Below are 66,215 nucleotides of genomic sequence, written 5' to 3' on the forward strand. Positions count from 1 at the left end.
AGTGTTTTTAACAGAGAGGTGGCTCTCCTTTGGAGAACACCTGCAGATGGTGATAGCGGCTTCACCCTCTTTTAGAGTGGATGGTGGCTTTTTTTTGATGCACAGACCTTTCCGTTCTTTTGGCCGTTGATTTTGCTCCACAGGAATCCTTTCTTATCACCGAGTGAAAGACATAAATGAAGAAATTTAGCTTTATCAAGACTAGAACAGGACCAGAATTTACTTACCCTGTAAGTGACAATGCTAAATGAAACAAGATGCATAATCCAGTATCTCGTACACCCCACAAAGCTCTCAGCAGTGGCTTCTTTCTTTTCATATGGAAATTTGTATCAATTTTGCTGGGAAGAGATCGAAACCAACTCCTGCCCCTGCTCTCATGACTCTCACAATATTTGTTGTCTTTCTTAAAACACCAGCTCCTGGACTCACCTGATCACACAAGAATCCCAAATGCAATCAGTCCTCTGGGCTATGCAGAAAAGCTTGAAAATCAGCGCACTCAAAGGGAACAAAAGTCAGCAGAAAAAGAAACCACCTGATTTGGGGGGGGGGGTGGAATGTACTTTTTAACCCTCAGATATACTCTGCCCTTGCCGCCACCCCCTGTCCAGGTTACGAGAAGAACTGTGGGGCAGTTTGCCCAGCAAGGGGACGGAGATGTGTGGAGGTGGCAGGCTCATTGCCAGCCGGTAGCGAGAGACCCTGGCTTCGCTTTATGCCGAAAGGGCTCATCCTGCAGTACATAGAAACCTGCAGCCAAACGAACCACTTAGTCCAAAGACAGTGGTAGTGGGAGGAGAAGTTGCATTTACAGGCATTTCTTTGGAAGGGGAACAAAAATCTAGTTTCCACCCCATATTTAAGAAAGGTATGTTTTGCTCAGCAATTAAGTTGGGGACGGGATCTGTGCTATTCACTTAGAACCGTTGTTACCAAAGGTAAAGGGGAAGGAGCCAGCCCCACGAAACACAAGCAGTAAGTGCAGGGAGGAAGCAAGAACAAGCTCCTTGGCCAGCGATTTGCAGCTCAGACAGATGCACAGTACGGCATTTGGCTCCCAGATTGTATCTGTGGTCATTGGGAAGAATCACTTTGATGGCATCCAGGAGAATTGGGATTCTTAAAAAGGGAATTAATTTTAAAAGGATTCAACGACCTTTGCTAACTTCTGAAACTGAAAAAAACTCATGTGGATTTTTATATTCAATGTGCATTAGTTGCTCATTCTCTCCGAGGTGATTTGCTGCTTTTTTTTTTTTAATTTTATTTGCATAAAGCACAGTCTGCATGAAAAGGCAAACCAGCAGGCTCTGTGTGCGCTCATACAGAGTTCTGCTGTAATATTTTTGGTGGGTTTAATGTTCTGGTTTTTTTTTCGCTATTTGCAATTTCCCATCATTTCCGTTACATAGAAACAATTTATTTCCAAACGTAGCTGCACACAGTCCTCTCAGACCTGACCCATTCCCCAGCTTCCCACTGCCGTTAAAGCCAAATCACATTTATATTTAACAGCTTAATTTCCCAAATTGGTTTTATCGGTGGCCCTGCTGCCCTGTGAAGACAGCACGGGAGGGGAGATGAGACCTGAACAGCGTGCCCGGCTGCATTGCTGACCTGCTGGCTGACACGGCACTGCCTCCCTGCGCCTCTTCTCCTCCAAGCTTCTGCTGATTGAAGATGCTAAAATCCCTCAGAGGAGGATCCACCTTTTGCTGAAGGGCACACGATGGAACTGCTTTGTGCTCGACAAGACAGGCAACAGCAAAGGAAGCTCAAGGTAGATGGGAGCCAACAAGCAGGATCCCAGCAGAAAATTGTACAAACCAGCAAAGTGAGGGCATCCTGCTTCAGATGTGGCATGCATCAGTCCCTTGGCATGACAACTCTTCTCTTTTCATGTGAGGAACCTCAATCCATTTTTCCACGACTTGTCTGTGTGCAAAATATCCACATTATTTGTCCTTATTACGTCGAAAAGCATCACTAACTGCTCTCTGTTTTCAGCCCTGCAGCTTGCCTTTCCCCTAGCCTAGGCCTAGGTCCAGATACATTAAGCCTGTGAAATATTTTTTTAAAGTCAGAAAAACATAAAGAATCATCAGAAAAATAAACAAATTCAAATAGGGAAAGAGGATGTTTAATTTTTCTTTTCCTGTGAACAAACAGGCCGGGTTGTTTTTTTTTTTTTTTGCTTTCATTATTGTATAGAAATCTCACTTCTTTCTTCAAGGAGTCAAAATAGAAATCCATTCTGAGATTGAATTCAAGCAGGGAAGTGTAAAACAGTGGGGAAGATGTTCCTTGGTGAAGTAGCAATCACGATATATCACATGGGGTCCTGCGTGTAGGTAAAGAGATGGACCCGGATTTGAACCAGTCAGTGGCACACAGAAACCACCTAGAGCCACACAGATAAATAAATATATGTCTGTGCTTGAGAGGGATACACCCCATCACACCTATTCAGAGAAGTGCTAATGAGGTCTCAATTTCCAGGTTATGCTTGGATGTCAGTCTTGCATTGACATCTTGCATTCCCACGAAAGGGAAATATTTTAATTCCATCTGTGCCAGGATTCTGTCAGTTTTCAGACATCTCTATTTCTCCCTCTCACAAACCCTCTTAAAATTTGTCCCCTGGGAACACTGCTCAACTGCAAAGTGCCAACCAGGAACCAGAAGAGAAAAACTGACTGAAAAACATGCAGACCTTCAAAGGCAGCACAGAATTACACTGCTGGAAAGGAGATTATGGAACTGAAAGAAAAAAAAAAAAAAAAAAAAGAAAAAGAAACCACCTGCGGCTTATCTGCACAGAAGAAATCACGGGTTTCATTCTGCCAGTCTTTGCTCACCCTGATCAGCAGCTAATTGCAGAGGTGCTGACGATCTCGGTGGTGCTACACGGTGAACTCTCAAAGATCAATAGCTGTCCTCGGCCTATCAAGCCAGCTGTGCCATTGCACACCGTGGAATTACCGCTGCCCTTATTCTGCTGTAGTTCCTGAGCTGTTAGGGCCCCTTTGGGAGCAGAGGTGGGAGCAAAGGCTTCTGCCTGCGGGATGAGGAGAAAATGGGATGGAAGCAAAGGCCAGAGGCAAATTGTGGGGACCTTGCCTGAGTATAAGGAGCCAGGCAGCATGACCCTACAATATAATGTGCTGTCTGGACAGCTGTGAGCCTTGAACACCTGAGAAATTTAGGGGTTAGGAATGGACAGATGGGGGCAGCAGGGAGAGAGGGAGGCTGGAGTGTTTGGCAAAAGCCAGGATGGACAGAAATGGCGAATGAGACGCTGGGATGGCCACAGTAAGGCTACCACAGCTTGTACATGTCATACAATGTATGACAGGGCTGTCTGAAGGAGGGATCTGGGACATGGCATTGCTTTTACAGTTTTCGTATTGGAGGGGATTGGGCAAAACCACCAGGGTTCACTTTGCCTTGGGAAAAAAAGAAAAGCCCCAAATACCACATTTTGCCAAAGCCGGAATTGCATCAGATGTCGTCCACCTCGACAAACAACGATTCCTTTTTGGTGAAATTATCCGGGGGCAGGGCCACCTGCCTGCTCCAGAAATAGAAACAGAAAGCAAAGGGAATTAAAGAAGAATCTGTTTTGTTAAAAAAGGAGAAAGGACACTTTGACACAATCTCTTTCTCAAAGGCATTCAAAAGTTTTGTCTCCATCCCAGAGACGTTCCAAAGCTGCACTGTTTGTCCTTCACTCTGCCCCATCTGCAGCTTTAATAGCATTTTTAATGCGTTCTTTACATAATTAATATTTATATTTCAGTAGCAGCTCCAACAGACACACAAGGCCCTATAGTGTTAGCGTGAAAAGGATCTGCTCCTCTCTAGTCAGACAGAAAGGCTAAGACCGAGAGGAGGGGGACACAAACAGGTTACAGAAAGGATTTGCACCCAGTGATTCATTAGCTCAGAGCCAAACCTGTGAACAAAGCAGTTTTCCCTGACTTGAGTGGGGAGTTCTCAGGACTCCAAATCCAGCTGCCCAAGATCAAAGCTTTCTCCAAGGTCAAAGCTTTTCCCGAGTCCACTGAGGTTTCCCCAGCCTTTGCCAAGCCCAGCCTTATTTACACAGACCGGGAAGGTAGGCACAGTTCAGGTTTCAGCCATGGCGTGGTTTTAGGCAGGTCACTGAACTTACCCTTGCCCTCCCAGCTAGGAATTACAAAAATGGATAATTATGGGAATCTTGGGACCCCAAAACCTACTGTTGACTGTCATGGGTGAAAACACGAGACAAACAGACAATCACAGAGGGAATTTCAACTAACTTCAAAGATCCATGGTGCCAGCAGCCACGGATGTGCTACGGGAACCTCCTTTCATAGCCAAGGAACCCAAACCAGCTGTTTTCAGGACGTAATTCATCTCAGCTATTTTGGACACCTAGGTTAAGGCAAGATCATCCAGGCACAAGCAGAAGGAGAGGTTAGAAAAGCATTTTCTAGGTGGATGTGTGGATACAGATGTGGATATGGAACTTCTTTCCCAACAGCACTTTTAATGGTGGATTTTTTATGTGATTAACACACAGTTGTCCACACAGCATCCTTACGCTTCTGGTGGCCTCTGCCCCTGGTGAGGTCTTATATAAAGGTGCCACCTCTGTCCATGTTGACTGCTGCCGTGATAAAGCCACCGAAACCCTGTATGGCAGAGGGATGAATGTGGAAAGGCTGAAGGACTGCGCTTGTGCATTTTTTGTCAGACAAGAGATGGTTGGGGGCCAAGCCTGGGTGATTGATAGAACAGGGTGAAGGCTGTATGCTTAATGGAAACGTTGAACCAAACATTACTTCTGCCAAGAGAAGTAATTGGCTGGTTCAATGGCAACGAAAATTTTAAGACATTGTGAATCGATACCTTACTAATTGTTCAATTAATTGCTGTCTGTCATCATTTTCCAAAGTACTTTCTGGAGCTTGCATCTTACAAAGGTTATCTAGCTGCCTTACTAGAAGCTAGATAACAACTTGCAGCCCACTTTCCAGCATTTTTAATTTCACAAATGAGGAAGCAAGCCTACCTTTGAATAAATGTACTCTTTCAGTTTCCAAGGGACGTTTGCTTTCCACAGGGTTTGAGTTTCACCTGATGACCTAAAAGAAGGAGTGAGAAACAAAATATCAGAGCCTGATCCCTGCGGGTGAAAAGGAAAAGCCACAGTGCTTTTGTGAACAGCATGGAGGCCAAACGAATCCCAAGCAATATAAGTCACAGGCAAGGCCACAGGGAATGTAGGACTGTGACCTTCATGGGAACGTCCCACCCTGTCGTAAAAAGAGAAGCAGAGACCAGCGCTCAACTTCATTATGCCCTAGTCAAGGTCAGATAATGGAGGGTTTTGATTAATGCATAAAATGCAATCAAATTAGCTGAGTAGGCACCCGGCACTGATGTTCGTTGAAGAAGCTGCCATGCTCATTAGATGGAAGCAAGGCACCCAGAAGGTGAAAGCTAATTTTGAAAATGCTGCTAAGACTTGGGGTGGCAAAGCACAGCCTGGCATAGCAAAGAGGGGAAGAGAGAGCTACCTCGGCACCGAGCACTTCTCAGGTCTCTGTCACCACAGATTTCAGTAGGCTGCATTCGACAGTGCCAATTATCCCATGGCAGCCTTTAGAAAAGGGTTGTGTCCTTGCCAGGTGCAGACGTAAGCGCCTGGCAGAGTCAGCCATTTGCTCCCAGGATGCTGAGGCTATGACTGAGACAAGATTAGTCCCAGCACCTGTCCAAAGCCCCGGGCTGAATGAACCAAATACGATTTGAGAAAATATGATTTGAGATGGTTGCAGAACCAAGGGAGGCTCCTACCCCTGTTGTGTTTAACTTTAAATGTAAAGGAAGCTGGGCAACAGCAGAGCTCCTCAGGGTTTAGTTTGACTCCAAGTTATACTTGGGTAAAGCTGTAATTAGGGACAGAGCAGGCTAAGAAATTACTCAAAACTGTTTTAAGTAGTAAACTCAGACAGATAGGTGGGAAACAATATTTCTCAGGATTTCCATTAAGCTTTCAACAGCAGACACCAGGCTCCAAATAATAAACTGCAAGGACCAAACAGATATGGTAAGGTTTTTACTGGAATAAAGGCAAGAAAATTGCTGAACTAACTCTGACCTTTGTAAAATAATAAAGCCACAGAGCCATAGAACAAAGATCATAGCAGTAACATTTAACTACCACTGGGAGCAGTTACCCTTGTTGTGTTTCATGATTAAGACATACTAGGATAATACGGACCAAAGGACTTTGCTGACCAGGCTCTCCATACAGAGCAGGGTCAACTATGTCTGAAAGTGCTGGAGAACATTAGTTTTTTCAGCAAGTGCCTGACATATTTTGAACCAGACATACCCATGTTTGAATACTTCACTCAAAAGTGCAAGGCACTCCAATGTTTTGGTTTTTAATACGCTTCCTGAAGTCTTGACTCCTGGAAAGAAATGGGGTGATTGGACGTGTACCCTATCCAGAAAGAGAATAAGGCAGGCACTGGAGAGAAGTGTGCAGGGGTTCCTTACATTAACCATATTTATCTGGTATATCTGGTGGCAATTTATTCATAATGACATTATGTCAGCTCTGACTTGATACAGTTGAATCATGCTGTTTGAAAAGATGCAGACTGAGCCAGAAAATCATTTCAAAAGGCAATTTTGAAATGCCACCGCAATGCTTCCCCTTCCCCTTTCCACTGACCGTCAGCCTCCACTGGAAACCACCTGCGGCTGCAAAAACTTCTCAGAAGCTCCATTTATGAGTTCAGTTTGTGGAGCATCTCCCCAACCCTGCTGCTGGGTGAGATGTTTCCCCAAGCTAACTGCATAGGGAAGAATGTGCCACAGTCCACGCTTAAACCCCAAAAGAAATTTGGCTGTGGCAATGTTTACTTGAGGCCAAAACCTGCTTTTGTCCTTACTATAACCTCCTGCATTGAGATCATACCGTTCTCACTGTGTCTATTTTAACAGCAAGCAAACAAATGTGGCTTCGTAAATAGAAAAGGCATCCCTGCTCATTTTTATGTTTGCAGTGGCCGAAGATGCAATGTTTCCTACAACACCTTCCCTACACCCCTTCATACACCTTTCTGCTGCACCTCCACGTGCACCTTGCTGCCAGAGGGGGATGTATTTTCATTTTGCTATTAAAATGCCTACACGCCCAAAGTCTTTTCTGATTCATTCAGTCCTCCCAAGATTGCTTTGCTTAAATTGGAAACACTGGAAACACTCATGTGTGTGAGTGTCAGCATGCATATATTTATTTCAGATAAATATATATACATGCATATATGTATTTCAGAAAATAGGCAGTATCGAGAGGAAAGCGATTACAATTTTGTGGGGGAAAATCAGAGTTCTTCCTACCCTTTGTTCACCATAGCAACTCTCTCACACACACACAGAGGCAGAAGGAAGAGAAAAAAGAAAAGCTCCTACCTCATTTCCAATCAGGCCTTCTCCAACAACAAGAGCAAAGCTTTTATCTTCCAGACAGGGATAAAAGACCATTCTAACAGTTCATTTCATAAGCATGCACGGACTTTTCAAGCAAGCACACGTTGTCATTCCCTTGCCTGGGAATTTAGCACAGGCTGTGAGGGAATGCCTGCCCAGCACAAACATTTCTGTGTCTCCTAATGTCTGTCCTGCTAACACAGGGAACCTAAGGGCTCCCCAGTTTCTGACCGTGGTGCTCCATGTGCATGCACACATGTGCAGACACGCATGCTACGAACCAATTCACTCTTCGGTTTCCCAGCAAAAGTAAACCACAGAGGGAGAGAAGAGGAAAGGTGATATCTTTGTATTTTACACACTGGAAGGTGTGCTCTGGTAGCACATAAAGAGCGCACGTGGTAGCACTGTGACAGTGCTGTGCAAGATGCTGTACAAACACATACAGGGTATATGTAAGTCAAATATATGTATATATATAATCCTTCCTGAAGAGCCCACAGCCTGAGGATATGAGCAATGCCTGCTGAGGTCACAGCAAAGAAATCCGCTGGCATCAGCGAGCTCCAATTAAGCAAAAATATCCACAGTTTACAAACAGGTCACTGAAACACAGGAAGGTTAAAGGACCTGTTCATGGACACGCAGAAAGTGGCTTGTGGAGAGGCTTGAACATAAATCTCCCAAGTTCCCCTTGACGTCTTAAACGCGACCTACGTGCCCTTAGCCGGGAACCGACATTGCCCTGTCTGCTACTTGGCTTTGTGTTGCTTTTTCCCTTATTTTTCTAGAGAGAGCAGCCCCGCTCTCTGAAATCTGCTGCTAGCATTACAGAAGAAAATAATGTATTGTTCACCCTCAACTGAGGCCTGTTCTTTCACAACAGCTACACCTATAGTATTTTGAGCACCTGCTGCAAAGCTGTAGCTTGGCTATCACCGAGCTCGTCACAAAACTGCTGTAGAAGGGACCTGATTTGCTACAGTTTTCCCCTAGCATTACGTTTAGATGAGACTCTGTTGACTTTTGGGATAATGACAAAGTCGTAAAAAAAGTCTTTAGGAAAAGGCACACCTTAGTGGACTTCTTGGCCAAGAAAGATGAGTGTGGTTGGCTTTCCCCTGCGCGTCACCTTCCAGCCCGCTGTCACTCTGAGCGCCCCGTGGTCCAGTGGGGAGGATGCGGAGGAGGCAAGGCGATGCTGAGCAGATCTCATCACTGAAACACCTGCATTGTGCTGTGGGAAAGGTGGAGGAATAGGATGAACTGAACTGAATGAAGACGAACAGCACTGGCAGCTCACTACTGCACAACAGCTTACCAGGGCACTTCCTAACTCTGGCTTCGCCAGAGCCAGCCCCACCAAAATCTTCCCTGTTTTATTTCACTTATTGCAGGCATCATTTGGCTGCCAGCCTACCTTTTATTTCCCTCTCACGCAATAAACGTGCCAGTCTTACAGCCCAGAGAATATTGCCCGTCCTCCTGCTGTCCTAGCACTCGGGAGGGCCTGTTCATTTGCAGAAGAATGATTGATGACCACGGAAACCCATTTTCCTTGGGTTTCAAGGTCAGGAGACAAGCCTAGCTGGCATGCAAAGAGCCCAAGCTGAAAAAGGACCATTTCTTTTTTGACGCACATGCTAAATGTTGCAAATAAATCATATATCCAGGTTTTATTCTTTCGAATTATAATATTTGCAGCAAGGCTAAGAAACCCCACAGCCTTAAATACTATTATTTAACAGGTTACTTAGCACTGCACTCTATGCAGCTCCAGCATCGGGACCCACCAGTGCTCAAACTACACGTGTAAAAGGATCTCAGGCATGTCTACCCAAACTGCATTCCCATCTTGGGGTGCAGATACCTCTCTGGAGAGGGAATCAGCCGACATCCCTCCCCACTTGCTGGATGCTGATTTTTCTTACCTTCCCCTCGCAGAAGAACACTTAGGGTTTTTTCTTCCCCATATTTGAGGCAACAGCAAATTAAATAGCTCTAGATCTTTTCGTGTTGCACTTTTTAGAAATGCATCTCTGCAAAGAAAACCAAGAGGACTGGTAAATAACAGCACACTGCCACTGCCCCGGCAGCGGCGATGCTGTATTCAATGCGCTCCCACGTGTCACTTCTTTATACATTGCCATTCATGCTCTGGCTTGTAGAACATGGTGATTGAGTGTTTCCTTCGAGTAAATGTGTGTGTACCTTCTTTACTGAGGCGTACGCGGATGCACAAGGTCTCCTTGAGGACGTAAATTCATTTTCCTGTCTTTTTAGCAAAGTGGCTGATTTTGGTGTCATTAGCTGATCCACGCTGGAACTTCCTTGAGCCATTCATTGAGGTAAATGTCTAGGCAGGTGAAACTAATGTTTCTCTTTCCCAGCCAGGACGGACCAGTTCATTTACTCAAGCCGGACATATTAAGAGCAGAATTCTACTTACTTTATAGCCAAGAATTTTAAAAAGAGGTGGCCAAGGGGCACTCAGCAAAATCAGCATTGATTTTTCAGCACTGCCTGGAATACAGCCAGGTCTCATGGGGCCAGAGTAAAACGAATACAGGACCCAGTCTTAAAATGGTTAAGTGGAATGGCACGCACAGGCCTGTCAGCCAAAATCAGTTCGGGCAGGTGAGAGGAAATGGGTTAGTAAAGAATGAAAGGACAGGATAATTAACCTCACTTAACATGGGTTTATGAGGGCAAAAGACCCTGTCAAGTTAAGGTAATACTAATTTTGGAAAAGTCCTAAGGTCGCTGACACAAAGATTGCCTCCTACTTACACTATTGTACTTGGGACCACAAGGCACTTTAATCACTGAAGTTTGGAAGCGGCAGAGCACAGTGAGCAGATTTAAAAGGAATTAACTGATGAGCCGTGATTTTGGGGGAAATCTTGGGGATCGGGGGATGCTGCTAGTGGGATCCTAGCACATGCTCACTTGCAATTCTTAGCTACCCTGAAGACAGGAGCAAAGATGCAATGAGAAACTCCTTCCTGCTTTTGGTGCGATGAGTTCACCCTGGCCCCCACCTGCATGAAGCACGCGCCCCCAGCAGTGGTTTCAGCTCCACGGACACTGGGTGCCATATCCACAAGCCCTACATTGCTCAGCACCTTCCCAGCAAGCGACTGGCCTTTGCTGCTGTCTATTTGTTTTCCCCAGCCGCCTTCAATAAATGGTGACACGGGGTCCTTAAATGCCCTAAAAGTTCGGCTTTTGAACAAATTAAACTGGGCTCGTTTGCTGTTGTCGCATCCGTGAAAAATGCTACTTTTTTTTGCTGCAAACAGCTGGAACAAGTTCAATTGAATTTATATCAGGACTGGGTTTGTTTCTGAGCTGGTGACTCATGTTCTTGTCTATTTCTGATTAAATATTATCCCTATAAATGGCATACACATTTTTTCCTATTTAATTGTCATGGCTGAGGGGATTTAATCTATGCACCAATTCAATAAAATGTTATCATCGACTAGCCACACGAAATGCAATCGGACTGCCATTGCACGCATGGCCACGAGGCTCAGACGTGCACTCCTGACTTCAGGGGATGGCATCTGAGACAGGGGTTATGTCACTCAGTGAGACACGAGCAGCTAAAATATCAAACTGATGCTGCATTCAGAGCCAGATGTCTGACACAAAAACAAAAGCCATGAGCTGCGAAAGAGTGGTCCTGGCACGCTGTGGTATTTAATTGATGCGAGTTTGATGTTCAGAAAATCAGGGGGCAATTCCCACGTATGTGTGTTCACCAGCGGGAGGAAGAGCAGCTGGGGTGCTGATGGCATTATCCCAAGACTTCTGACGGCAACGGAAGTTATTTTCATCTGCGTCTCTGGGATTCGCCTCATGTCAAGAACTGCAGGTTTTGAGGTGCTCAGGGCTGGAGGTTTTGGCTGTTTAATTCTCGTCAGTGAAGCTAGGCATCCAAAAGAGCTCAGCTGCACCTAACGCAGTTCTAACATATTTTTTCAAGTACCTTTATATCAAAATGCAGCACGATAAGAGCTGACGAAGATTTGGCAATTGTGTTTGTTGCTGAAGCCTGCTAGGTTTAGAAGTGCCACTGACGCCACCTCCTTGTAGGAGGGGCATTTTCTTTGGCTGTAACAACTGCTCAGGTCCCTGAAGGGGTTTTGAGCCAAGCAGGCTGAGGAATCCCACTGCCCTGTCAACGAGTCTGGGACACCTCCGCATATCTGCAACTTGCATTGCACGGGAGTTGCCCACAGCCCATAGAAAAACCTCCCAGCACTCGTTCCTAGTGTTTGTGGAAGCTGCTGGAAGAAGACAGCCCATTGCCTCTGCATAAAACCAAGCGACAGCGTATTCCTCCCCAAACCGCCTCATCTCCAAATGAGATCAGATTGTTCAGGCTCTCGTATGGTGTGGCCTGGATTTTGCAACTGCAATGCATCAGGAGATAATCGCGAGTTAATACAGAGCAATGGTAATGAACAATAAAGAACGCTTTATATAGTTTTATAATCATCATACGGCACCATTATTCCCAAATGCACCCATAAATCTGTCAAAGGAAGCAGCTCTACAGCAGAGACACTTTAATATGTATTTAAAAAACGGGATAAAAGTCGTATCAATCCTTGGCAGACCTAATTTAGCATCACACAACATTTATCATAATCCCAGCAGCGTTAAACTAGATGCCCACTGCACCACAAGCTCCTTTATTGCAGGCCAAAGACAACCAGCACGCTGCGCAGACGAGGACTTGTGAAGGGAAATAGGGCACCCAACACCTCCCTCTGGGCCACAAACCCTGCTAAAGAAAGCTAACGGAGGTCCAGACGCTGCAGGGATTTCCAAGGGACAAAGCCCTAACAAAGCCATTTTAACAAATTAAGGGGAAGCCTGGATGTGGCCCCGGTAGCAAAGGCAGGTGGTACACAAAGAATTTGGCTGCCACCTGGCAAAGTGCTTGCGGTACCATCCAGTGGCGATCACACATACTTGGGGGAAGTTGGATCCGAGATGCTTTTCCCAGACAAGGCTTTCATAAAAAAGTAAGTGCAGCGCTCACTGTCGGAGAAATCGTAGAGCTGAGAGCTCAGGTTTCCCAAATTAGGCTGTGGAGAGGTGGTTGAAAATTTCCTTACAAGCCTTACTTGAGAAAAAATCAGCCTCGCAGCTAATCAGAGGCTCACATGCACACATACACGGGTCTGTTTTCAGTGAAAAGCTCTGATTTCTCATCTCAGAAGCAGCAAAAAGAATAGAGCATAGTGCTTCATGGAAAACACATCCCCAGAAGGAAACCAGAAAAGCAGAGCCCTCGAGTCCCACTTCCACCAGGCCCTGAGGAGGCATTTGGGGATGGAGATATTTGGCCTTTTGCCTGCCTTGGGATCCTGTATGTTTCTCACAGACTGCAACATCACCTACCTGGGATGTGTTGAGTCATTTCTCCCACTTCTCGTGCCATATACTGAAGGCATGCACAGCATATACGGTGTGCACGAACGCAAGGCGCTGTGTCACATTTGCAAACATCATTGTGATTTTCACCCCTCCAGCTTGCACCCCTCCTGGCCATCATAATAATCACAGCCATTCCTCCACTTCTCCAGGCTCCCAACCCACAGAAACCCTTATTCTGACTTTCCAGATCAATCCTTGCTTATTTTTTTTTAGGATTATTTGCAAACACTGCTGTCTGCTGCTTAAACATCCAAGGTACTTCTCGCTAAATATTTTCGCTCCTCAGTTTGTGACCGGAGTCAGAAACCTGGGGTTATTTTAAGCATTTCTCCAAGAGCTGTGTGCATTCAGCAGGCTGAGCAACCTTCAGAAGAGTGATGGAAGTGGAGAATTGGAAGGAACCAAGCCCAGCTTTAAAAATGGAAACCAAAAAAAACTGCTAGCACTGCTGCGGGCAATCCAAAAGGCATGCCTGAGCTGCTTCTAATCATATCAGCCCTGCTCCCCAGCAGGAGGCGAGGGAGGAAGCGTGACACAAAACTGACAAACATACCTTTTATTTCGCATCAGCCAGACTACCATGCTGAGAGACGTGATTCCAGCTTTTCTCAGGAAAGCTCGTTCCGGCCTATTGGGAGCATCATTTCTGCAACCCATCAGTGTGATCCCAATTAGAGAGAGCAGCTAAAGCCGGCAACAAGCCCCTCACCAGGGCCGGATCCTGCACCGCAGCCTGCAAACACATTTTGCGGTGCAGTCGCTGTCTCTGCTGGCAATGCATTACCCAAACCCGCCCGCTGGCCCAAATCCAGATTGAGCAAGCCCACGTGTTGTACGGGGATGTCTGCAGGTACCCCACCACCGGCAGCTGGGAGGGACGCTTTCCAGGAAGGGCCACCTCGCTGCAACTCTTCATCCCTGCATGCATTAACAGCCTCACCTTTACAAGACAAAAGGGCACTTTGTCAAGACGGACTAAGTTAGCTGCTTGATCGTTTAATTACCCTTGCTTAATTATTACGGCTTGGATCGCAGAGCTATTGATTTTTCAGAAAGGCTCTCCAGACCTTTCACTGGGCTCTACCTCAAAGTGAACTAACAAGTGTTGGGGAATGAAGTGTGCAATATAAATAATTTAAAGCAGTGTATCATCCACGGGCTACATTAAAAGAGAATGTTGGAATATGAGCTGTGGAAACACCAGTGGAGCAGATATGCTGTCAACCTTTGATTTTCCTACAAGCAAATGTTATGGATTTCTTTAATGGCCCAGCAAACAGATATCAGAATCTCAGCTATTGTTTAAAAAAAAAAAAAAAAGTTTCTTAGGATTCTGGAACAAAATGTGAAAACAAATATCACCAAAATTCAAACACAAGTACAAAATAAAATAAGGTCCAAAGATAGAGAACCATTATTTTGAAAAAGAAACCAAGGTTGTTAGGACAAACCTATCATTTTTCAGTCTACTTCCGAGCATTTGAGGTCTGCACTGCAAGTACATTGTTACGAAGGCAACCCAGTGCCTCCAAAGTTCATCAGTTGGTCAAGAAGCTAAAGTCCACACAAACTTAGCAGAATGGACAGGAAGGGGCAAGATCTTGAGAACACAGCAATGAAAATTCTATAAATCCCTTTCCTGCGATATTTTGTAAAGACTCTTACTACTCTTAAAAATAACTTTGTCACCAAAGGACTCAGCAATGGAATTATGGCATGCCAACAGAAATTACAGCCTGTCAACAGAAGCAAAAACCCTAAGACAAGAAAAGACATTGTAGCAGCCTACGGCAGTGGGATATAGCCAAGATGGTTTAATATGGGGAAGTAGGTGGTGCACTGCACCCTTTGAGTCAAAATCAATGGGCCTCAGTTTAGTGATCTGCCCAGAAAGAACATAAATGATAAGGTGTATCACCACTGGGGTTTCTAATGAATGCTGCTAGCATCACGGCAGGACTTAGGCACACTCAGTCCAGCTGAGCTTTGCAGCCTTCGGAGGGGACGCAAGGGGAAAAGGATTGTGCAGTGCCACAGGACAAGCCTTATACTCTTTGCTCGCTGACATACGCAATTATATAAAAATACGGACCCGCAGCAGAGAGCCAGTTTGCTTTTAAATTGCCAGTGCTCATAATGGCAAAGTCATATTTGAAAATGTTAAATGAATGACACCTGTGAGTTTAGAAATAGGGAGAGAAAAAAAAAAAAAAAGATCTGGGTTTGGTGGTTGCAGGGTTTTTCTATACTTTCTCAGCTCCTCATTCTGAGAGAAGAATCCCTTAACAGCGTGGAGATGGAACAGGGGAGAGTCAGGCTGGGTGTTAGGAAGAGGTTCTTCACCCAGAGGGCGGTCGGGCACTGGGACAGGCTCCCCAGGGAAGTGGTCCCAGCACTGAGCCTGTCAGAGCTCAAGAAGCATTTGGACAACACTCTCAGACATGTGGTTTGGTTTTGGGTGGTCCTGTGTGGATCCAGGAGCTGGACTCGATGATCCTGGTGGGTCCCTTCCAACTCAGGACATTCCCTGATTCTATGATTCAAGACTTTTTTTGTACAACATGAAAACTCACCGAAAATTGGAGCCTGCTCCCTTCAGCACAACTCTGCGTCCAGATGCAAAAGTGAGCGACCTCCCGGCTCTTTGGATCTGCAGACCCCTGCTCTTCAAGCCTGCAGCTGAGGAGCAAGTGGCGATATTCACGGAAGGCCAGAGTCTCCTCTAGTGGAATTACAAGAATTTAGAGCTCCCTGGTTTGCCACACATTTGGGGGGAAAATTGCTTTGGTCTCGATCTAACTCCCAAGTAATTTCAAACAGGAATTAGGGATCCCTAAACATGGCAGAGTGAGAGGCTCAAACAAGTGGAGCAGGGAACTAACTGGAGGAACACCTTCGAGCAGACTGGTCCCTCCTGTACCCATTGCCATGCTGCCCTGGTCACCCAGGACAGCCCAACAGCCCTAGTCATGTCCTAGAGAAAAGCAGGGGGTTGGAGTTTGGCATTGCCTTCCCAAAGGCACACACTGCACAAGGGACAAACTCAGTGCTGAGAAGCCACAAAGGGCTCAGCAAGGCAAGCAGGGAAGAGAGGATGGAGTGTCCCATGTGGGACAGGAGAGGACCTACTCCCTAAGGAGGACCATCAAGAGAAGCAGGAAGCTGGAGAGCTGGTATGGAGCTAAGCCTTGTGCAAACTCCAAAATTTCAATATACGTTTCTCTGACTTTACTTCCTGCTGGAAATAAGGCATCCTGGGCCTTTGGGATAATCGTACCAATACATGCATTTCTGTCAAGTACTAACTGGGGGGGTATTATTGAAATCCATCTTTCGAAAAAAAACTATCAAGTGTCTAATTATTTATCCTGTGCTTTGGGGAAATTAAAAATACCTACAAAGCTTTTTGAGACGTACATGCTTTTTCTTCCAAAAATTTTACATAACTATGCTTTTATATTTGCTGCAGCACGTTCTGTGGAATTACTCTGAATTAAATGGTTTGATCACGGTAAAGTGATAAAAATGGTATCACAGAGCTGTAAATAATGCTAAGAGATAAGGAAAAATATAGTGGATTTCTTTCTCAATTACGGAAACTATTCCAATTTTTAAAAAGCAAAATGTTACTAATTTTTCTTTCTAAGGGAACCATAAATTTCAAACCCTGTGCTTTAAAGGGATGTATTTTTCCATAGACATTTGGGTGCAGAGTGATTGCAAAGAGCTCCTAACATATGCAGCCACCAGCCAGTACCTTCCAGACATCCTTGCTTCAGGCAGCGAGACGTGAAGTTGTAAACCAAACAGCTCCTCCACTTGGCTTCCAGCATGTGTTTCTGAGGAACTAGGCATCTTCTGTCATTACAGGTGGGAAATGATTGCATCCATGCTAATTAGAACCAATTTATTATTATTATCAATTGCTATAATCAACACAAATTGGAAGCTTTCCTTCCTGCCACTCAGCCCCACCTTTTCTACCGAAACCTGCAAGGCACGCTACCTCTCTCAGTAACACGGCTCCAAAAGTAACCTCCTGCCTCCTTTGGCACGTCTTACTGTCCACCTGCTCATGGCCAGGTAACAGGTATTCCATGCCAAAGCCAAGCATGGCTTAAAGCATTGTTATTTTAGGTCCCTCCAGATCTAACGCATCAAAACGATCCGTATATAATCAATATAAAAGACTTAGAGATACACAAAGAGCTATGCATTTGTTTTCATCTTGGTGATATGAAAAGAAAGCTCGTGATGTATAGCAAATAACTGAGTAAATTACATCCAGGAAGAATAAAGGTGGCTTGACTCCAAGACTTAGTTGTATTTGGAGTGTGTAGGATGGACTGCAAAAGGCAGTTCAGGAGAACTTGGACAGATGCGCACACGTACATACAGACGTGAGGGTCTGGGCATGTTTATGCTTGTATTTATTTGCAATAGAAGTAAAAGAATGCACTCCAGCCCATGAAACTGGAATTGATTTGCGGGAATTAGATGAAAAGCTTCCAAACTATGGACTAGAACCATAAACGGGTCTCCGTATGCTGCAAAGCAGCCAGCAAACAGATTAAGAGGGTTTGTTACACGAATGAAAGACTTCAAACCACGAACAGAAAGGTGAAATAATACAGATATTTTTATGTCTATATTATAACACATTATATTCTCTATTTCTGTATCTGTGTATCTATATAAACAACGTAAAAAGCTCATGGTCAGTTTACTCAATGTAACTAACAGAGTTGTGGGGAGCAGAAATGAGCGCCAAACTTCATTTGGGCTGTTCTGTGCAGTGAATCCTAAAAAGCTAAACCCTAAAACTCTCCTAATTGCTCTGCTGTTTGAAGACAACAAATTAAATGAGAGAGGCAACAATATTTGAGGCATGCAAAATTCCACTAGCGTCCTTCCCCATCGGCTCATAGAAAACCTTTCCTTTTCTGGGACTTCAGACACAACAGTTGCGAAATACCTGAGAACCTTCCTAAATACGGACTCTCTTCTTCACACCGAAAGCTTATCTACATCAAAAGCAAAGACTCCCAGACAGAGACGTAAGGAAAGCCAGCTAGATTTTTTAAAACTGATCTTTTGGCACGTCATAGTCCCTACTCAGATTTCATTCATCCCTCATTTTTTGACTCGGCCAGATAACGCGTCTCACACCCGGACTCTGGCAGACTGAGGGACATGCCTGAAAGCAGAGCACCAGCGGTGCAGGTGGCCTTTGTAGGTAGAGGTGGCTGTGTCTTGAATGCTAATTTCCGCTTTACAGCCTGCGACCGAATGCCAGAACAGACCTGTTTTCTTTTCTCTTTAGTAAGAGGGAAAACCACACATGCTCTCGCTGGAAGGAGGCCAAGCGGCGCCAAGCGTGCGGCAGGTAACTGGCAGCGAGGCAACTGGAGCTAGCACGCAGGAGACAACTTTTATGCTCTTTCGGAGCGAGCAAGGATTATGCCAAGCCCTAATGTTCCGTATGAAGGAAATGAAATCACTCAACATATTTTACAGCTCAGGGAAAAACGTTGCTTCATTTTTCCTCAAATGAGGTATTTAGCTCTGTTAGCAGGACGTTATTAGATTTATTATCATGTCAAGTCCAGGAGAGCTACCAGTTTAACTCCTAATGCAGCCAAGGCGCGATTCGGAGGGAGGAGGAGAGAGAGCACACAATTGAAGTGGGCAGGAATTTTGTTAAAATATGTTAACAACTCTGACTGAGCCGAGCCGGTAAGGCACATTAGGAGAATGCAATTATCTCGATGGTTTGGAGGGAGATAGAAGACTAGAAAATATCATTCCAGTTAGAGACCTGCATACCATTTTGCATAGCGAGGTTAATATCCAGAGAACAGAATAATGTTACAGCTCCCACCTCAAAGCAAGCAAAACTGTTTGGGGCCCGTATTTGGAGATTTGGAGATGCACACTGTTTTCAAAAATTGCTTGGGCTCTGAATTTAATGTGATTTAAATCCCTAAAGTGCACTGCATCTCCTTAGCTGTGCTATGTTTTAAATGCTGCAGGTCCCGAGCCCAATACCTATAACTCTCGCTGAGCAGTACCTTACTCCACCGCTTCCACACATTTCACTGTTATCATTTGTGTAGTAACACATAATATCCAGAAGCACATTCTGCTCACCATCACAGCTTGCCACCGCATCCATCTCAAGAGCTAGCGAGGAGGAAACAAAGAGTTTCCAATAATACCTTGCTGGTTTGCACGTTTTTAAGCACAGTGTCCCACGGTACCCTTTTAGTATACCTTACAGCATCGGTGAGTGCTGTGACAGGTCCTTGCATCACCATAGTAACACTGGGATTCTGTAAGGGACTAGGCTGGTTAAAAAAAAAAAAAAAAAAAAAAAAAAGAATTAAACAACAGGCTGTAGCTGAAGATTAGGAGGTGGAGGAGCCAATTTAATGCTTAAGGGAGCAAAAGCAGGAAAACACAACACCGTCAGACCCATGTTTCCCTGGCTGCCACCAGTCACCAGCTGTTCGCCACAAGAGTTAACCAGAAGAGTTGTGTCTGATGGCATAGCTTGCACGATGCAATGCCCACGAACCCTGAGCTCCCTCACCAGTAGGAGCTGCTGTACAGACAGGAAAGAGGGAGCAAGGGAAGCCAAAAGCACCCAGCACTGGCAAGGCAGCACGAAGGACGGTCTCGATTCCAGTTGCCCAGTGGCTCTGCAAGGCGCTTTCTGCCTTCGGGATGAAAAATCAGCACCACAAGTCTCCAGCACTTTACAGCCCAGTGATACAAAAGCCACTGCGCCTCTCGTGCCAGTGCAGCGTGTCAATGCACGACACACTGGTTTGGCAAGGTGCATCGATCTACAGTGCACCTACAGATAGACAGATATGCAGATGCCAAGTCTGAAATGCTCAACGTGTGGCATTTAACTCAAGAAACAAAGAGAATGATCCCGCTTTTACAAACAGCTCTAAAATCATCTGCTTGCAGGACTCAGGTGCTTTGCATCCTCGAGTGTTTTCCAAAAGGCTCAGAGAGCAGATGCTGGGCTGCTAACAGATCTGAAAAGCAAACATGCTAACCACGGGGCGAGGGGAAAACAGGACTAATCAAACCCCACGAACGTGCCTGATGGTTTCCACAGCCAGGGCATCTTTCTGAGTGACAGACAATTCATCTTTCACCAGCTCCCATTGCCTAGAGATCACTTTCTTGGTTGTTTTCAGCTAAACCTACATAAACCCAAGTATTTTCGAACAGGAAACCAGATGTGATGGGGCCTGCCCCAGCCTGTGACAGCGACACGTGGGTTAATTATGATTGATGCCACATCACTCTTCATAAAGCACCCACTTGCCACATCAGGTGTTTTAATGTCATTTGTGGAGACGCCAGAAACCGAGGTCTGAGGTCAAGGAGAAAGGGACAGCAGTACGAAATACCCAATTAAGCTTCCCCCCCGTGCCAGGAGGAGGAAATAAAAATATGCATTAAGCACAAGCCATGCAGTGATATTTTCCTTGTGTTTTCTTGCTGCCTGTTGCCCCCAAGTGCCATTGCCACCCATGCTGAGGATGCCCTATCCAAGCTGCAGGCTGCCAGGGTTGAGCTGTGGCACCATGCGGGTAAAGCCAGGAGGGGGACGTGGGGCCACTGGGACTGCTGGGGACTGCCGAGGGCTGGGGAGCTGGTGAAAACCACAGCAAGAGAGCAAGAACTGTAGAAACAGCAGCATTTCAGGCGTGGCTTTGCTGCACTACTACTATCACTCCTCCAGGGGCTACACGTGGATGAAGCATCTCTCCTTTCTAAAGGAAAACGCTAAGAAGTGCATATATACGTGAATCAGCGTGCAAGCATTTTTCTCACTTCGATCCAGCCATGGATATACGTGGTGCGCACCCGGGTGGAGGAAAACAGATCCCCATGCTGAAGCACTGGCTGGTTTAGGATGGAAGAAACGCCTCAGTCTGGTATTTCACCAAAAATAAGATGCAAATACCCACTTCAAATGGGTTCACCGTCACACGGCGCACTTCACGTGTCTTCTAATCCCCTCAAGACCAGCTTTCAATCCTTTTTTTTTTCAATTTCTTTTTTCCTGTTTGACAAGACCAAGTTCAGCTCCAGCTTGTGGTCTCAGGCAAGGTACATGTCTCTGCCACCCATCTGGCGAAGGGTCAGATACATCTGAGACACTGAAAACTAGCTAGTGCTACTGTGCTGGAAAATGGTAGCAAAAATAAGATCAAGTGATGTGCTGGAAGTGTTTCCAGGGAGGAAAGCCTAGGCACAGCTGCCTGCTTTACCTACTCCCAGTTTTGTAGCATTTTTGAGTTCGGTAGGGCTTCGTGGGTGACAGCAGTAGCTGTCTTCTTGTGTGAGTTACATACGTGGACGAATGGTAAATGAACTGATGTGCTTCTCTTTATCTATTTTATGAGTTAGACCAACTTACTGTATTTTAATGAAAAATCAAGATAATAAAGCTCATAAATGAATAAAGGCAATAGTGTCTGCAGAGCTTGGTATTGAATGAGCTGGCTAATTTCATGTGTGAGGTTATTTATCCTCCTGCTCCAGTGTCACCTCTTTTTTTTTTTCTCCTATTCAAACTACTGAGAGCCATTTCAGGGAATGAAGTAAAAACAAGGAGCCCTAAAATTGGTGGGACAGAAGGAGCTATCAGACAGCCCAGAAAGCTTTTGCACGTTATTTTGAAGTCATCTGCATGCCATTAAGGATAATCAGAGACCAGGTGAAGAACCCTCTTTGCTAACTCCTACGTGTCCTCAACTTAAGTTATACAGACCACTTTAGCTATGTCCAGCAGTAGGTATCTGCAGAGCTGCTAAGGATGCCTTTTTTCACTAAAAATGGCATGTTTCGGATTTGGGGGAGTTGGATTCAGATGGTGTGCGCGTCTGTACGGAGGAGGAAGCTCCTCAGGGTGTTCCCCCAGGTGAGACTTGATGGCTCTGCCACAGGGAGATGGGCGGCGCTGGGTGAGTCTGGGGGAAGCAGGAAGGCTGTGAAGGTGCCCCCAGCCTTTCCCAGCCAGCCCCTTGCATCTCTGCAAAAAAGCACGCATGTGGGGGTGCAGGTGCCACCACGTGATACCTCCTCACCTGCCCCAGCAGCACATCAGCATCTTAATTTGGGTATTTCTTCACAAGTTCAGATGTTGGCTTGGTCCGCTGAAACTCAGCGAATAAAGAAAAAAGCTCCTGTCTCAAAGTGCACCTTGTCCACGCGTTTCTCCAACTAACTTTTCGAGGCTTTTTCTCCTACCTTTGCAACCCTGATGTTCCTCTATGGTGAAATGATCAGCACTGAAATGCAGGATCGTTTCTAGCAGATCATCTGGGTGGGGTGGGGGGGAAAATAAACAACTTTCACATTAGTTGCAGAGAAGTGCACAAATGAATTACCCGCTGTTTTCAGCCAGTCATGAATAATTCAAATTCCCCTGTGTCGGTGGATCTAATTAGTAATCATCCAAACTATTCTTGAATTATCTAGTTTAGAGTTACTCGCATAGCAACGACATTCATTTCCGATAGGATTATTAATCCATTTGCCAGTGTGAGATTGCCAGGGCAGAGGCAGTGGGAAGCCATACCATCAGTTAATGTTATTAATGTTTCTTTAACAATTAACCTATCCAGTGTTCAGGGACAAACAGCATATGTCATGCAGAGAGATATTTTTAAAGCTCTGTGGATACGTGCCATACATCCTGCTGATTCGGCCACCTTGAAACGCAAGGAGCTGTCATTAGCGAAGGCTTGACCCTGAATGTGCAAATTGCATAGGAACCGGGGGAAAATATGAAATAATAGAGTTACCTAGACATCATAGCAACAGCCGAGGTGCAAATCCACTCCAAAAAGCAACTTTGCAAATCCGAGGCCCACTGGAGTGCTCTCCACTGATTCCCGATCGAGTGAAAGAAGGAATTTTTGTGTTTTTCCCCTATTGCTGATTTAAGAGCTCCCAAAGGCAGCCCATGTCCAGAGCTCACTCGAGAGGTCCCTTCCCACCTCACCCAGACCGTGACTCTGCAGTCAGCTCTTCTGAAAAAGAAAATGCCAGTTTAGCGTGCCTCAAAAGGCAGCATAGATGAGATGTGTGAGGAAGCTGTACATTTTAATATAATCCAGTGAATAATGAGCATCTCATGAGCTTTCCCCCCTGTCCCAGGTACTCATAGTAAAACACCTGCTTCGACACTGCTCTGGAACTATGCGAGGTTGGGGTGAGACCTTTGCTTAGGGCAAATCATCCCCCATCTATTACTGTGGGAGTTTCATATCTTATTTAGAAACATCTGGCGCTGATGCTTGTCACAGATGAGATACTGGGTTAGATGAAGCTTAGATCACACAAAAACATGTTTCCAAACTTGCTTATTTTTAAAGGGACTTTTAAAGCAAACTGATCCAGCATCCCCTTCAAATATAAGCTACCAGAGAGGCAGTGCCAGCTTGTAGAAAGCTAGCAGTTTGATGTCCCATAGAGAAGCCCTTGCTCTCAGCCAAGCAGCGTTCAGGTCCCTGCGCAGCTCATTGCCACAGCCCAATTCCCTGCATAATCCAAAACTGTTGCTAAACCAAGATTCGTGCAGCTAAATAGCAGGAGGGATGTGTCTGGGGGGAGCTACCAGCCCTAACTTTGCCATGGGTTGAAGCACAGTCACCAAAGGGAGTCACTCCAGAGTGCCAGCCACCGTGGCTTCAGATACCAGCAACCCACTATTCTCCCTTTTATTTCACCCCCTATCATTTTAAAAGGGTTTTGAGACAAATCTCGCTTTCTTAGTCACTTTGGGGGCTTCACTGAAAACTGACGTTTGCAAGAACACCACATAAAATATCTTTAAAATCAGTAAAACCTAATGGTGGAAAGACAAAGGAGAATTGAGCCTTTACCAGCTCAGGAAAATCAAGAGACCTGTCATTAATTAGAATTGCGAATGCTTTCTCATTAGCACAATATGTTGTGCTGGAGCTGGCCATGTGGAAAAGTTCTGCATGACAGAATAGCATGGGAGAGAGCACAGCACAATTTTTTTTTTAAATAAAAAACAAATAAATAAATAATTTGGTGCCACCAAAGGAAAGGAATAAAGTTGTAAACATATTTCCCAGACATCAGCTAACAGCAGGAGTTTACAGTTTTTCCGCAGTGGCCAAGTATAATAAAATTGATCTGTTGACTATACAGATCCATAAAATAGTTTACACAGAGTTAGACTTATTGCCAGTTGGATCAGAAACAAAATTCTTCCTAAAGAAAGTGGCCTTGTAAGCATCCTTTTTCCATTACACATCACGGCAACTGCTGGGTAAATGAGGACCAGGTTTCCAGAGTTCAGCACTTTGGGGTATTCTGCTTTTAAACATTGCTCGAGGAGCACGTGTAGGACAGTGGGTGAGCTGGAAAGGACTGGAAATCCCTTGGACAGTCTCCCCACAGCGGGAAACGCAGATTGTACCCATGAGCCCGGCATTGCACTTACCCCGGCAGCACTGACTGGACGCAGGGGACCTCAGACACAAGTCTGCTCTTCTCTTTTGGCAGAAGAAGCAACGGGAGATGCTCCCTCTAGCATCCCTGGGAAGGTGACAGGATGGAGAACCAGAGGCACAAACCCCTTAACCCACCACGGGCGCCAGTGCCCAGCAGCTAAGGCATTTGGCCTCCAAGTGTCGCTGTCCCCAGGCTGAAGCAGATCTTCGTGCAGATCAGACCGTGTCCCTTGGACAAACCCCACCAGGCCAGGCTTTCGACATCATCACAGCCGCTTCTGGTCTGCTATTAGCAACAAATGAAATGAATCTTAGAAAGAACTCTTTAAAAAAAAATGTCACTTCCAACACACAGTTCATAAACTTAACCCAGGAATCAGATCACTGCAGGTAGACACACATCTGAGCTAGGAATCAAGGAGCTTTTCTCACAAAAGCTTTGGAAAAGGAATATTTGGGCACAGAAATACAGTGTTATGAATCCATCCCTGTGTGGACAGAAACGCTCGTATCTCCATTGCACACACACAGTTAAATGGCCTGCGGGCAGCCAGCTCAGAGCAAAAAACTCAACCCGAGGCTCCAAAATCCCTGGCTAATGCCCTAAACACTGGAGTAGCCAAGAGGCTACTGCCGGCCTCCTCCCTAATATCAGTCTCACAATTTATAAAGAAAATCAATCTATAAAGTATGCAAAACCGAAATTCATTCTTTCACTATGCAACGTACGCAAAATCCTCCCCGACGCGCTGGCATTTGGTTTCAGATACGCCAAGGTTAATAGCCATAATGTAAAATCGTTATCTGCAGCCGAGTATTAATTAGGGCCCTCATGCACAATGCATTCACAATTTGCATGCAAAGAGGGCTGCAGCGCTTCTCCACGGGAGGCCGGCAGTGGGTTAGAGCTGGCAGAGAGCTGGAAGACTTTGGGAGAAGCCTCGCCAGATGCCCCTCTCCTGCCTCACGTGCCGGGGAAAAAGCAGTTTTTTCGGGTCCCCTCTGTTGAATCCAGGCAGGGTTCAATCATTTCACCGCCCTGGGGTGCAGGAGCCCTGCACGCAGCAGGGATGTGCCTCAGCACCGGCTGCTTTCACCCAACCCACACCAGGCACCCTTCAAAGCCTCCTGACGCTGGTTTTTGTGGCTTGAAGGGCTGTGTGGTTTTGGAACTACGCTGTTTTGATACAGAAAAAGTCTGATATATTTATTGCTGCTATTATCAGAGCGGGTCGGTCCCCAAGACTCTCAGATCATTCAGCAGAAGCCACCTGCACAAGTCTCAGAGGAGGACGGAAAACAATTTTTATGTCATTTTTGCAAGTTTTATCACTTTGAAGTGCCTCACAGCCCCACACACAGCACTTGAACCTCCAGTCTCACAGGGCGGCTCTAGGAGAAAGCCACCAACCTCTCCCTGGGGAGGAGAAACCCACCCAGCTGCAGGTCGGGAGCCCATCTCCTGCTCGCTCTCCCATTCGTGCCCCACTGGATGAGAAATGCCAGCTGGGTTTTTAGCTACCAGCTGCGGTGATGCTGCTGAGCTTGGTGTGTGACAGTGCTTTGGCTTTTAAAAATATAGGAGATGGCCGTGTGCTCACATGTTCAGACTTTTTATTTATTTATTTTCCCAATCTGTATCTTTTCCATTCTTTAGGGGTTACGGGCTTGGGTTTCAGTGGTTGTTTTCCTTGAAAAATAAACACTTTCTAAACAACACTCGAAGTTTAAAAAAAAGAACACATTTTCCCAAACGACTGCTTTCCACATCCAAAATGGGCCCTATGTTTTTAAGCAACCACAATGCCCACCTAGACGTCTCAGTGTGCTTAGGTCTTTATAAATGCTCACTGAGGTCACAAAACCACAAGAAAAGGAGCTAGACAGGAGTCTGCAAGCCCATCACATCTCCCCTCTCCTCCTAAGGCAAGCAGATCTCTGTTCCGATGGATGATACACACCACCAGGTTGAAGGACACACACACATTCATACGACTATTAAACTCACAGATTTTCGGTAAGATTGGCAAAGAAACTTGGGAAAGGCACTCCTTCAGAAGAAAGCAGCCTTCCTTATTTTGAATCCCGGAGAAGAAATCAAGACCTCTTATCTTGGCTTTCTTCTGAAATGAGGAAGGTGCTAGCAACTTGCACGGATCCTTGGGACAGATGCTCAGGATTTGGCTGGGGTGAATTTGAGGCTCTTATTAATGTGATCCATCACCAAGCCAATGGTTAACGCATCAATCTCTTTACAGAGGCTGTTATCTCGCTGCCGAACTCCAGAAATAAATGATGGCTGAGCGACTTGCAAATTGCTGGGTACAGTCAGCGAGGCAAAAATCAATAGTCCCTCTAGAAAATTCTGTCTCTAATCAGGTCTGGATTTGATCCGATGAGGACAAAAACATTTTCTTCTGGTGTTTTTCGGCTACATGTGATGGAGATTGCTCACATTAGAATCTTGACAGCAGGGACAGGGACGCTGGCAAATGGTGCTGGCAAAGCTGGGTGCCTCTAAGCTTTGTGTGAGACCCACGGTGACTGGCCCACGAGTTTTAAGATGGAGTTTGACAGCCACAAAAGGAGGTAAGTACAGTGGAGTTGCATGCAGTCGGGGGAGTTAAATCATGACCACCCCCTTACCCTATTCCCCAGCTAGCTTTTATTTTTATCAGAGCACCGGGAAGAAAACCCAGATGTCAGGCGTATTCTACCCATTGCAGGTGCCAACAAATATTTATTCAAATGCTTTTCCTACCTCCTAATCATCACCAGAGCTCACTCCCTGGCTCCTTTTGGAGCTCCTTTTCCTCCCCAGCCCTGACCCGGTAGACAGCAAACAGTGGTGCAGCTTCAGCCAGGGCTCAGACGGCTGCGGGCTGAGATTCCAGCCAGTGAGGGCTGATGAGAAACCAGGAAAAATAAATCTCTGCCTGGAGATGCCTGCCTAGCTCGTCACCTGCTGAGCAATGCCTCCCCAGGGACCTCTTTGACTTTTTAAGGATTTGTTTTATCTTTCCTTTAATAATGAGCATGCAGATGTTCCACGTTTCAAATTACTCCCATTCCCATTCCCTTCTCTCTTCCCTCTGTTTTGTCTTTCGTTTCCAGCACATTTAGGCAGGGCAAGCACTTGAGACAAAGTAAAGCTGAAGGTCAAAGGCCTCCCATCCTTGAACCCCAGGAAAAGAAAAGCGCATCCCTGCGACACTGCTCCCTTCCCCAGTGACAAATCCCTGTCCCTTTCCCCCTTTGGGCCACGACCTGCTACCATAATACAATAATACCAATGGAAAAGTCCGAAAGTGCAGTCACACTTCCCTAGCCCATGTATACTTAACACTTTTTAAGACAAAAGTTGTCAGTAATAGGAGCTTCAAAGAAGTTGCACGTCTCAATAAAAGGCCTTCCTTTTAACAGCAGTAGTTGCTGCTGGGAGCTCTGCAGTTTTTCTTTTAATTCAGCCATCATGATAAATTGCCTGAATATTCTCATTTTTATACTCAGAACCTATTCCCTATACCAAATTCCACTCTCATTTCTACCCGCAGTTACTTGAAATAATGGACTCACCTCATTTATCTCGATAAGTTTAGAGTTGTCCGGCTAATCTTCCTGAATAAGAGCTATTGAAGCATTTTTCAGCATATATATTCTGTAAATCTGGGTTTGTCTTCAGCAATTAAATTTAAAAAAAATTGTAGAGTTTGTTGTTGTTTTAATGGCCTGCAACGCTGCCATATTTGCAGTGTCTTGGGCTTTTGGCTGCTCAGAAGTGTTTTCATAACCCCTCCTGGTGATAAAAATAATCAATTCAGTACATCAGCAGAAAAAATAATAATAATAATAATTAAAAAAAAAAAAAAAAAAAGCTTATTCAAAATCTCACAATTTCCTGGCAAATTTGGACCACAACTGGAGACAATCTACTTAACTACTTGAAATGCTATACCCTGCTTTAAAATACCTCCCTCCCCAGGCCATGTTTAAAAGTCTTATTGTGTTACCTACTTAACAAAAACAAAACATCAGATTTTCCCAGCTTCATGAGAAAAAGATGCCAAGAGGACAGCAACCCCAGTAAGTCCTTAAAGAGTGAACACTGGGATTCGATATTGTGACCCAAATTCGTACTTGATTCTGTGAGTATCTGTGGGATTTACTGCCCCATAACACACTGCAAATGCATTCCAGATTTACAGACTTATTTTTCAGGGTATTTGTGAGAATATTAACCTGGGTTTGCTTTCTTTTTAATGTATTCTCCAGCACACCCAGGAGTGCCCGCGAAGCTGCAGAGCTGCAGAAGTCTTTCCTGGAAGGAGACGATCCATCAGAGCAGACCTCTGCACTCTGCCTGAGCTTTGCAAAACTACCTGGGTCAGTGATAATTATTATCAAAGTAAATTATATTCTCTGTCATATCACATCTCAATTAACCAAGCAGCCATAATCACCCTACGTCTCGCTAGGGCCCTGAGTAGGCAGTTTGCTGTTTGCAGCTGGGAGATGAGATAGGTGCCCACGCAGCTGTGAGAAATGTCCTATTGTTTAGCTACCCTCGATCCATTTCGAAGGCGATAAATGGCCAACAGCGTACCCATTCGGCTGTTTTCTATAACCTTTCTCTCTCTACAACCTGATTATCACAGGCATTCTGCTTTCCTCCTCTGTCCGTCGTTTCTCCAAGCACAGGCATTACGCACCAGCTTCCAGATGTAATCTCCCATGGGTCCCCAACACGACTAATCAGCAGAGGTAAGGGAAGGCAAAGCAGGAGTTTCTGGTGCATAAAAAGCAGCTCTAGAACAAGAAAGTGCCTCCTATCTCAGTGCACCTCAACTTACACCTCCACGAGCCAAGCTTCCTCTGAACACATCAAGACCACTTCAGCGTAGTCTTGCGCCTCTTTCTGCCTGCGCTGTCACCTGGCTTTGGGGGATCAGAGCTGCTGAAATCAAAATGTTTATAAGCAACCTGCAGCAGAAGCCCCACAGACAGCCAGTCAGCCCAATGTCATCCTTCTGCTGCTTGTAAACAACCTCCACGAGAGCAAAACTAAAAGCTAACAAATGGTAAACTTTTGTAAATACTTTTGATCATTACTCACTGGACTCATAAATCTTTCACACATTAGACAGTCAGACTAACAGGACACACAAATTTTGCTCTTAGTGCCGTAAATCTCTCTCACATTTTTTTCTATGGCCATAATAATAGAATTATTGTTGCTTTCGTTTCCTCCCCTATTCTGTGTAATTAATCTCGATGTGTTGCTGTGTACATCTAGAGACAGTACATTCCGTGTCTGCCCATTTGTATTTTCTTCAACAGCCAGTCCCATCTGAGTTAATATATTGTGTTTTATTATATATAACCACTGCCCATAACTCAGATAGAACACAACACATTTTCATTTTGTTGCCCCATTATTTTTGCAGTAAGTCGATACGATATGAGGTGAAGCGTGCCTTGCTCAGCACTTATTGATCTGTCTGTTTGCTCATTGCTTACATCAAAACACCACTTGTCAGCTCTGGCTCTGTTATGATTATCTTATCACGCAGGAAAAGACAGCCTCAAAGACTAAATGCTAGTCGCCATCCAAGGTCAGCTGATGGCAAAAACCAGCCCAAAGGGTTTTCAGCTAGGCCGAGATAAGTAACTAGCACCTCAGGATCAAGTCTCGTTTTTATTAAAGGTGCCTTTACAAAGCAGTTGGGAAGAGTGATTCAAGCAGCTCCAGCCAGTCCTTGCAGCTCAATGTAAGGGTGATGATAGAGGCACAGTACTCAACACTGACAGAGATCCTACGGAGCATAAATGAGGGGCTGTCTTCATTTTTCGGTAGAGAAAGGAGCTCTGCGTGTTCTTCAAGCTCATCCATCTTGCTATAAGCAACGCTAACCTCATGGGAGATCGCAGTGAAGCAGAGGTGCTGTGCATTAGTTGGGACTTTTTCCTTCAATAAGCGCCCTGCGCACTGGAAAACCACAGCCCCGCTTGGCGTGGAGGACATTTCACCAAGTTGTCTGTCATCGTGGCATGTCAATATCACTTTGGACTGAGACCAAATGTCCAACATTATGTCACCTCTGGCAAAGTGGCTGCATACTCAATGCACCAAGATAGCATTTGGAGCTCATCCATCTAGCCCTGACCTCATACGATGCCACATCAGCAACAAAAAATCACTGCACCCTCTGTTTCTAAATGATATGCTTTCCCTCTCTCTCCTGCAGACCGCTGCTCTTAAGTTGTTAAGGAGCTTTGAAAAATATGTTTGGAAAGGCAGCTCTGCTCTTTCAGAGCATGCAGCAGGGCAGTGCCTGAATAAATGAATTTGATTAGCGAACCCCTGCTTAAAGGATCAATCACTTTGCCTTTGGAAAGATGAGTCGTGGAGAGACATATGCCAGCAGCCAACCTGCTGATATGTTTTGGAGTTTGTCAGCATGGGGGCAGGCAGGGCTGTGAGTGACAGCAGGACCTCTTTGGGGTTTGGGTCATGCTGCCTTGAAAATCTGGACAGAAGAGATCAAGATTTATGGCTGGATTACTGATCAAATGAAATAATGGAGCTGCCCAGCTCAAGAACAGCAAAGGGGCACTAGCATCCTCCAGCGTTCTGCTTTTCTACTGCATGGGTGTCACAGTTTTAAGCATGCGGCTTTCCAGTGCTGGGGTGGGTAGACAGGGGTGAGCCTTTGGTGGAGGAGCCTTGTCTCTCTAGGCTTTAGAGCCTCTGCATAGAGCCCTTGCCTACAAGGCGATCCAGAGGACGCGAGGAACCTAAATATCCCCTGCCAGAAGCACCCTGGAGTGCTGTACTGGGGCTGGCTGCTTTGTGCTCCACACCCAGGCAGCCCACAGCACGCCGCCTGCAAGCAGGGCACGCCATCCAGAGGGAGGCTTCCTGCAGAAAAGGCTGATGCAATTATACCAGGGTTTTTAAGAACTTCCACTGAATGTTGCTACTTTTTCTGGACTTCAAGACAGTAATTACGTGACTGGCTTCAGCAGCAGGGTCAGTTGCACCACCTTGGTCAAAGGGCTGGCAAACAGCAGCACACCAGGGAGGAAGAGTGGGAAAGGGAATTTCTCAAACTGACCCCTTTGCCAAAGACAAGCACGATCACCTCTCGCGATGCTCTTTAAACACCTCAGAAGATTCAAGCTCTCCCATATATTGCAGAGAAGCACTTGCTGTGCTTGCACCAAGCAGGAGCATCCTCTTCCCCAAAGGCATGTCGTAACACATTAGTCTTCATCCCTCAACACAAACCTGAATGATGAGGAGGAATGCAAATGCAGGCATCTACATTTGAAGCCTCTTCTTCCGACCTGTGCTTAGCTGGGCATAAACAGACTGATCTAAGGGAAGAGCAGAGCATCTCCTCTCCATTCGCCTGCTCCAGTGCCAGCACCCAGGGAACTAATCGCCAGGGTCAGAGGTTTTTGGGGCAGGCGAGAGCTCTTTTTTCTTTGTCAAGGCACCTCTTTTCAAGGAGGCATGCGCCTGTTTCTGTCTCTTTAGCAGCTGCTAAACTAGCAGGAGAGTGCCAAAAATGCAGTGCTGTGCTCCTTCAGGCTCCCTCTGGGCTCCTGGCCCTGGGACAAGCCCAGAGCTGCCCACGTGTTTTCTCTTGCTGTCAAAACCCAGTAGTTTTGTTCCTCCATTTGATGTTCCTGGCAAGACGGCATTGCTATTAACTGCAGCAAGTGTGGCTGGAGAAATCTTTTTGTTCCTTTTTCCCCTCTCATGCACAGGCTTTCAGAAGAAAAAGAGAATTATTCCCATCATGATGCTCCTTTTCATTTCTAAGATTTACTGACATTTACTTGGGAACCGAGCAATCATTTTCTCTCAGCAGTCGATTTAATGCTGGTGGGAGCGAGTGCCAGACAGGAGCCCGTGCCAACACCTCCGCTATCATTTCAAGTCCAAGGAGCTTGATATTGATGCCTGGGAAAGACTCCTCAGCTCCAGCCACGCATCTGCTCACCAAGGGTTCAAGCGCTTGGAGAAAAGAAGGACGAGCATTTTGCCCAGCAGGAGGCAGGGACCCACTGGCCAAAAGAGCACGGTCACTTCTTCCTCCGCACACTGGCTGGCCCTGTGCTGGTTAGCGAGCTCCTTCCATCTCCCTACTGTGTTTTTGCTCAAGAGGAAGACACGAATGCACCCTTCTGAAAGTTAGGCGGCACATACATTGTTTTTTTCCCTGCTGAGCGCTAATGGTGACAAATACTGCTGTAATGAAGTGGAACTTCCTGTTACTTCAGCCTGGCTCATCATCGTATCACCGCAGCGAGGAACCAGAATGGCCTGCACGTGCCACGTCTTAAAGACCCAACAGCTAGAGGCCACGGTATGGAGAAATTGATAAGATGTTTAGAGTAGTACGATTAGATTTGCATTATCTTTGTAAGAGAGGCCAACGAGGGCTTCTTCTCCAAGGTCAGATGCTTGAAAATTAGGAGCAGCCCTGTTTTAGCACAGTTGCTCAGTGGGAGCAGTGAGGAGTGGCCACCCTATCGGTCTTATCGCAGCGGTGGCAAGGTGCAGAGAAGGTGAAAACCCCTCCACAGCACCAGCACATTACCCACTGCCAAATCATCCTTGGTCCAGTGCTTTGGAGGCAGAGGTTGAGATCAAGTGCTGATGCCATGCTCCACCAGCAGGTGTGCAAGGAGGCTGCCAAGCAGCACAACACAGCGGGGCGGCAAACCCTTGTGCACTCTACCACACACACCTTTTTTTGCCAACTCTTGTCTGTCAGACAACAACTGGAAGGCTTTCTGGAATAACGGCAAGGATTGCGACTGGACCTTCGTGATGGCTGGGGGACGCAAAGAGAGCATAACCACTGCCTGGGCCTCCATGCATGACAGACGTCAGGTCAGAGGCTGCGTGGACCACAATTTCTTGTGTTTCATTCAGCAAAACAGGTCTAAACTAACTGATTCCTGGTTGTACAGCACTAGCACCCTGGAACTCAACAGGCCAGATAAACGCAGACCCAAATTATTTCTTGTAACATACTTATAAAGAGGAACTGAAGAGCATTTCCATGCTCTGCATGGTTTGCATTACCATTTTTGTTTTGTTTTTTAATGTAATCCAATACATTACAGCCAGATCTGATGAGGAAACAGCTCACCACAGTCCCCGAAGGATTGTTTTCATGTGGTCCCTGATTTACGAGTGTTTAATGTCACTTTCATGTGCTGGATTTCTGACTGTAGCTTACCCACACCCAAGTTTCAGCCCACGAGCCAGGCACTGCTGGCACTGACCAAGGGGGGTGAGCGGCCCTTCCCTCACCTGCTCTGGGGCCTGATCCTGCCTTTTTAGAGCAAAACCCCCTTGAGGTCCACGGAACCCTATGCTTTATGTTGCTGCACACTCAGTTCTCCTACCACATCTCTCCTTAAATATCCTAGCTTCTGCTTTTGAGTTTCGCATTTTCCACAGTCCTTTCTCTTTAGGAAATAGGAGGTTTCTGATTTCAGGCTCGCCAGAGCTGGCCTTATAGGTACCAGCAGAATTGCCCTACCGCAGTTTGCAGAAAGCATGGCCAGCAGCATCCTTTAGCCCCACTCCTCTTCTGTTATACACTCTGCTCCACCAAAACTGCGAGGGGCTGTCAGCTCTAAGTTGCTCCCGCAGTCTGGTGTTTCCATCCCCTGGGACGATGCCAGGGAAAGGTGCTAATGATATGACATCCATTTTGCAGCTGCACTATGCTTCTAAGGGGGAGATAATCTAATTGGTACCTTATTACTGGAGCACTTTAACAGCAAACTCAGCGACAGGAATGTGCACGCTGAAGTGCTCGGTCATTTGGGGAGAGTTGATATGAGCTGTGGTGTCTGGGCTCATTGCTGTGAACTCCGAAAATTAGATAGAACTAAGCTCAGAAAGGCAGAAATTCCTCAACAAAGCTTGGAAAATCAGAAAGACCCAATTAATTTCCCCCCTTATTCCTCACCTTTTAGGGGAAATGTGGTTCTGAAACCCACAATTCAAGACCTTTGATCCCAATGCCTTACTTCTCAGAATCCTGGGAAGCTGGCAGGGGCTGGGGACCCTCCACTAAAATGCACGTTGCATGTGAATAGTCCAACTGTCAGGTGCACCAGCCCACTAAGGGTCTGCTGCCATCCTTTGGGGTTTTATCCTTTGGCCTTGTCTGTGTGAGGAGGGCACCTCCAGCCTCCTGACACCAGTGTGGTCAGAAACCACAAGTAAGCTGACAGACTGCAGCGTAAAAAAAAATAAAATAAAATAAAAAAAAAATAAAAAAGCTCTTTTATTCATTTCATTCCTCCTATTATTCTTCTTTGCACATGCTGCGTTTGTTTTTGTCATTAGGTTTCCAGTGTCCCTAATAAGATATTAATGAGATGCTAATTCAACATGCAAATTACAGGAGACTGGCATGGAAAGGTTGCTATATTTAGAGCCAGAACAGGATTTTAATGGCTGTCTTCAGCCATCTTGCGCCTTTTTTCAATTGCTTCCTTACTCCGGTGAGCAGCCTTGCATCCCTGAAGCGTCTAGGTGACCTTGGAGGTTAGTAGGAGTGACAAAAATTCTGGACTATGGTAGAAAACAAACATTGAAAACCAGGTTCCAATGACACTGTCAAAAGGAAATAGTGACAGAGGGCCTAATCTACCATTTTTAAAAAATAATAATGCCTTGGACCTTTGCCTGTTTAGCAGCAACAGCAAGTGGAAGGGACATCCTGAGAAATCAAATGCTCATAGGTGTACCAGCACTTTGACTCCTTAATATAAACGCCACTAGAAATGTTACCCTAAGTAAACAAGCAAGCAAGCAGAGCACTCAGATATTGAAGGATGCTAAATAATCGGGATGGGACCCTCTGTTCCAACCACCTTCGCATTCCTGTGACACAGAGCTCTCCCACTGCCAGCACAAACAGCATCTTCTTGCGTCAAGCTCGAGGGTCAGCTCTCCAAGTCACGCCAGAACTCAACACTTCTACTTTGTCACCTGGAAACTGAGAATAAGTGTGCAGACTTCTGTTTATAAATGTTACAGCATGGCTGACTACAAACAGTGATTTTTAACCACAGCAAATTTAAAGGTGTTCAAGACTGAAAGACCTAGGTACTGAAAGGAACATGTCCTTTCTTACCAGAAGCTGTTAGTGAGTGCCCTGCCCCAGAGGTTATCACGGGAGGGCTGATTCAGGTTTGTTTCCTACACTTGTGATGAAGGTCAGACCTGACAGGGTCACCATGTTCCGCTGTGTTTTTAGGGTCAGCTCTCAGGGTGTTCTGACACCCTGCCCTGAAGGAGAAGAATTCTGCTTCTGCCACACTGTCACAACACCAACTTCAGGATGCTTTTGAAAAGAAAAGGAGTTTTTATTCTTCCTCTTGAAAGACACATGCAGTAAGCCTGCTATCTCGTTTGCTGTCACCGTGTTATGTGCACACCAGATGCCCCTGACTTCATTACAATGCACAGCCAACCCCTGTCGACAGTCATTCCCCCAGTTACTCACAGCAACCCGTTTTTGAGACTTGCAAAAGCCTAAAAGATCCTTTTTCAACCTGTAAGGACATGCTCACCTCCGGGGACTGATTTACTAAGTTAAAGAGTTCCCTAAACTGGGCTCTTGAGTCACGAAAGCCAGTTGCAGCCCTTGGACCACCTTGGCTTGAGCAGGCGTGACTCAGTGTTCACAGACTGCCTTGCCTACTGGGCTTCTGGCCCGCAAACTCTATTTTTAGATATGATCCTGAATTCCTGGCCGGACATTTACTTGCAGACAGATGTCCCCGTGGCTCCGATGCTTCTAACATGATTCGACCATTTGCATCAGCTGAGAAACTGGCTCCTATTTTATGGACTTTTTTTTTTCCTCTGAATCACAGTCTCCAGACTAAAACGCTACCAAAATCTCTGCAGACTTCTCCCTCCCCCAGTGGTTTCAGCTGTTTTTATTGCTCTGAGGCACCAGACAGTTTTGTTAATAACGGTAAATCCTTTTAGCCTCTGGTTAGCGCAGGTTGTGCTGTGATTGACAAGGTAATAAAAGTGTTAATGAGAGAAACTGGCACAGCCAGAGATCAATAGTTGCCAATAAGAAAAACAATTCTGATACTTAATTTTGTAGAATTCCCCCAAAGCGTTTGAAAATACATCACAATCGGTCTATTTTATTGTTTAATAGATGTTCTCTCCCTGGTGCACTCAGATAGAGATCAAATTAACTAGAGATTGGGTGAAATGGCAAAGAAGGGAAGAGGACCCCTGGTCCTGCAAAGTTTGCAGGACTGTTGGGACACGGAGCTTCGGGGCAAATCCATTTCTGAAATAAATGTGCTTGGGGCTATCATTCCCAGCCACGTGATCTCCAAAAATTGCTCCTTCTTTGTGCACGTTTTTCCTGCAGTGTGGATACAGGGGGTAAATAACACACGAGACCAGCTGCAGTGCCAGCAGTAAACAACTAGATTATGGCACTAAGACCAACCGTGAACAAAAATACCGTGTAAACTGTGCCACCTCAAAGGGCAAAGCTACATGAACACTGAAGGAGCCAGGGCAAATGTCCTTTAGAAAAAAAGAAAGGGAAAAAAATCAGAAAGCCCTGCCAAACAGGGAATGCAAGGAGAGGAGGAAAACAATTTCAAAAAGAGCACAGACAGGTTGGAAGTCAAATGGAAGGGGCACTGCTATACCTTCATGAAAATACGGAGAAGGGGAGCGTGACTAAACCTTTACGACATAAAAATGACCATGAATACGTTTTCCAGAAGCCAGTTAGGCAATGCGCGGATGGCAGGGCTATTTGGATAGCTAGAAGGTGACAGCTTGCTCAGTCCCATTGGTTGGGCACAGGGGGTCCTAGCAAAGTGAAACACCACAGAAGGCCTCTCCAAGTAGGCTGTGCTCATGAAGGAGTGCTGCGAAACCCTTTCCAGGGCAGGACAAATAAATCTCTAGCTCCAGTCCTGACAGCAGTATTTTCTGATACATACATATTATTACCTGACAGAAAATTTCCATTTCTACTCACACAATGTGAGAGGTTCATGGTTTTTTGTTGAACTGGGGAACACAGAAGGACAACAGAGGATATAGGCATAAGAGTGACGTTGGGATCTCACTAAGCCCAGCAGTCACCAAAATTGGTGGCAAAGCTTCACTTGACTTAAGAGCAGAGCTTGGGTGACATTAAAGGCTTTTGGAAATCCCTCCATCCATCGTTTCTATGCCTAGGAATAACATCTAGACTCTAATGTAGATTTGCCTGGTATTACACCTCACAGGTGTCTGTGTGCTTTAGGACAATAGAAGTAAGGCTAGGAAATGCAGATACTCCCGCTTTACCTCAGGAAAGTCTTGCACAGTGACAAAGTCAGGCTAATTTTTCAGCTACCCAAGTACAGAGGTAGCAGCATACCAGGGGACTGCTCTTTCTTGCAAGCTTTGGCATAAGCTCAGAGGTGCAGTGAGCGGCTCTTTCAGCTGGCAACACAGCAATTGTGCCCGAATTTTCCAGCACAGACTCTTCAGGTTGTGACTAAAGCTACAGGGAACTGATGTGTGGGTCTGGTCAGACATACAAGGTCTCCAAATGTAGTTTTTGTCACTGTGAGAACTGATACAAATACAGTTTTGAGCAAATACAACTACCAAAGAGTCAAAAAAAAAAAAAAAAGAGTAACTAGATCCAAATCTGTCCTCCTTCCTTCCCCCTCCTATCCCACAGCATAATTAAACAAATATTCCTGCCTGTAAAAAGAAGAGAATAATTGGAATCAAAGAGCATGAAGGGAGAGATCAGCATGAAAGGATACCCAGATGACACTGAGGGGTTTGCCTTATCCCTTTGGCTTTATCCCCTTTTTCTCGCCCTGTCTGTATTAATGTGGTGCTAAAACCTTGTATTGTCTGGCTGCATTATTATTAATGGCAATTGGTACCCCAGAGGTCAGGGTGGCACTGCAGCTTGCCATTCACTTTAATTATCGACGCACATCGCCAGCTTGAGAAATCAGAAGAGATAAAGTGAGGATTACTGAATCCCATCTCATGGTGTGTGCGCTACCTCCAGATCAGTTCCTATCAGCCTTTGTCAGAAAATTGCAGCGAGGACGGATGGGGGAGGCGAACTGGGGGTGGGCTCCCCTTTACATTTTAATTTTGCCCCCAACCTCACAAATTTGGCCAAAGCAATTTATCATCACATTAAAGCATGCGTACGCACAGGGCTTGGCTTGTGGCCACAACAATATTTAGATATATAGCTCTTCATATATATTTATTAATGTATTTATCAACTCTTTAAATACCTAAATATATAGATATGTCCACAGGAGCTGCTGTACTTCAGGAATTTAACAGAGACAAGTCATCTTACCGGTACACGGCTTAGTCCCATTTCGCTGCCTTTTTCCCCAGTCTGAACAGTGAAATAAGCAAGCTGATGCAAAACAGGGAGGGGGGGATTTTCTAATCAATGGAAAAGACGAGTAAGATCACAAGCACAGTAAATGTTTTTCCCAGCAGAGTCCTCCCAAACCAGAGAGCAAGCTCTTACATGCCATATTCAAAGAGAAAGAATTGTTGGTGGACAAAAACGAACAGATTCCTTGCATTTGCAGAGAGCACCCTCCACATGGTGGGCATTGCCACAACATTTTATTAAGGTATTATTTATGGAAATGTATGCAAAAACTAAACAACAGAAGCTATCCATATGCACTAAGCACCCGCGCTGATTTTAAAAGGCAGCTCAGGAAATAAAAATAAAAAGGTAGCATTTTATCTATCCTGTCACTTAGAAGCCATGTAGCTCAGCTCTTGAGTTACAACAGATTGCAGGCTCCCAAATGTAACTCATCATGTTTGCTGGTGATAAAACAAGATTAGGAGAAAGAAGGGTTTGAATAAACCTTTCTGTGGGGAACACTGCCCAAGCCACTATACAGTTTTACCCCATTTTCATGCAGGGCACGTGTACCTTGTTAGCATTTCTTTTAATACTTCCAATTATGATCAAGAGGCAGGTAGGCCCGCCACATGAGTAAAAGAAAAGGTCTTTATCAACCCCCTTTTTGTACTGAGGCAGTGAAATATATATACACACACGTCTCCGAACACTTTGCTCCCTTTCAAAGCGCAATGATTACCTCTTACAGATGCAATGACAAGAGGCGCCTTTGGCAATCCCACGGTCCCCTTCTCCTTCTGAGAACTGGCAGAACAAGGGGGGAAGAAAAGCCCAGAAGCCTTTTTTAGCCTCCTTATTTTTTCTTTGTCACATCATTAAGGGTTCAATGAATCTCCAATTAAATTTCCCTGGCTGCTGTCACCATTTTGATTGATAAGTGTCCTTGGATCAACCTCAGCAGGGCATGTTGTTGCACCAAGCCCCCCTTTCCCCTTGCCATCCAATATCAGCCCCTTGTCAGCATTACCTCCACATGTCATTCATTTACCACAGAAACCGTGTCACCAACTAATAGGGGCAATAGAAAAACATTAGTTACAAATAAGGACAAACTGTAATAAATCAGGTTATGCCTGAGTTTGAAACTCTTGAAGAAACAGTATCTCTCCAGCATGCTTGCTTATAATTCACCCTCAAAAATATTTGTTTCTTGTCCATATATATGAAGCCCTAAACACACACATAAAAATATTCATTAATAGAAAGAATGAATAATGCAGAGTCTTGTGCAGATAAAGTTAAAACACCTTTTACAGTTTGAGATTTTCATCATTTTGAATCATAAAATGAATCTGAGCACCTGAGCAGCTTCAAGGCCCTGATCCACTAACAATATTTAACTTACATAAGACAGGCGACTTCACTACTGACTATTGCCAGTGCTGTCTGCAGATCTTCTACTGAAACAGCTTTTCAACAGAAAGTTTGTCAAAAAAAAAGAAGTATTTAAATTGATTTGATTTAAAATAACAAAGTTCCCTTTCTACTTTTGTAGAGTCTCAGGACAGAACTTGGGTCAGTTTGGGAAATTCTTTGAAATGCTGAAAATCCTCATGTTGTGGGAAAACCTTACAGGGTTGGGCTCCAGTGCAAGGAGCATCACGCACGGACTTCAGGATACGTATGCACCCTCCCAGTGACCTGGCTGGGACAACAGCCAGGTTTTTGCCTCCTCCTTGTTCAGCACCTCATGCAGTACAAATCTGTCTGTGATGGACATGCTTAGTCCCTGCAGCGATTTATCATATAAAAAGGCCTCTGTACTTCACACACCAAGGATGTATCCCCAAGGACTGACACACAACCGTTGCTGCAACCCTTCTTTCCTTTTTTCATCTGATCACCACCAAAGCATGGAAATGCCACTAGATGCCTGCTGATTGACAACCCAGCAGGGAAGATCTACCCTTCAGAATAAATTAGGAAAATCAAAATATCCTTGCTAAATTATTTACAAATGAAACCTAATTGCATGCGTACTGCAACACATCATCACCCCCATCCCAGCAACAGCTCTTAGTACAGGATGAGGTTGGCACACATTGCCCTGAAGCTGTGGAAAGCTGCAGCTTCCACTTGTACAAACACATTTCACCACTTGCTAGAGGTTTTGCCAACCACAGTAAGAGGCAGAGGTGCTGGTGCAATATGCGGGACAATTTTACTTAAGCTCTAGTCTAGTCCTTACCTCTAGTTTCCAAAAGCTTCATCTATTCCAAGGGAGACAGCAAACCTCACATGGTGGAAAACTAGCTTTTTCCTTAGGGGGATATTTAGAAGACCATTAAACAATTAAAAAGCATCATTGTTACTGATATCAAGAGGATTAATGCTCTTAAATCCTGCGGATCCTTGGTTTATCAGTCCAACACTGCATACTTTTTCTACTAGTTTCTTCCTATCTGCTTATAACTGATTTTAGCTGGTGCACCCAGGAGCAGCAGAATGGTGGGTTCATCCAGGGCAGCTGCTGCTTGCCAAGCAGAGGACTCAGGTTTGCTAAGGCCACTCCGGAGCACCATAACACTGCAATTTGCACTGATTTATTATGCAATTAGCAGTGGGTGCAGCTCAATGTGTATGAGAGCCAACAGTGGCAAATCTCAGTGCTTAAAACTGACTTCATATTCAGGCACCTAAATAACCACCCTGGCTTTCTTCACCGATTTCAGTAAGAATTTTGTCTGAAAATGAAGATAACCTTTAGAGATTCTCAGTGCTGAAAATTTTCATCAAAGACCTCAAAGCTAGGAAGCACAGTTTTAAATGGATGACTCTCACACAGCCTTGCTGTATTGGATGCTACACAGGCACAGTACATGGACATATGGACTTAGCTTACTGTAAAGCCATGGCATAAATGCTTACTATGAAAACATAAATGCATAGACAAATTAGAGATGAGGGATTCCTGTGGGAAATCAAAGCCATATTGCAGCTATACAAACCAGATGCACTTGGGGAATGTGTGTATTTAACACATATGCATGGACCACGATAAATGCTAGACACACAAGGGGCTGGGTGGATCATGTATGGCTCCCTCCCATACACAGACCATGCCATCAGGTGGCAAAACATGGGGTGAACATCTCCTTGTGAACGACAAACTGATTTCAACTGTTCTACTTCCTACTTTCTCTGCAACTTTGTTCAGCTGAAATCCCATGTTTGTGGCAAAACTCTCAGTTCCTGGGCCCCTCACAACGCAGATCAGAAAAATGACAAAGTCACCCACTGCACTTCTACTGAGTATTTGTTTCAGTGGCTGCCACTCATTCACTGGATAAAAAGAGGCAGGGCAAGTCAATTACTGTTTGGGTTTTTGTTTGTTTGTTTTTGTTGGTTAGATGGCTATTCCAACATCTCTGAGCAGTCCTCAGCTCTGACAGCCTATTGAATGTAGACACAGACACAGATTTCTAGGTTGGAAGAGACCTCAAGATCATCGAGTCCAACCTCCGACCTAACACTAAGTACTCCACTAAACCATATCGCTAAGCTCTACATCTAAACGTCTTTTAAAGACCTCCAGGGATGGTGACTCCACCACCTCCCTGGGCAGCCCGTTCCAATGCTTAATAACCCTTTCGGTAAAGAAGTACTTCCTAACATCCAACCTAAACCCCCCTGTTGCAACTTTCGCCCATTCCCCCTCGTCCTGTCACCAGGCACGTGGGAGAACAGACCAACCCCCACCTCTCTACAGCCTCCTTTAAGGTAACTGTAGAGAGCGATAGTTAACTGTAGAGAGCGATAAAATGTATGTAAGATGTAATAATAAGATGTAATAATAAGATGTACCCGCAAGGCAGCTTCCCTTCCTTCTGCCACACGCAACAGCAGGGCGATTCTAATTCTTCCATGCATTATTAAAAGCCTCTAACTGAGCAAATAATTTTGCAGGGTAGAATCACTCCCCCTTGTCTAGGAAGATTTCTCCCGGCCCATATAGAAACATATGGAAAACACAGGCACACAGAAAGGAAAAACAGAAGTTACCTTCTTACAGTTCTTCTTACAGAAAAGCATCCAGAGACAAAAAAAAGACCCGGACATGGTGCTAATTCTTCTGTCACAGGGGAAAATACATCATATGACTTTTTTTCAGTATCTGTACCTTTATTTTTTTTCCTCACTAGCAAACTGAGAAGGTACGGAAGCACCAAGCTGCTAAGGGGGGCCTAACTAGCAATCAGAGAAATAAAAATAAAATCTAACAGCATGTTGCTTCTAGTGATACTTTTTGTAGGGGATGCCTGAACTGCAGTTATAAAACTAGTAAAATGAGCTGAAGGGACATGCCAGCCCAATGTTACACACCTCAAATAAACCCCAGTCTGTCCTTGGGGATTGGACACTGGAATCCTTTATTTTTAAACCACCCATTTGACCTCACGAGGAAAAGTTTAGTTGAAAATAAATCAACAGCTAAAAAAGCTGCAGGTTATTTTTATATTATTATTAATTAAAAATAACTTTGAGTCTGAAGTCTGACTTTGGCAAGAGAGATCAGCAAACACTACCCTCCTCTGAAGCCAAACACCGCCTCACACCGACCTGCTCTGCAGCCTTCGTAAGATGGCTGCACGCAGCACTGGGGTCAAGTGAGCTGAAATAAGGCAGAACAATAAGGAGAAGCTCAGCTCCTGGAGGAGAAGCGCAGTACCTGGAGGATGCCTTTGGCCAAACTGCTGAGAGCTGAACTGTCAGCTCTTGTGCCGCCATCTTGTGGGCGTGAAAGGAAGGTGTGGGGAGCTGGGGGTCGGCCTCTTCTCACAGGTAACTAGCGATAGGACAAGAGGGAATGGCCTCAAGTTGCACAAGGGGAGGTTTTGGTTGGAAATGAGGAGACATTTCTTCTCAGAAAGAGCAGTCAGGCATTGGGACAGGTTGCCCAGGGAGGTGGTGGAGTCACCGTCCCTGGGGGTGTTTAAGGAAAGGTTGGACATGGTGCTTGGGGACATGGTTTAGTGGGTGACATTGGTGGTAGGGTGATAGCTGGACCAGATGATCTTGGAGGTCTTTTCCAACCTTAATGATTCTATTATTCTATTCTGCGTGTGGCCTCTGTGAGGAGAGGACAGTTCTGGAAGGTTCCAGAAGGTTCCTCAACAGCCTCTCCACAGAGTACAGCCTGTCAGCCATATTGGCAGCACTGAGGGGGGAAAAAAATTTAAAAAGGAGATAAAGCCCTGCCAGCATCAAGGTGATGCAAAAAGGAGGAGGGTGAGGAAGTGCCCCTGGTGCCAGAGCAGAGATCCACCCTGTAGCCCACCAAGGCCCCACACCAGAGCTGAGGCTTATCTCCTGAAGCAATGTCAACCTGTGGAGAAGACCCACGGTGGATCAGGGATAAAGTGTGAAGAGGAAGGAGCGGCAGAGAGGTGTTGTTACGGAATGACCACAACCCCCAGTCCCCATCCCTCTGCACCACTCCAGTCAGGGGGTAGAGGAGTCAGGAATGAAGAAGCGAAGCTGAGCAGAGGGTGGAGGAAAGGTGTTTGAATGTTCTCATTGTTTCTCACTATCCAAGTCTAATTTAATTGGCAATGAATTAATTTTCCCCAATCAGTTTTGCCAGTGATGGTAACTTGTACGTGATCTCCCTGTCTTTGTCTCAACCCATGAGCTTTTTCGTCATCTTTTCTCCCCCTGTTCTATTGAGGAAGATAAGGGTTTCCACCAGGACCATTTTTTCCTCAACCAGGGAGTAGGCTCGCTCAGAAGAAGGGACCATATGTGATACCAGTGCCTCAGCTGGTGCAAACTGGGAACGGTCCCCAGAAATTGAGCAGCTCCCAAAGGACTCCCTTTGATTTATACCAGCTGGGCGCTCAGCATCCTACAGCATGATGTTAGATAGAAGTTACGAAATAAATCATTACTCTTCTCAGCAGTTCAGGAGTTGTCTCTCCTCCTATCTAAGATGAGCAGGAAAAGACAGTGCTAAATCCCCCTTTTTATTTTGATCCACTGTAATTGGGGTCAGGTCAGTGACCTTGTTTAGGCTGCAAGTCCTCGGCAATCAGGGGAGATGGAGAATTGCTCTATCAATCATGACGTTGCCCAGCTCTATGATCTATAAATGCAATAAATAGTTCAGATGACAAAGAATGTATTTTTGTTATTATTGGGTGGGCATTTCAGGCCAATAGATTTATTGCTGGGCAGTCGAAAGGATGGGAAGAAGAGACATGTTTTCTGGACTTGAGCATCAGCTCGCCACAACGCACATTTTAATCTCTCTTTCTATCAAACAACAGCACTAAATCATTTGCCAATTGCCAGCCTCTCTCTGGGTGATACCCTGGACTTGCAAGTCCAACGCAGAGTGAGAAGAGACATCATTATGACCCCTGTAGCAAGCAGTGTTATAAATCACAGTTGCAAATAACTTTCTCACAAAGCTATGATCCCTAAGGCTCAACCTCTTTGCTGCTGTTGCCCAGAGGCAGCTGTTGATGCTGGTTTCATCAAGGGTGGCCTCTGACACCCTCTTTGATGCCTTGCCAGAAATTTCGACCCTCCTGTCCTCTGCAAGCAGCCAAGCATGATAATTCTTACAGGAACATGAATTTTTGTTCCTAAATCATGTTGACCATAGGTTATGAAAGATATGTTGTAACTGGAGGTGCCATAGGCATCCAAGGAAGTGTCTGTAAGCACCTAAACGCATCTTAAAATCTGACACTTGCTGGAGCTTGCAATTTCATCTTATCCCTATGCTGCCTGCTAAATTCAGTCAAGTGCTCCCCTGCTGTAAATGCACTTCATGCCCAGTTTCCCTTCATTTTGGTGCTTCCCCCTGTGACAATGCAATTCCAGATGGAAACATGGAAGTTTTTGTTCTCTCCCTTCCCAGGCCTCATCACACAGATACTGTTGGTCCTCTCTCCACCCTACCAAGTGCTCCAACTGCAGTTTCATCACAGTTGCTATTCCTCGTTAGACTGTCTCTGCTACGCCAAGGTATTTCTGTCCTCAAGCCTCGAAATAACTTAAATTAACCAGTAAATATCTTTGAGAGTTTGTAAAAAAAAAAAAAAAAAAAAAAAAAAAGATTATTTATGATGGCTAAGCAAACCTAAGTGACATGAAAATTAGCTGTACAGCATCACCACTATCAAAAGCAAATTTCAACTTGGATGTTAAATGTGTCTGATGAGCTTGGTTAGAAAAAAATGGAGGGTTAATTTATAAGTGAATAAAATAAGACTATTTCAGGTATCTGCTATCAACTGACAATTAACAAATGTAAGGGGAAGCAAACACAGAGACAGAATAGGAGTTGCTAAGTTCAGCATAGCTCAGTTTTGGCTCTGGTGCCCAAAAAAGTGGGGCACCAGACCTCAGTCAGCTTGAGACCGCTCAGATCATTGAGAGAAACCATCAGAAACTACACGAAAATAATTAGTAAATAGACTGCAAAAGACTTATGAAAGTATTTTGTGATATTTGTTTGAAAGGCAATTTTGCATTTCCTCCTCATATGTATTCTAAACTAAAGCTCAGCTTGAAAAAATTTGAGGGTCAGAAGTCTATGAACAGCAAGCAGTGAACTTAGTACCCAGCTACGCTGCAGCCGCGCTAGAAACTTTTAGTCTGAGTCATAACACAGTTGAGAGAGAGGCATACAGTTTTGCTCTAAAGTCTTAAGGCAAAAGGAGATGCACCACATCTCCCGAGGAACTCTTTCAACAGTTAATTCCCTTGTTGTTAAAATCTGACCCTTTGTTTTGTAGCCTTCAGCTTTCAGCCTTCAAAGCTCCTTGCACCCATGTGTGCTCCACTGAAGAGCTCTTTAGCTAAAGAAAACATGGCTATATTCAGTCTTTGATCAAATCACTTTTCAGTTTGCTCTTTGTAAAGCTAAACGGGCAGAGCTTCTGGGCAGCTCCCACATCTTTCATTTTGAAGGGCAATCATGGAAAATGCAAGATGTTATTCCAGGGCCAGCTTCATGGGGATCAACACAGACCTTATCCTCCCAGCCCTACCTCTTTAAAAAGGCCATCATATTTACACAGCAGTATCTTTTACAGGATGATTAATCACACTAAAAGCAAGAAGCTGGGCATTCTCCCTTCACCACAAATGCCAGTTATTCCCCAGCTCTCCATCTTGAATCATCCTGCAAAGTCAGGGCAGCTCATGCAATCACAAGAAGGGGACTAACACAGACCAAAAAAATTTAATGGTTATCCCTGTATGTGTCCCAGTATGTGTACAGAGGAAAATTTATTGAAGACAGGAAAAAACATCACATCAACATTTGGAAAAACAAAGATAGCATATCAACACCAAAAAAAATGAAGCAAAACCTTTGTCCCCAGGTGTTGCCTTCCTGCAGTATTCCACAGCCAAGGACTGGCTTGCACTGGTTTTAAGGTACTTAGAGAAACAAGAATTGTTGAAGGCTGCTGAAGTGCTTTTTAATGCTAGAGCAAGCAAGAACTTCCTGGTATGCTCAGTGTGCCCACATTGCTCCCTCCCTGCTGCGCTGGTAGGCAAATAGATAGCAACACTAAGAAGAAGAGACCAAAGACAATTAAAAATATTAACATGCACAATACAAAAAGCTCCACTCACTTTAAAGCATCACTTCATTTCATCTCTGTTTTGAAATCTTAACCCTCTAATTCACTACTATTTTGCTTCAAAAGTGACTAAAATAGAGTGTTTCCTCCTAGCTATGGGTATGAAGAGAGTTACAGGCTGGAACTGTTTTATGTCCATTTCACTGCAATAAGTGAGGAAAAACACACAAAAAAAGTAGATGATGCATAGCTGTTATCATCATTAACACCATCCATCATCACCTGTCAGAGCTGATGGGTATGTTTTTCTTATATATGTGGATATATATAAATATATATAATATATATACACAGATATACACACAGACGTGGACCTCAGCAGAGTCTCAGGACAGATCATCTCTCTCTGCTCTGCAAACTACAACACCACAGTCCCAACCCTCTATGAGCTGCTGGCTGCCCTTGTACCCACCAGCACCCATGGGAGAAAGCAGATGCAAAGCAACCCACAGCTCCCAGCCCCAGTCATCAGGCCCAGAGACTTTTCTTTACTAGGGAAAAAATAATGGTTTCAATATAATATCCAGCTCCTCCAAGGAAAAGCCTCCTGTTTCATTCAACTCCCACGATGTCCCACAGCTGTGCCTTTGAACTAGACCCTTTTTCCATTGTTAAAGAGTTCTGACATTTTCTTTATTTAGCACTTGAGGTTTTACTTAAAAATACAAACCACCAAATTATAAATCCCAACCAGGAACGTGAGCCATCTGTGTATACTTACAAAGTGCTACAGCTGGAGATACATTAGTGATGGAATATGGCACATGCAAATTCCTGCTTGGAAAATGTTTCGAAAATGCTCTTTTTTCTACAGAAGAGGCAAGTGACTGATTGCTTCTGTTGTTTAGGTGCTTGAAGTGGAAACTGGGCATTTCTGTTTCGCCCTCGTTCCTAGGTGCTAAGGCTACAAATACACAATAAAGATAAAGCATTCCATGAAGGGTCGAGAGCTTGGCACAAAATCCCTCTCCTCCCCTTGGCCCCCAGGCTAGATATCGGGACTAGCAGCTGGCTGCATGTCTATGTCAAACTGTCCCAGATTTTTTTTTTTTTTTTTTTTATGATTTATTGTAGCAAAATGAAAGTCGATCTAAAAACACATGAATGAATCCAAGTTTAATCACACTTCTGCTACTGACTCCAACTTTTCTGCATTGAGTCTTCAAAAATAAGGTTCTGTCCATGTTTTGTCCTCATCCAAAACCAAACGTAGCCTCCTAAAGAGATAACTAGTTGGAACTTAAACCACAAAACCATGATCCTGAAAAAACATCGCACAGATGTTGCCTACACACAGCTCACCAAAATTCATCAGGCACCATGCTAGGTTGATAGAAAGCTTCCAGGTGCTCCAGGCCTGCTCTGCATGCTGGAAAAACCAGCGCCAAGCCACTGGGTTTCTGATCACACGCAACCCTAGGAACATTCTCGAAACAAGGGGGTGTCTTATCCATTGCCCTTGGGCTTGCTTCAGGGCCTCCCATCTCACAGGATTTCATGCAAAATGTGGTAAGAGCTGGTGCTCAGAGGGCAAGACGCAGGTATAGCCCTTGCACGGTTGTGGTGGATCTGTGTGCCTTCACTGAGCACCCGCAACACCAGCAAGACCAGCACTAACCTTCCTTCCAAATAGAATTGCTGTGCCACAAGAAGTTAAAGACAGCTTCAGCTGGGCAAGTAACCGGAAAGATCTTGTGTTCCTCCTTCAATTCAATAAATAAGGGTATGCATTAAAAAAATAATGCATGGTTGGACTGACCCTTCCCAGCTCATTGGCTGCAGAGAAGTGTTTTGAAAATTACTTTGATACATATTTACCCAATGGACCAGAATGATTTGCTTTGACACATGAATATACCTTATTGAAAGCTGCTTACACCCAGGTTACTCAACCCAGCCCTTTTTTTCCACCTCTCCAGAGCACACATGAAATACGACATTCATTACGTGTAGGTCTAGGGGACCCACTTTATCTCTCCCATCTTCTCCTAGAGAAAAGGGGGTACCTTAAAAAGAGAATGATAAAAATAGTTACAATTAGTGCTGCAGATGCTATGAACTGGCGGAAGGAAGTGTATTTGTAACCGGAGCTGCGTGGATGAGCCAGCCTAGGGTGGCAAAGGGAGCTGTGGATGCAATTGGCCTTCTTCCTACCCTCTGTATAAAGCTGCCTGCAAAGAAAGCATCCAGCCCCCTAGGGTGCAGAGACCCCTTTGGCAACGTGGTCTGAAAAGGCTCAGTTTTCAGCAGGAGGTGAATAGATTTCCATTATCTTCATGCTCTGCGACAGGTCAGCCCGCCCGCTCCGTGAGCCCACATCGCTTTATGTGCCGGGGCCAAGCAGCACCCGAGCAGCCACTGGGAGGAGAAGCGCCTTAATTGCTGGTAATACAATAGCTCCACTTAGCACCCGCAAAGCGATTCAAAAATGGAATCAAACACTTTCTGGCTACACATTTAGGGAGCAGCCGGCTGTGTTGGCATGTTGCTCCATTACTTAACCACTGGGTCATGTATCTGTGACTACAGATGGCTTTTACATCCACACCTCTTAAGCAGCATCTGATACCATCACCCAACCCCGGCCCAAAGGGAGGAATGCATCCGTTCTGACCAGAAAGACTTTTCCTTTAAATTAAATACCATCTCAGCCAAGGCCTCAAAAGGTTTTTCTGTGGCTCCATTAGACCCATGGAAGCAGCCTCTCTCATTTCCAGCTCATGAAGAAGTGTTCAGCTGCAGTTCGGCTGCAGCTCTGCCATGCAAAGGACAAGAAATGGCAAAACAAAACACAGCACAACAAACAAACTTTCCCCATTGATCTCTCACTGGCACCCCAGGACACACACACACTGCTTCCTATGGAGTACTTCTAGCAATGTTTCTTAATGATTTTTTTTTTCTTGGTCTCTCTTTTACCTGCATGTTTTCTTCCAGGCATCTCCAGTGCACCTGTAACCTCTGAGGAAGGCTTCAAGAACATCCTCATGCAGGTATTTACACCATGAATCTGCTAGCCTTAATGCTGATAGGGCTATAGCAGCTTAGCCATTGGCTCCACAGGGAAGGCAATGTGGAAGGGCAGCAAAAAGTGCTTTGGGCTACTTGAGCCAACACACTAGCAATGTCAGTGGTAGTTACAGATATAAAAGCAGATGGTCTTACATCAGTCCCACAGGGCATCAGCTTATCAAGTATCAATGTGAAAATATTCATGCTATGGATCCAGGCACTCTGTGGCACAGGGAAGAAGTGGTACAGCTCACAAACTCATGGACGTTGGCTTACTGTAGACACGCAGGCTTCAGCAAATGCCTCAGTAAACACTTGTGGTCTCTCATCCTCAACCACAAGCTAAGCATCTAAATACTTAAACTTTACCAGAACTACCCCCTTGCTTAAATATTTTGATGCCTGTGATAATATAGTGAATAATAGTTCACCTCACTGAAAGAATTTGGTCCCAAAATTAAGAACTGAGGCATTTCTTTATTTCTCAACTTTCACCTTGTTCCCACACCCTTCCATAAAACACATCCTTGTCTCTTTCATCCAAAACTGCTTCCAAAGCTCAGGCACACACTTGTAAATAGAGCATCCAACCAAAGTGCACTTTTGCAGCAAACAAGCTTATTGCCTGTGCTGCTTCACATGAAGCTAGATACCTCACCCCAGCAGTGCTGCTACAGGAGTAAGGAAAGTTTTGCTTTCTTCACATAAAAATATTTAACTGTCTCAGACCTTATTTGCTTGAAGAATCAAGCCTTCTCTTCTCCTTGGCTAACCTGCTACTTCTTATTAGTGTTGAAGATCTCCATATCTTTAGAAAGAACACTGGAATAAACTTGGAAATGTAGTATTTAGTGGGAAGAAGAAGGAGCAAGGCTTCAATGCTCAGAGCAACATGAAAAATTGGTTCAAAGTCTTCATTCTGTGTCAGGGTTGGGGAGTGGAAGGTTTCTCATTTTTTTATTTTTAAAGTTCCCTACCAAACAACATTATTTTTTTCTACGGTTTCTTGAAGCTATGAAGTGGGCTACCTCTCACTTCAGTAACACATCCACCACAGAGGAAAAGGCTAAAGAGGATGCAGGGGAAAATAAAACCAGCCCATTTCAGAAAGCCCCCAAAAGAGAGGCAAAGAACAAATATTAATCTTGTTGTCCAACAAGAGCAGGAAGAGATGATTAGTGTAATGAAGGGGACAGAGAACGAGGATTTCTTTTTTTTTTCAGAGGCGACAGCTACACATCTCTCAGGGGCTTACCTGGCAGGACCATCCACAGAGCAAATTAATCAACAGACGAAGATTCAGCTCCCAGCCTCTCCCATAGCTAGGCACCAAACTCTACTCAGGGTAAAGCTGCTAGGGTTAGAGGCTGGCTCCAGGCCTCTCCAAAACGAATCCTAATCAAACACAGATGATGCTAACTGGGTGGAGTTTTTAAGCCTGTTACTCCAGTTCAGCCAGGGTATTTGTATCTGTTGTGGGTACTATTTCCTAACACTGTAGGTGCACCAGTTCAGAGTAAAGCATCAGGCAATAATGAAATTGTTTATAAGTTAACATTTCTTACAGTTTACCATGATTAGAGATGTATTTAACCTGCCACCAGTACTGGGGACCGCAGCATCATAGCTGGAAATGCTGGTTGTTTTAAAACATTTTCTCTTGAAAACGTGTTCTTAAACCCATCAGCTGGAACAATGCTTCTTGCCAAAGGAGAGAAAAACACACCCCAGAAAGGAAAGGAACAGAATGAGAATTCTATGGCAAAAAAAACGTTCAGGTTAACATTTTGAACCCAGGCATTAGAAAATACAAGGTTATAGTTGCTATAGCGACTACAAATCAATTACTTTACACACAGCTATTACAATATTAAAGTAAACACGTCCACAGTCAAAACTACTGTGTGGCCTCATGGGGACTAAGTTAAAATTGTTGTGGAGCCCAGAGCACAGTGGTAATGTAAATGCATTATTACATGATTTTTTTTTTTTTTGCTTTGCATTTCAATCTGTTTAATCCCCTCAGCACTGCAACACAGTTGAATGGGGGGAGTGGTATTTCTTGTCCCTAAAACCTGTCCAATTTGGCCTTGCACAGGTGTAAATAACTACAGGGGACACGGGCAATGGCAACTGAGATGAGAAATGCCAGATTTGCAAGAAGACTGACTTTCACCACATCCAGCTACTCATGGTGAGTCTCTCTACGTGGCCTTCAAGAGTTTTAAGTATCTATTTGTGGATGATGAGCATCTCCAAAAAGGCAGCTGCAAGGATGAGCATTGCCTCTTTTGTAGTGTGCTTGTTATGAGATGCTGCTTACCCAAGCTCCAAATCCATAGAAGTATCCAGTAAAAGTAACATATTTTCCTTTGGGTCCTAATGGCTCTTAAAAGCTGATTCCTACCCACCTTAAAAGAATGGTATCACTATAACTGCATGCTGTGTTAGAGCTCTAGCCCATTTTTCACTTGTTAAATGTCCTTTGGGGAGGGCAGCAAACAAAAATTCAAGTTTCACAGCTATGTCCACACAGCTCAGTCCAGATGTGGCACTTTGGACTTGCTGTGTGTGTGGGGGGGTAAATTCATACCCATCCATGTAACTTAATCATTTGTGACAACATTCAGAAAGTCTGAGAGCTTATTGACTTGTTTTATAATCATATTGTACATCCTTAAGAGCTGAACAAGTGCCTGATTTAAATGATTGGCTGGATTTTTCTTCCCCGTTCATTTTACCAAAGGGTGATAGCACTTGCATATCACCATTAACACACATGCAGTTCACATTTGGGCTTTCAGGTCTTCCACTATCAGAGGCAAATGGCAAAGCAAACGGCATGATGTCTGTCAATTCACCAGACTTGCTTTTTTCTTATTTTTAAAATTTCTTCAATTAAAAAAAAAAATATTTTTCCTGCCTGCTAAAAGGCAACAATCCCATTTGTTTCTGCCTTTACCCATTTTGCATTACCCTGTGCATTCTCTCTGTGCATCTCCTTCTCCAGCATTGCCTACGAGTGGGAAAAATGGGCTGGAGGTGGCAGGGAAAATGGTGGTGGCCAGTATTGCCACCCAGCCCTCAGCCCTGGCTTGCTAGGGGGATCGCCCAGGAGCCAGGTTGGTGGGTTCTCCAGCAAAAGGCTGGCCTGTTTTCCAGCAAAATGTAATTTATATGAGGACATGTGGTTTCAGTCAAGAAAAATAAACATTTTCCCAGGAAGAAAGAAAAAAAAAAAAGATGTTTAACTGGAAAATTCACAACCGGCCTTAGTGTTAAAATAAATATGATACTCTTCTCATTGTGGATCCACAATTTGTTTGCTTTTGTAAGCACGACTGTTTTCCCACCTATTTTCCCTTATATTCTCTCACGTTCATGTTTATCAGTTACGCACAGAAATAAAACTGTTTTATGGTGAATACCCTCATTAATGTGTTTTAAACACTGTTGACTTTAAAATGATCCACTCCAAAGCCCTAAAGGCATTTTCAAGATTAAAAGTACCATTCCCCTTTTAGCACTACGTGAAAGCACCAGGTAGAAGGCAGAGATAGGGGAAAGCCATTTCCAAAGCTGAAAGGGATTCAGAAGATTTAGCTACAGCCTATCCAGCTTAAAATAAAGTTACAGCCCTGTCCTTTCCAATGGCTGATGTCTCTGACAGCAAATGTCATTAAAGCCATACAGAGAGGCATTGCTGCTTGTTCTGAATTGCTGAAACTTGACGACTGAGAAAATAACGCCAGCTAATGCATCCCTCCAGGGCCAAATCCTTTAGTGGATTTTTTCTGTTTGGGCAGGGAATACTGCTAAGGGGAAATGGTGCAAAAGGAAGAGGTGTCTCTGGGTACTGCGTGCACATCTTGATGGCATTGTCAAAATTGAGACTGCCTTGGCTCTGAGGATTCAGGTAGTTTTCCAAAGGGGTTAAATGATGCTTTAAATCAAGTTACCGAGATGCACCAGAGTGATCTCCTACCTCATACACCTGTGGCGAGCTTTAAACCTACTTCTGCACATACACATACTCAAACTGCTTTTGCTTTCAAGTTCAGCTTTGCTCTTACTGAAAAAATAAAAGGCAAATTATTCATTTATATATCAGACCACACGAGGTGACTTCCATACTTAGCCTAGACTTGCTGCATAAAAGCCTCCCTTCTCCTTGGGTTTGCAGAAGGAAACCAGCTTGAAGCCCCATCTGCAAACTGGGGAGTGCTTCAGCATCCTTGTAACTCACCTGCTCTTCTCTACGGTGCAGTAATACTGCATTTTTTGGGACTCCCTGAACAGTGCCTTCTGATTTTACCCCTGAGCCCATGCAGGTGGGATGCAGAATCATCCCCGGGACCTGAATCAAAGCTGTCTGTTCCTATGGCTTCTTCCTGCTCCCGGTCCGTGGTGCCCGACACGCGTCTTCAGAGCAATAACGAAGCTGTCAGCTGCAACCAGCCTTAGTGGATTACCCATATACATTTTGTTCCTGTAAAGCCTCTATTAAGGATGCCATTCTGTGATACATATTTAAGTCAGTATCTCTGCACCACGGTTGCCTGCGTGAAAGAAACCGAGAAACTATTACTGTGAAATTGCCTGCAGCTCTTGAGCACAGGAGGTAGCAACTGGCTAATAGTTTCTTAGACAGCCCTGGCAGATGTGTCAGGTTGCTTCGCAACTGCGCACCTCGTGGGAGAGCCACGCACACAAAGTTCCCCCCTCATAGTGTCCCCAGCTGTAATTAATCCATAGCATCATTTCTGTAGTGTCAGCAGCACCATATGGGCCAAGTGCTATTTTGCAGGACTAACCATAGAGGAGGAAGGTTGCAATTACATGCCTGATTATTCTCCAGGACAGCTATGAGCTGTTCTATGGAAGGCAGGAGAGTCGGAGAAGGGTGGAATGCCATAGATGTGGCCAAGAGGAGGACGGTGACCAGTTGTAGATGAAACAGCTGGATAAACCTACCTCTCACCTTCTGTACTGCCACTGTCTTATGGCCTACACCGTAAAACCACAAAAGCAGCTTCAAAGAAAGACATATCACCTCTATTTGGCATTAACCTCGCCAAGTTGTGCACCATATGGGATGCATTGAGTGAGCATTTAAGGAAAGTGCACGGACATATTTCTTCGGTACCAGCATAACAGCCTCCTCTTCCCGAGGCATATGAAGAGCTCCGGGGAGTTCCCAATCAGAGCTGAGTGCCCAGCTCCCCACTGGTATTTATACAGTATAGCATGTTATGAACCTTTACAGCTCTAGATTTGGGTGCAAAACGCTTTTAATTGTCTTTGAAAGCCCTACCCTAGGAAGACAGAAGCACTTTTAGCACAGAATAGCCTCTCTAACCCTTTATTAAAATCATTTTGTGGGCAATGCTATTATTCACCAATTATCTACTTAATTTATACGTCTATATTATATGCATAATCAGATTACACATAAGCTGATTTACCCAAAGAGACAACTGAGAAAGATTAAACGTTGCATTTTGCTGTTGGCATTGCGAAACCCCCTCCAGCACCCTGAAGGAGAGGCCAGGTGGTCCTTGTGCTCCCCGAAGTGCCCCCAGGGCAGGCAGACGTTGCGACTGCCGTGCCTCAGTGCTCTAGGCAATGCAGGGCAGCCACCCCCAAGGCTCCAGGAAAACTCTGCCAAACCAAAAGACCGAGAACTTCTTCCTTCCCTCTCCCAGCCATGCAAAATTTGAAGTTTAACCAGGAACACTTTGTCATCGATTCAAAGCAGGGAGAAAGAGTTTATGCTTAAAAAATAATAGCAACTGCTTGTATTTGACTATGCCTTATAAAGACAGCTGAAATAAAGCAGTTATGATCTCTGTGACAGTCACTACTGCTAATGCCTATCATAAAAGCCAGTAAGGAGGCAGATATGTTGATTTATCATGCATAGCTGCTCCCATATATCTACTTTCTAATAAAAATCTGTGGAATTATTGCTTGCACTGAGCTTCATGCACCCATATTTGTATTGCTAACCTCTCCTGGAAGATTTCAAAGCTTTATTTATGGGAGGCTTTTATCTACCCCTAGGAAAAGCGCTCACAATGGGAGTGTGCCAGCCCCCGCGACTCGAGCCCGTTAGACTACAGATTTATACCACCCAAATTCCTCAGTGGAGAAACACGATCTTTATCTGAGCTCTCGATTAAAGCATGACTGCCGATAAAGCTCATGATTGCTGTCACTGAGGATACTGGTGACCTGGGACTTTTGTACAAGTCCTGGATAAGTCCTCCAGCACTGTCCCTTTGGGCAGGCCCATGCCTACCACCAAAGATCAAGCTCACCTTCTAAAGCTCTTAAGATTTGTTTCACAGCTGTTTGTTGCCTTTTTTTTTTTTCCTCCAACACATCGCTTTCTTACTTTCTTTTTAATCTTTTCATATAAGGATTTTATTTTATTTTTTTAGATTGTAGATTTTTTTTAAAGCTTTTATTACACACACAGCATGTGCTGAGAGGAACGAAGCATTACTTTGAGCCAAACTCTCTTAACTGAACTCTTCTGGATGTAGTTGGTTCCTATCTTTTCTCTAGCATTCTACCAGGGTTGAGAACCAAAGAGACACAGCAAGTGCCGTACTTCAGAGCTACAAGGTTGTGAGATGAAAAAGGCTGATACTTTGGAGAAAAAAACAAACAGTATTTCCCATGCAAGGCCTGCTTGAGGATGGAGGTGAATGCATCAAGAAGCAAAATCCTGTTTCCAGCAGCAGTTTGGAGCTGCATCCACCCTGTTGTGCCCCCCAGACCCCAAACATGCACTGAGAGCGCCTCACCTCGGATATATCCATCCTTAGCTGGCACATTGTCATGCCTCTGACTCTGATCATGAGGAGGGGGTCAGCATCAAGCATGGCGCTAGAATAGCTTCTTTTGGGACAAATATCCCAAACCAGAGCTCTCTCTGGAAATTTTTCTACATGGGGATTCTTTCACAGATTTGGGACACAATGTCCTGTGTACGTTTTTGCAAAATCCCTGCAAGCAACTGTGCAATACATGCTTCTGTGTGCACAGCACTGAAGGGGATACGTGAAGGGCAACACGCTCGATACGTGGCATTATTTAGGGGGAGGATTCATTTAGCACTCAACACTCTTTTTCTAAATAGCAGGATTTCTGCTTTAGAGTCACCTTACAAAAATTAACTGCGGCTCCACTTCTTACCTCAAAACCAAACTGCATTCCCGTTGTATTTGCTCCATCTCAATCAAAAAGCAGAGATCACTGTTAGGGATTAAACACAACTCCAACAAAAAAAGTAATTAGCATTGGCTAATTAATCAGACATCTTGCATGAGTGGATTCTCTAAACAAATAGCAAGGACAGCCCATGGGAAAGCAGTGTCCAGTGTGCATGTGTTACTCCCAGAAATTTGGGCGAAGAGTGAATTCTCATCTCTCTCCCCTGAAAAAAAAAAAAAAAGTAACACGGAAAGTCTTAAAATAAGAATAACTTTATTCCACTTCAGCTGTCCAAACCAAAATGAAAAACATTTTAAATTCGGTTTTTGTGCATTTCTCAAAAACTGCTGTATATGGAAAGAACTACCAACAGTTTCTCCCAAATTTTCATTTTTGATTAAATCTCTTTGATGCACTCAAGGATGAAACGTATCAAGTCAAGCAAATAACTGTGTGAGCAATTTCCAAGAATAATCAAGATTTACAATGACCTTTTATTCTAGGCAAGCAAAGGCATGTGGTATGATGGATACAGAAAAAAATTACTGAGAAACAAGAAAATTTGCATCTCGTACCAGCAGCAGCAAAGGGGGCACTGAAATGTGCTCGCTTTACACAGAGGGCTACAGTGCCATGTCATCACAGATAAATGAAGGGCTTGTATTAAAAATGCATAATTTAATCAAGAGGAAAAACTGCTAATCAGATGGAAATATGCAGACCTGATATTGATTTTTTAATATTAGTGTTATTAAATCCTGCTATAATTTCTTACAGAATCACCCAAATGTAAATTAATATAAGGAGAAACAGTTAACCAAATTACAGGTTCAGATCAAACATTCCTGCTCGTTCACGAGCATCCCACCGACCTGTGATATTCGCAATGGCATGAAAGGCTTAGTATAAAATACGACGGGCACTGATCAAATGGTTTCCCCCCAAGTCAGAGCAGCTCAAAACCAGCCCTGATGCAGATGTTGGCATGAGGTGGCTGGGAGCTGGGGGCTCTTCCTCGTCCCAGCACAGAGCTGCTGCCTTTGTGCCATGACCAGGTCCGTGGCCACAGGGCTGCCAGCTCCACTCCAAGCCAGCCCACGCTACCAGGACCAGGAACTCACTCGCGGCAAGTAACGAGCTTCCAGAATTAATACCTGCCCTCAGAAAACAGGTGGGCCAAGCAGCTGTGCAGAAAGGGACTGTCACTTGCCAAGCGAAACAGCCCCGTGGGGTTAAAGCTAGGAAAAGACCCCGAGTCCCTGTTCTCATTTGAGCCTTTCTGATGTGGCAAACCTCAGCGGAGAGAGATGTGCTTGCCTTGAAACTCTGCCAAGGAACTTGAGTCTCACATTACAGACAAGCCTGTTTCAGTCTGCTCGAATTACAGCAAGAAAGTAACTCCGTAGCACCATTCTTCCAGAAAATGAAGAATTATTAATATTGACTCAGGTTATAACAGTGCCCGGAGGCCCTGGCCCCATTGTTTCAAGCAGCATAGAAACACCAAAAAAATACGTGTTTCCTTTTTTTTCCCCTTGTCAATTACAGCACAATCACTGTAGAGCAGATATTATTTGTTTCCATTTGTACAGCACCTTGTGCCACAAGGTCCTCATTTTTCAGGCAAATCTGAACATACACACACAGAGGATCAAAACAGGTACCAAGCATTTAGTGTTAACATTGATTCCTACCGACACTTTATGTGATATCCACGTAAGAGAGAAAAAGAAGATGTGCAGCAGGGAAGCGAGAGGAATTAAACAGCACGTGTGACTGTGTGTTGTGTATTGTGGTAATACACAAAATTGCTCATTTTGCAAAAACAGCTGTACACTCTTATATAAAAAGCTGATGTCACTCACGCTTCCTACTTCTTTTTTGTTTTATGGTATTTACCGTAAGGGTGTTTGTGGCACTGCTCACACGGGGAGATAAATAAAGCTAAGCCAGATTCCCTCTGCCTCCTTTCTCTCCCTGTTCTCAGCAGCTGGTGCCTCCCTCTGATCGCATGTCCTGCAAGAGTGTCGCACCACAGCACCACACGTGCAGCCAGCGGCAGCAGCAGATAACGGCCAGGGAGCTGCTGCTGTTCTAGCCTCCCTGCTGTGTTATACCAGTGTTAATGAGGAGTAAATAATAATAATGAATCAGCTTTCTTCAGTTTATAGTATTCAATACTCACTGCAGTCACTGGCGGCACAGAGTAGGTTTCACGAGGCCTGTACCTGGCAAACGTTGCAATCCTGCAAACTCCATATTCTGGAAGAGTAACTGAATGGTAAACACTTCAAAGCACCCATCCTGCTGAGCACCAGGATTAGGAAATCCTTTGCAGATGGCAGATGAATGAAGCTGGAGTGAATGCTCGCCCTCATGGGTTGCAGCCTGTCTCATGCAGCGTGTGCCTGTGCCTGACAGTGCCTTTCTAACCAAAGAAGTCCTGCAGCAGAGCCCTGCTGGTTTGCAAGGTGGGTTTGGGAGTTAGCAGATGCAGAAAAATCCTCAGTGTTTTGTGGGTGCCCTGGCTGAAAGGGTTGTATGAAGCCAAGGCACTGCATGTGCCCCGCACTTCTTACCCAGGATTCAAACTGACTTTGGCAATGTCCCTCAGAACTGCAGTCCCAGATCACTTCTGCTTCCTACCACAGCAGCACATCCTCCAAAAATCAAAAGGAGAAGCCCAACTACCTCTAAAGGTAAGTTTCCCCCAGTCCTCAGAGAAATCCCACAAGTTTAGGAACAGCAACCAGAGCACAGTGCCATAACCAGACCCAGCAGTGTGGCAGCAGGGAGGGTTACACATCTGCACTGCTCGCGTGAGACCCCTGCCAAGCATCAACAAACCCCTAAATGAACTCCCAGTATCGAGCAGTGCCTTCAACATGTTGTAAACATCTCTGGGACTAATCAAGATATTAGGCGGAGTTATTCCTTGCTGATTTGGGCCAGAAAGCACGGGGCAGTTCCCAGGCTAACAGGCATGGTCCCAGACTGCTTCTCCTGTCTGTGACAAAGAGCTGGCACAACTATCTTTGTATTTGAGGACTTCTGCTGTCCTGACCCTCCTCATCGTGCAACTGAGAGAGAACTGAGGGGAGCTGGGAGGTGGAGGCACCCAGACAGACTGATGGCAGCATGGACGGGCCCCTGTCCCTCAGCTGGATTTGGATGCTGTTGGCTTGGACGAACACTGTTCAGGATGATCCCCAGTGACATGGAGAAGCTAAAGCCGTAGCATTTCCTGAAACTCACAAAAGACCAAAGCATTGGTATCACTGTTCTGTTTCCAGTGCCTTTTTGATGTCCCCTTTATTCTATGGAAGCTGTTACGGTTAACCAGGAATTGAAAACATGGAAATATGCAAGAGCAAATCAAGAAGACAGTTCTTTAACTCCTTGAAGGTTTGGGGAACAAAACACTGGAAAGAAGTATTAACAATTGAATTCCACTTCATTAGAGGGCAAACCATTTCTGAAAGAAGAAATTAGCATCAAGACAGAAATACAGCAGTTGAGCAACAGGTCTGGAAGGGAAAAAAAGAAAAGACGGGGCTTTCTGCTTTAAGCTTTGCAGCAGTCTTGTCTTACGCTTTATTGGCCTCTAGTGGAAAACAGAAGCTATGTCTTGTGATCGCAAAACTTCATTTACAGAGCACAGGGGAAAAAATACCACTCCCCATATGGAGTTTGTATATATACTTGATGGAGGAATCAATGCAAGCAACTGAAAAGGACAGCTAGTCTGCCTGGCTACACACACAAGCTTGGTATTGCAAACATTCAGGGAAGACATTGAGTTAAACATTAGTTCTTTTCTACGTATGTGACTTGCCATTTAGGCGTGCTTTTTAACTGTCTGCCATAATAGAGTCAAATACAATTTCACCTGCAGAGGCACTACAGTTGGCAATGTTTGTGCTGGAAACTCTGAGCAACTGAATGTGCTGCACTGAAATTTAACTCCTTTGGCACTCTGCGCGCAGCAGCTTGGCTATGAATTAGACCCTGAAATAGGGAGTTCAGTCACTATCTTCGGTAAACACAGGCTCTCAAGATGAAAATGTGCCTGTATAGAGCAGACTGATTGTGATAACAGTGCTACCGAGGTATAAATTTGGTGATTCGAAACCCATTGCTCTGGTTTCTATGGATATAAACAAGAAGACAAGTCTCCTCAATCAATTAAAAATACAGGTAATAACCCAAAGAAAGCAATAAGCAGGATCACAGGCACAAGCCTCTGAAAAGGTGTCAGTAGAGGGCAGGCAGCAGGCTCAGTACAGAGATCTGAATAACACAAAAGAGTAAGTCATCTGTTGGAGCAAGCACGGGGCTCTCAAAACCAGAACCAGCTATAAAGCAAACACTGCCCCTAGCAGAACTGTGCACAACAGAAATAAACAGCTACCTCCTGAGCAGAGAAGGAATGCAGCTTGCTGGTGTGTGCCGGCCTCCTTCGGCTGAGTACCTGTGTGCATGCTGCCAGCAGCTCCGGGGGCTTGGATTCCTCCTCCAAAGCTTGCCTTCCAGAGCCTGGGGCTCTGGCGTAATGACCACACGGACACCAGCGTTTCTTTCAGATGGCAGCACCGTGCTCGGCACCAACCCCACTTCTTGGCCACCATTCGGTAGGGGCATGGCCCTGCCTGCAGCTCAAGGGATGCGCCTTCAATTGATTCCCCACGTGAGCAGCACATTCGGGAGCCCAGGTATGCAGGAAAAGGGCAGGTAGCAATGGGTACTGTCAAAACTAGGAAAAACTTGCTTAAAACATCACAGCTTAAGAACAGCGTTTTCTATATATTTTGGTTGGTTTTCCTTTGTGTCCCTTTGCTTGTCTCCAGCACTCATTTCAGCAGCCTTTATGCTAGCCAGGGGTATAGGGGCATGCCACTAGAAGCTTCTTTGGAAGCTAAGCTACCAAAACCAAACAAACAAAACCCTATGCCAAAACAACACAGTACTCATCCAGAATGACAGTATGTGAACCACCTAACAAGTCTGAAGAAATGTTTCTGAAAGCCAAGCTCAGTCTTCTGACTTGCTTGTTCTGATCGAATCATTTGCATTCCCCATTTACCTTAAAGGAGAAGGAGGAAGAGACATCAACCACCAAAAGCCATCTTGTTAATATTTTTTGCCAATTCAGAAGTATTTGTAGCGCTCACACCCTGCCTGAATGTGAGGGAGAGAGAGAAATGTAGCGAGCAGCAGGGAAACTCTAAGCAGTACATACCAGGCTACAGCTTGCTCAAGTTCCCTTGGCTCTGGGCTGGTCCAAGTGCCTTTTTCCCACATCATTTAATAGAAAGTAACCTATAGCAACCTGATTTTCATGCCATAAGTTTAAAATAATCAAGCACAGGACTTCAAGCTTTTGAATCCTATTTTATGTTCATTTCCTTTATGAGAGGGAAAAAAAAAAGAGAGAGAAAGAGAGAAAGAAAAGAAGAAAGAGAAAGAAAGAAACAATCAATTTGAGCTGGACAAGCCTTCTCACTGCCTCTTGCACAGACTGGGATCTCAGAAAACGCCCTAGAAAGCAGGTATGATGGCAGCAGGACCAGGTGGTGGATCTTCACCAGGCTGAGGCAGCACTGGAGGTTGTTGCAGCACAGTAAAACTTACCCTCGTGCCCAGAGAGCCAGATGGAGAGTTTTTCATACCTTGTCCTTTGGCTTTCTTTGCACATAAAATGTAACTCACTCTACAGTTAATTTCTTAGGCTACAAACTATTTGGCCCTGGTTTGATGTATATTTTTTCAGTTAAGCATATGTGTGTGTGGATAATACCCTGCTCAGAACAGAAAAGGAAAAAAAAAAAATCACACGATCCTTAACAGACGAGTTTAAACTGCTTATCTGCAGAGGAGTAAGTCTTATTTTAGTAACAGCTGAATCACATAAGAAAGCAGTCACAGTTGTACAACAGCAGACCACAGAGCAGTGTAACCAATTTGCTTCCTACAGGAGAGAAGGATCCTTGTACCTTGAGGTACTGAAAATACACAAGAGACTCGCATGGTAAAACCAATCCTGAGTTGCCAAAGGCATGCAATAAGTGTAATAACCTCTTCTGTCACCGCCAGACAATGTAGATGGAGCTCTGGCTATGAGCCTTTGCCTTTGCACCCACCACATCTCAGAGCACAACGGAGCACAAAAGTTCGGAGTTGGCTAAGTAATACCAGAGCATCAATTCTGTGACTCACGGCACACTGTGTGCAAGTAATTTATGTGTTGTGCCTGTAACCGAGCTACAACACAGCCACTAGGAACTCCTCTCAGGTCTAGGATTTACCAGGCAAACATGCTGCCCTCTTGAACATGAAAAGGGTTCAGCGTGAGCAGTCAAGATAGTTGGTCACCGCTGTGTCCAAGGCACAAAGGGGTCTCAATATAACCTTAAAGCACTACCCTAGTACCTGTGCAGTGCTGCTCAAGATGTGTTACTGCTAAAAATGGGGATGATTTCCCTTGATGTCCGTAGAAGCATTCCAGGTGGTTCACACGTACATTGGTTTGTGTTTGTTGTCGTTCGTTTGTTTGTTTTTGCATTAAGATAAAAAAAATGAAGTTGAATTTTCCTACATGCAGAGAAATTCACCTTCGTGTCTTCTGTTACGCCCTACGAATTGCCCGCTTTACCTGTTTATCACATCTTAAAATTGAAGCACATCTGTAATCACTGGGGGAACTGGAAAACCCCTGGACTGAACTGAACCACTGCTTCCCCCTGCTCCTCTCCCACCAAAAGAACCACTACAAGGATACAACACGGACTCATTGTTTCCTAAAATTTAATACTGGGTCAATGTATAAAAGTTACTGGAACTGCCCTCCTTCTGCAAAATTATGAACAAATCTGACTGACATACGAAGGGCTGACGTAAGTTCTGCTTCTTTCAAGTAAAGACAGGTAAAAGAAGAAGGTGTATTAAGGATCTTCCTGCTTATCAAAACACAGTTCGTTGTATATGTGCTTAGTGCTTTGTTTCTGTCCAAGGCATTGGTTTAATTAAAAAGAAAATGCCATGGAGCATTCTAGATGAAGGCTTCTCCACTCCAACTTAAAACGCTGTGGCAAAGAAAAGCAGTAACAATTCCTTATGTCAGACCACAAGCACAGGAGAGCACGACCCTGACTGAATGCTCAAGGTGAGGGAAGAGAGTGCTGAGATCCACTTCCTGCTCAGGGAACCCACAAAGCAACCTGGGCAGCAGCTCACCAGGACAAAGCACTTTTAGGCCCTCTATGCAAACATAGCACCATCACCCTCCTGCTCCCATTTGGCACAGCACGCAGCACCGTGCACACGCGCATGCTTACCCAGGCACGCAGAAGGGACAGCGTACAGCCCGAGTAATGTGAAGGCTGGGGATCTTAATCTAAAGCCCGATTCTCCATTGCTTTAATTGTAAATGCGAGCTGGAATTGAGACAGGACTTCATGAACCACTGCCCTCCAACAAGGCTCTTGCTGGCACCCAGCGATGCCTGGACATAGCTGAAGGGAACAAATGCTATAAGGGGAGTTTATAAAACCTTTCAGGACTGGAAGACCCCTCTTGCTTTCCTCTCTGTAGCACTGAGATACCTTAGTATACGATCATTCTCAGCACAGGTCGCTGTTGCTCAGGGATGCGTTTATTCTCACCCTCCCACCTTCAATTTTATTCCTTCATTGCCAGAATGGTTTTAAGATTTAAATGCCAGACAACTCTACAACACTTAGCTTATAAAAAAGCGAGTTCAGCTGAGGCAAAGATACCTAAAAATAACAACAAAACCCCACGCTAACTACCCAGCACTGTGCATGGCATACTTGAGCCCAACTGGGATTTTAAATGATTCCTAGAGAGACCTACATTTATCACCAACAGTAAAGATTTTTGAGAAAATGAGCTAGTTGCTGTGGAATTAATAATAGATCTATGCAGATTGATATTCCCAGGAGATAAAGAGAAAGGAAAAAAATACTAAAATCTGATGCTCATGGCAAATGAAAAACTAATGGACCATATTTTCCCCAAGGGATGGGAGGTGCTTGCATTTTATTTCGCGCTGATGACTATGCCAGACCTGCTGTAACAGGTAACACTCAGGGAGCACCATCTCCAGCTAAATGGAAACACCTTGGAAATTTCACAGAGAAGGCAGAGGGGAGTGCAAGTCATCAAACACCAAACCTCAAGAGCACCGAATGATCGTGACAGTGCAACAGAGTTTGGCTCTGTTTATGGTTTACCTCAAAACTACAAGATTCCTACAGCATCGCAAGCTGGAGTTTCTGTATACCTATGGCAGGAAGAGCAGCGGTTGACACTGGAACCAAAACCACGGTCAGTCAGGAACACTGTTTTTCAAAGCCAATCTGTATTGGCATATTTTAGTTCCAAAC

The 66,215-nt window shown here is 44.8% G+C and overlaps 1 long non-coding RNA gene across 1 annotated transcript; it reads right to left on the reverse strand.

Annotated features, from left to right (window-relative positions):
• Window positions 1-28,685: 28,685 nt before the first annotated feature.
• LOC121069866 lies at window positions 28,686-51,958 on the reverse strand. The gene is made up of 3 exons (XR_005819694.1): window positions 51,845-51,958; window positions 35,382-35,506; window positions 28,686-33,316 (listed from the first exon to the last, which is right to left on the reverse strand). It is a non-coding gene; the product is annotated as an uncharacterized LOC121069866 (long non-coding RNA).
• Between the last annotated feature and the right edge of the window lie 14,257 nt (window positions 51,959-66,215).

This window comes from Cygnus olor, chromosome 4 (genome assembly GCF_009769625.2).
Source record: "Cygnus olor isolate bCygOlo1 chromosome 4, bCygOlo1.pri.v2, whole genome shotgun sequence".
Lineage (NCBI taxonomy): Eukaryota > Metazoa > Chordata > Aves > Anseriformes > Anatidae > Cygnus > Cygnus olor.